This window comes from Saccostrea echinata, unplaced genomic scaffold (assembly GCF_033153115.1).
Source record: "Saccostrea echinata isolate AGI-Se365-2 ecotype Australia unplaced genomic scaffold, CSIRO_AGI_Sech_v1 ptg000001l, whole genome shotgun sequence".
Classification (NCBI taxonomy): domain Eukaryota; kingdom Metazoa; phylum Mollusca; class Bivalvia; order Ostreida; family Ostreidae; genus Saccostrea; species Saccostrea echinata.
Genome location: NW_026889750.1, coordinates 30147175 through 30219263, shown reverse-complemented (window position 1 = coordinate 30219263; position 72089 = coordinate 30147175). Strand labels below are relative to the sequence as shown.

The 72089-nt window shown below is 31.6% G+C and overlaps 4 protein-coding genes and 1 long non-coding RNA gene across 7 annotated transcripts in view; 3 read left to right on the top strand and 2 right to left on the bottom strand.

Moving 5' to 3' along the window:
- Positions 1-28713: 28713 nt before the first annotated feature.
- On the bottom strand, positions 28714-41888 carry LOC133177574 (ESF1 homolog). The gene is made up of 9 exons (XM_061312577.1): positions 41707-41888; positions 40455-40616; positions 37636-37697; positions 35541-35607; positions 34701-34854; positions 31918-31975; positions 30613-30684; positions 30260-30404; positions 28714-29192 (listed from the first exon to the last, which is right to left on the bottom strand). The coding sequence occupies exons 1-9, from the start codon at positions 41790-41792 to the stop codon at positions 29129-29131; spliced, it is 870 nt and encodes a 289-aa protein (XP_061168561.1). The 5' UTR covers positions 41793-41888; the 3' UTR covers positions 28714-29128.
- A 428-nt stretch (positions 41889-42316) lies between these two features.
- Positions 42317-46402, top strand: LOC133177408 (uncharacterized). Of its 3 annotated transcripts, none has more exons than XR_009719723.1 (3): positions 42317-42407; positions 45480-45640; positions 45873-46402. It is a non-coding gene; the product is annotated as an uncharacterized LOC133177408 (long non-coding RNA). The 3 variants fall into 3 exon arrangements; XR_009719763.1 differs by lacking the exon at positions 42317-42407 and adding an exon at positions 43497-43515; XR_009719696.1 differs by lacking the exon at positions 42317-42407 and having other exon boundaries at positions 45296-45640.
- Positions 46403-52537: 6135 nt separating this feature from the next.
- On the bottom strand, positions 52538-61628 carry LOC133189272 (INO80 complex subunit D-like). The gene is made up of 10 exons (XM_061324678.1): positions 61373-61628; positions 59615-61137; positions 59266-59377; positions 58258-58476; positions 57443-57546; positions 56614-56747; positions 56317-56488; positions 55503-55769; positions 55147-55239; positions 52538-54981 (listed from the first exon to the last, which is right to left on the bottom strand). The coding sequence occupies exons 1-10, from the start codon at positions 61591-61593 to the stop codon at positions 53873-53875; spliced, it is 3954 nt and encodes a 1317-aa protein (XP_061180662.1). The 5' UTR covers positions 61594-61628; the 3' UTR covers positions 52538-53872.
- Positions 61629-64411: 2783 nt separating this feature from the next.
- Positions 64412-65800, top strand: LOC133177296 (uncharacterized). Its single transcript, XM_061312385.1, has 2 exons — positions 64412-64504; positions 64863-65800. Exons 1-2 carry the CDS (start codon positions 64425-64427, stop codon positions 65782-65784), a joined length of 1002 nt encoding a protein of 333 aa, XP_061168369.1. The 5' UTR covers positions 64412-64424; the 3' UTR covers positions 65785-65800.
- A 3926-nt stretch (positions 65801-69726) lies between these two features.
- Positions 69727-72089, top strand: part of LOC133196704 (cubilin-like) — a 9830-nt gene continuing 7467 nt past the window's right edge. Inside the window, exons 1-2 of the mRNA XM_061332566.1 lie at positions 69727-69876; positions 70035-70209. Coding sequence (XP_061188550.1) covers positions 69727-69876; positions 70035-70209 — 325 coding nt within the window. The remainder of the gene's footprint in view (positions 69877-70034; positions 70210-72089) is intronic.

Here is a 72089-nt window from a genome sequence, read left to right as displayed (position 1 = left end):
GAAAAAAATATGTATATAACAAAAATTCGGGACTTAAATTTTAGTAAAAGACAGCATTATTTTGTTATATTTCTTTCAAAAAACTGATGAATTGATCTACCCTCATCGAGAACAAGAAGAAGACAGGTAGAAGGTTCCTTAGCCTAATTCTTTATCTTTCCTACTCAAATAGGTAGGCTACTGACTGATAAGTTGATGTTACAAGGATTTCAACAGCCTCGTTTAAAGTCAGCATTTCGTAAATTTTATGGACGTTATAATGAACTTGTTAGTAAATATGACCTATCATTGGGTCGTATTTTGGCCTTCGTTTTTGTACTGAATTGACTACGGATAGTTCCGTCTACCTGATCAATACAATGACATGACTACCCTTCTTATGATATCAAATTACAGATTAAGAAGTAATCTGACTGCATAGGTATTGTTTTTAAGTTTTTTTTGAAAAAGAAAGTTATCAATGAACGACGTAAAATTATCAATCGAGTGAGTTATGTGGTTAAAGTTCATTTTTTCTTACTATCAATTAAATGAGTCAACCACTGTTCCTGTATGTTCACAATAGATAGATAGATGAATATGATAGATTGATAGAAAGATAGATTAGAGAGATAGAGAATTTTCTTGGTATAGAAAAATCATAATTGCTACTTTTCCCTAAGAAAAACGCAATGCTTTAGGTCACTTATCGACCCCCTACATCTACCGAACTTATTACAGACTGGATAAAATTAAATAGAGAAACGAAATTGTGCTATTAAACAGTCATTCCTTCATTATTTCTAAAAGACCCATTTCCCTTTTATAACATTTATGAGAACTTTTTCGAACAAGACAACACCCTAAAAAATATTTGAAAACGTCTATATCTCAGATCCTGAAGTGACGTCATCACCGATGTTATCCAATCATATTCAAATAATTATTTATCATACCTAACATTTGCAAGAATGATGACGAAGCCGTGCACATTTTTTCAAAGTGCGTTGTAACAACACCACCATGATTTGAAAAAAAACCCAACTATAATCTGTACTCCTGAAGGAGCAAGGTTATGATAAGTCATATTAATGTGTAGGCATTCTAAGGTAGCCCAGATTCTATTTTGTTCAAAGCCTGCTCCTCAAAGTAGGGTGGGCCACATTTTGGGATCTTAAAATTTTTTTAGATTATAGCAGGACAACACTAAATCATATCAATATGCAAGCATTTCCAGATATTGTGGAATAATCTTGGTCGAAGTATGGTCACTGAAGTTAGGGTGATACATAAATCGGGGATCAAATTTTAAATATAAGATTTTTAGGGGGAATATATTAAAATCAGCAAGAATGCATCAGTCAGTTTGATATTTACACCTCCATGAAGTGAGGATTCAAGTTTGTTTAAGGGATGACCAATCATGGCTATGGTAAGACCACAATTTTACATGGGAATATAAAGGGCAAAATTCTTATGAAGTCAATCTTCCGAAAAACAGCAAAACCAAGGTGACTCAGGTGAGAGCCTTGGGCGTCTTCTCTGCTTCCCTGATTAATTTTGTTAACTAATATTAAACGATTTTATGGTCAAGAACTGTGATTAAAGCATCCATAGCTATATGTATATACCAGTTGTTCCATTGAATGATTTATATATTAAAATTCAATATACACATGTATTTTTGTGTTTAACGTGAAACATTTTTGAAGCCACACCCAAGCCCTGAGGTCTTGTTTACAACAAATTTCAATCTACACTAAATGGGCTTCTTTTATATCTTTTGCTAATTACAGGTTTGCAGACATATAGAAGATTTTTATTTTGAAGATTTTACTTAGATTCAAAAGATTTGAACAAACTATTATCATTTCTTTAAATTATGAACATCTCGAAAGCCAATCAGCCCTTGATTTAAAGAAACTAAAATTCCTTGATCTTATTGATGGTTTGTATTTAGTATACTTGAAAAATGCACAGTAGTCCCAAGTAAAAACTGAAGAGAAACTAAAGAAAGAGGAAGAAAAGTTCACTTGCGCCTCACTTGCCTCACATTGGCCGATATTGCATTGCTGTTATCTCAATATTAACCTTTTGAGTTATTACATTCAGACAATAATCATATTACTTCTATGAAACGAATATAGCATTTGCTTTGTATTAATCATTTATAGACTGGGTAATGGAAAACTTAACGGTGTCGAAAAACTTTCATTTACAGATTATAAAGCATTCAGCTGTCTGCTTGGAGGATATTCTCACTACTCCCATAATAGGATAGGAATCATCGGGAACAGGTTTGATGCAAGTCTCATGTGTCATCACAAGTGTGGATGACAATCAAATATTGCAAAAAGGGTATGATTTCATGCATATTTCATACTTAAGGCCATTACCATGCTGAAATGAAACCAAATACTTTAATAAAAAATGCTTGGAGGTTTTATTACCAAATAAGTATTTAAAGCTCGGCTTGTATATCACATTACAATTTATAAATGCCATCAAGTAAAATTTATAACTTTGGACCAGGTGTCAGACTGGCAATACAGAAATTCGAGTTTTGAGGGACAATATCAAATTGTAGCAGATCTCAGGGGAATGGTTATATGACCTATAAGGATTATCACTTATCAAAGTTTATCCTTAAGTGGGTCATTTTAAAATTCTCTGAAGCCGTTGTTTTGTCACCCCGAACGGAGTCAGATCAACTTTGGGGGGGGGGGTAAGAAAATGGTCCTGGGTTATTTTGTCCATGTTCTCATGATACTTCGATGGGAAATGGTGTTAATCTCTGAGAATTACAAAGCAAAATAAGAAGAGCAAAATTAAATTTATCTCTATCTTAAGTCCATTTCGTATACAGCACTACCTCCGATCCAAAATATGCAAATATATTATGAAAGAACTGCTTATGAAGATAATAAAACAACATATTTTAATTTTTGGATCGAAGGGTGTGCTCATACTTTAATTCTTTGTTGAAGGTTTTCAAAAACACCTGTTTTCTCTAAAATTCAAGAACATTGCAATTTCACACAAACTTTTTTCCACTACCTAGACTCTTTAGAGGAAACTTTGGTATACAAACTGAAAACACTTAGACACTACTTTATATTGACGTTGCGAATGGAACATTATGTGTTCGTTAATTAATTGGTTTATCTACAGGGCCATTTTATGCATAGTGTGAACCTAGCTCTTTGTTTGAATAATTATATCTTGTATCTGAGACAGTGGCATTATCTAATATGCAGCATATTTCATTCCAATTAATATAATTTTGTTTTCTCCGCCAGTTACGCTATAGCTTTGTAAAGCATTTGGTAATTAATTAATTATCTTTTAATGTAATCTTTAAAATGTGCCCATTTCTATTTTCATTTGTATATTTTGTTATTATAATTTAATATAATTTATATCACATATTTCATAGCCGGGTTTTAAACTTTGAGAACAAAGTAAAATATTTTGTACAAGAAATTTATCGTGGATGGTTCTTGTAAAGTTTCATCGTAAACTCAATACTCTGTCATTTTATTCATTTAGTCGCAGTGTTGGTTAAAGCGCAGACCTAAGGAGTATATATCAAATTTTCTTCTAATTGACACCGTTACTCAAATTCCTTAGAATTACACTGCATTTTATATCGGTTTTGTCCCTGCAGACAATTTATCTATGGTCATCAACGTAATTTGCTGTTTCGCAGACGACGTTTTGTCATTTAGAACCGTTCATCATTACAGCTCTGGTCCTCTGTGTTGTCTTTACGGTGGTTTGGTATACCAAAGTCTTACAGTACGTCGAGCCAAATGACAATGACGGGATCTACGTTCTACATCAGAGCCCTTGGGTCTCCAAATATCAATTTAAGAGTAATAATATCTTTCAAGACGAGTTAGTTCTAAGGAAACCAAGAACATATACAGATTTATATTTGTTGGCAAATGAAGGTTGAAGAGTGCTGAACTCAAGAATTTTATTCTCGTTTGTTGAATTGTTTATTGTTGTCGTGTTCTAAATTTTATATTTACTCCCACCCGGTAAAGTTAAAGATTTAGAACATGACAATTCTTTTATCAATAAAGAACTTGCCCAATGACATTCTTAAGTATTGGAATTATAAAAAATATTTGAATCATGATCATGGTGAGTTAATCAGTTGATTTCATGTGTGGATCATTAATAATGGTTTGTGTGAATCTTTTTCCCTAAATCACAGTTATAACTATATCTATTATCAAATTCATTTCTTTCACGCAGCTACTAGTCACTATAAAACAGATAAAGGTATTTGTGATTAGAAATCACTTCAATTAAAACCATCGTAGTTTAAATTTTAAAGTACAGTTACTTTTTAAATTCAAGATAGTTCGTTAATAATTAAAAATACACACAACGTAAATCAAAATTGAAAATTTAATGTATAAAACAGTGATTCTACGATAAAAGGACCAATTCAGGGTATAAAATATGAAAAAAAAAATAATTGCTTCAAATAGCAAAATCAACATCATAATTCTCTAAAGGACATTATCAGTGAACTTGAAAAAAAAAAAAGAATTGTCCACAAATCTGCTATCGTTAACTTTTTACAACAATTTCCATATGCCATTGATTTTCAGGTAATGTTACGGAAGATAATGCTAGAGCAAGTCTGATTATTTCTTAAATAAAACTGAATGTGACCAATTTTTGTTTTCTGGTGTTCAGTATAGAACGCTAAAGTATGATTCATGAAGTCTCGCATGAATCCAATAATAAGTTAAATTTAGTCAAAAATATCGTTACATGTACGGAAGTTAATGGTTACTGAAGTTAATTTCTAGCAATAAAAGTTAAAATTCTCGGCAATATCAAAAATTAACGTTTGTTTTAAGACATTAATCAAAAATATAAAGCATTTCGCTTCCAAAATAATAAAAAAGTTTATACCTTTAATGCAAAGAAATTCCCGAATTACCGTTAGGAAAGTTAATTTTTTTTAATTTTTAAGAGAAACTGTTTTAATTCATTTTGTTTTGTCAGAAATGTAAGGGTCTGAAATAGCTGACTCGCAACTAGAATCGACAATATTAGGTTCCATGGTCACTTTTAGATAAGTTTCAGTTCTTTCTGAAATCTGCTTTTTGGGCGTGACAATTTAAAACAGAATCGTTACGGAAGTTAAATAATTTTCAGCGACATGTCATGATTTCGTATGAAATAAGATCCATGCATTTCTTTGCAAGAAGTGGTTTGTTTTCTTTTTATATTGGAAAAAAAGTTTTTTAACATTCATTGCAATTAATTCAGAACTCTTATACGGCAGAAAATTTCATCGTGAAATTTGTAAATGAATGAAGCGACATTAAGATTTGCAGTGGAATACGATTTTCAACATTACATTGTGTCCCTATCAAAACTTTCATCGCATATTTACAAAATCATGTGTGCACGTGAAGTCTTTGAGTTGAAATCGATCTTTAAAATTATAGTTAAGATATTACAAGGGTAAATTTGTAAGCGACATGAAAAATTCTTAATTGGGCATGTTTTTGTAGATTGACTGAAAAGTGGCCTTAACGCTGCAAAATAGTGTTCAAAAATAACTGCATGAAACTAACAACAGTTCTAAGCACTCAGAAAGGGTATGTCAAAAATGACTTTCTCAACAATAATCAATGATATTGACAAGCAATATGGTGTGTTAAACTAGTATGTTAATAAACAAACATCTTATGAATATTTGTAATTAAAAGACCTCGCTAATGAATGAGCTTATGTAAAACTTCCACTGGTTTGTAAAAGGACGCCTGTTCTTGCCGTCCATAATGTTTTACATTCTATTTAAAACAATCAATGTCGTAAAACTTTATTTCATTTAATTTCCTTTAGCAACCTGGGGTTCTGAATTTTGTTTTCAATTCCTGAATCACCATTCTTTGGTCAAGATGGAAACAATACAATAGGATGCCCAAGAATTTTTTCTCTATCAGAATGTTACTGACATCACTTTAAAGAAAGGAAACAAATCTAACTCTATTGGTTAAAAAGTGACCTTTTCGTCTTTGTATTCACTATTTCTATTATACATTTGCATTCAAAAATCGCCTGTCATATCGATCAAAGCTACCAGCGAGCATTGAATGATATAAAAAAGGCACGTAAACGTAGCTTGTTTTGTTTTATCTTCATTCTTGAAAATAGCAGATTATAAAGCTAGAAAAAGGATGTAAAAAAACAGTGCATTTTACAGTAGTTCTATATTAGTGTTGACATTAGTAGAAATAATTCCTTTCAAAAATAGTAATAAATGTCCATTATATTATTTCACTGCTAATGGATGTTCATTTATTAGGAGAAGTGGCAATGTTTCATAGGGCTTGCATTTCAGATCAAACAAGCATTTGTATTGAGTTCATTTGTCCTCCTTCAAGGCATACTGATATATAAATTGCTTGATAAGTGATTTATTACGAACAAGTCATTTAGGTTATTACGATAATTGAGACAACCATTCATATTCCCATTATGGGGGATGTCATTGGCCTTTTTGTTAATTTGGTACTTGATTTTAAGCACTATACATAAAGACTATGACATAATGGCAATTTGCACACTTCATTTTTGGTGATTTCCTGTTATTTTTTTTTATTTTGTGATTGATATACTGGCTGCTACATGCTACATTATGTACATATATTTATTTGTGTTTATTCATAGTCTTTATTTAATTTTACTGAAAATGATTATTTTCACTCATTGAATGTTTTCATGTTGAAAACCGAGAGAACTTTAATTGTTAACATCTTCTATCTAAAAAAGAAAATAATATAGAATGTAAATATAAATATCATATAAAAGTATCAATTATTGAAGGGGATTTGCTATATAGACAAGAAAAATCATTTCCAGATGTATGTGAAAATAAACACTTGATTATTAACACAATAGCTTATGTTTGATTACAATGAAGAATCTTAGTGATATTTCTGCATATGCTATGCAATATAAACTACATCTTGGGGTATCTCTTACTTTTTGTCAACAATTGCAATTTTTACCTATTCATTTATTTATTTATTTACTCTTAAGAGATAAGAAATTTCTTTGTTAAAGTTCTTAACTTTAACAAAACGATGTGAAGTGAGCTATCATGTATTTCACAAGTAAAGTACATGGTTTTTGAATCTTCTTTGTTAAAGTTCTTGACTTTAACAAAAATTATGTGAAGTGAGATATCATTATTTCAAAAGTACAGTACGTGTTGTTTAACTGTTGTTTGTTTTGAAATTCCTTTTCTCATTATCTGTCCTTGTTCGACATACTTAAAGTATTTTCATTATTTTTCAAGAACAGGTAATTATCATAATTTGACATTGTGATATTATTTTCTAGATAAACAACCTACTTAAATTCTTTAACACAATAATGAAAGTATTAACGGAGTTTTTACGTGTTCAGAAATATTTTTTCATGTATGTATTGAATGTAATTTCTTGTTTTAAAAAGTACACCTGTACATTCGTTATTGCATGCTATTTCATTTATGAATTTGTCCCATGACGCTTTATCTGGTTATATTTTATTTCAAAAGGTAACTATTCTACTAAATTCCTTGATAACTTTGATTTAAGAGTGGAACTATATTATTTATTTGATAAAATTTACAAATCAGTGGAAAAGATTTAGTAATCCCTGCGTCACAAATATTGCTATCGTCTAAGTTTGCCGCCATTATGACCTTTGGACATACGGACAATTTTGTGATCATCAAAGAGATTAAGCAATGATGACTTAATCTATCATCAAAGAGATTAAGTATTAATCTATCATTAGAATTTCACCCTTAAAAGGATGCTCTGATAAACGAAATTTATGTTGCATTTATTGAAGGTCATAATAAATTATTTCAATAGAAGATGTATCTTTTTACGAACTCGTTCTCCTATGGGATCAAATAAAATAATTTGGATCTTCTGTTCAATTCATCGAACCAGATTCATTTTACTCTAAGTAATGAATTAATCATTCTCCCAGTTGGCAAACACCTGTACAGTTCATTGCACTCTATCAGAGTCCATGACCGGATATGTCACCGAGAACGATTTGTACAATGTAAAAACCCTTCGTTTCTGTCAGATGCATTAATCTCCAGTAATACTGTCCATCATTAAAAAATACAGCTATTTTACTAAACTATCATAAGGCCCTAGAGAAAACATAACGAAAAGTTCATTAAAGGGATTGTTCTAAGTTTACTTTCATGGAAAAGTGATTTTATAATACTTTTCAAGAATAATATCATGATGTTTGACAAATTGAACTGGTCAGAAAACCATAAACTGAAATTTAAAAAAAAAAAAAGCTGAATATCACGAACAGAGATAGGTCTGAAAAATCTGCAAACAATTCGAATCGGTGAACAGGGCATAAAGCAAGGACAACTGGAAATTCCAGAGTACATGGGATCAGGTGCCTGAGAGGAGTAAGAACAGACTTAAGTCGAAATTTAGAAATTGGATTCTTCATTTTTATTTCACAAACATAATTTAATGGATGCTTTTTGTTAAAACACAATTGAAAATTTGCTTTATTTTCAAAATTATATTAAAAGTTACTGTCGAAGTGGATTTTTAAGAACTCCGAAGAAATGCTAGAAAATTTAAAATTTTTTTTTTTCAAAATCAATAACATGAAAACGTATGACTTTTCAACACTAAATACGACCATTCTTCACGATAAGTTAAAGACAAGGCTTTTTGAAATCATAACAATTGCTTCATCAATAGAAATAGAACTCGGAAATTTTCATTCTTGTGACTGGTCATCTAAAAAATAATTTAGTTAATTTTGATTCTACATACAAGCATTCTGAAATTGATACTGAAAGATGTCGGAGTTCCTTATTGACAATATCTATATGTATTTATATAAAAAAAAATATTATAGATTATAGAATAGTCTTTTGAGACTAGGTTTTCCAACAATCTGTTTGAAATTGTAATTGCCATCCTTCATTATCCGACCTGTTTTTATATTATTATGAATCAGTTATTCAAAAAATATTATGTATTAGAAGAAGAAAATTGCTGTGGCCTTCAAATTACGTTTCAGTTTTAAATACTCTTAACATTGTCAACAGAAGTGAATTTGCTTTACTGTACCTATATTGGATTCCAAACCTTCATACACTATCTTACTGCTCACAATTTTTAAACTGCTTTGAAGGAGAAACTTCAGACGTTTTGTGCTACAAAATATTCAACAAGTTATGTTAATGAAATATGGATTCTCAAAATTTCCAAGGAACTTTAAGAAAAATTAAAGTCATATATTTCCGAAAATCAATAACATCAATACGTTTGACTTTCCAACACTTTACGCAAGCATTTTCCACGATAAATTAAAGACAAGGCTTTTTGACATAATAAACAACTGCTTCTTCAGTGGAAATGAAAAACTGGGAAAATTTGAATCTTGTGGTTGGTCATCAAAATAACTGTTAAAATCATTTTGATTCTATATAGTTGATATCACAGAGATGTTAGAGTTCTTCATTGAGAATACATGTATCTACGTAGTCTTTGGAGACCAGTATTCCAACAAACTGTTAGAATTCTGATGGGCCCTAATTGTACTCCCTGATTTGCAGACCTGTTTTTCTATTCCTGTGAACAGAATTGATTAGATGTCTTCTATATGGCCTCAGTTCGACATTCAGATACTAATATATTGAAGACGTTTTACCTATCAATGCTGATTCATTATAACCCTGTGAAGTTAAAAATAAAATGCACCCCAGAGTTGAAACACGTTTCATATTTGGATATTTGACTGACTATAGACGGCCAACAAACAACTAAACTATTTGACGAACTGGATGACTTCAGTACTCCATATGCAGAAATATCACCTTCATATGGTGTTCTTAGCTCCAGAAATACTTCGGTACTTAAGTGCATGTTCAGAGCAGATCCATATTAACCGAGGCAAGCTACTGACAAATAAGTTGATGGTAAAGACTTTTATACACCTGTTTAAAGTCAATTCTATAGCCGACATAATACCTTGTTTGCAAATACAACATATCAATTGGTCGTATTTTCACTGACGCGTTATATATCATTAATTGTGAAGCCATTCATTTTCAGCTAATTGTGACTACGAACTACTCCTTATACCTGATTAATACAGAGGGCTCTTGTGTGTGAAAACGGTCGACTGGGATGCTTTCTTCTCCTAGAATGAAATATGGAGATAATGAACAGTAAACAAGCTCAAAAGTCCATTGAAACAATACAAATCGGAAGCAGAGCAAAGGGCAAGGAAAACTCCAAAATAACATTGAACTTTCGAACTTATTGTTATCCCAGTAAAATAAATATCAAAAGGAGGCAAGTTAATTTGCAATGCAATACTTATAAAATATAGTACTCCTATTTTTTTTTTAAATATATAAATAATTTTGAGGTTATCTCATAAATGAAATATATGGAGATAACGAACAGTATTCAAGCTCAAAAGTCCATTAAACATTACAAAATAGGTGCAGAGCAAACACGGACCTCCAAAACAAAAGAGATGGGATCAGGTGCTATGGAGGAGTTAGCATCCCGTGTCGACCGGGCACACCTGCCGTGTGTTCCTTGTCATGATCAGGAAAACGGAAAAATCCGTCGACAATTCAGTGTTTGAATAATGGCCTGACAATTAGTATGAGAAACGTCAGTCAGCATTCGACTTTAAGATAAATTGTATCAATTATTTTGCTGACAAGGTCATTGTATCGACCATAGAACTTGTGAAATGAAGACTTTAAACGAAACTATTCATATTCTTCTTTCATCAACTTGTTTTTCAATGGCTTGCCTTGTTTTAGAAATTGTTCGGAGGTGGAGCATGCTCTGGGGTATCGAATCAACTGAGAGCTATAAACCCCATTTGCAGGTGATAAAGGTATATTGCGTCGTAAGTAAGGGAAGTTAACAATAGAAAAGTTGAAATAATCACGTTTATCATAAAGCTTGGTTGTTATGCTACCATAAACGTCTTTTTCTACTAAAATATCCAAACATGAAACAGATCTAGATGTGTCAGACTCTGTGGTATCTTTTATTTCAAGTTCACTGGGATATAACGAGTCGACATATGAATGCAGAAGAAACTATTGTTAACTGATAATACGTCGTCGATATATCTTAATGTCGAGTTGAAGGCTACAGCAAGTGTCTTCTTCTCATTTAGAAGTTTTTTGAATAAATTCTGCTTCATATGAATGCATAAAATAGGCCTGCCAATAACAGGGCACAATTGGTACCCATTGAAATTCTGACAGATTGTTGGAAGACCTGATCTCCAAAAACCACATAGATATTGTCAATCTGAAACTTAAGCATTTTTTTAATATCTACCTCAGAGTACTGATGTGTACATTAGATTTTTTTTTACAAAATAATCTTGAAAATGAACAATGACAAGGTAAGTAAATTTACGAGTTCCATTTTTATTGAAAAAGCAGCTGTCTGTGATGTCAAAAAGTCTGGACTTTAATTCATCGTGGGGAATCTGGTTGTATCAAGTGTTGAAAAGTAGAACCTGATCCCACCTTTTCCAGGAGTTTTGCCCTGTTTTCGATTCGCATTGTTTACAGGGTTTATGAGATGGATCACACTTCATTATCTTTATTTTTCTTCTACTTATACGAATTTTTGACTTAAAGAGGTTCGTTCCTGAGCTTTTGAGCAGGTTTTTGTCTTGGCCACTATTTAAAAAAATTCTGCATAATATTTTAGTTCCTACAATAAATTTGGATTCTACGATGCTAATTAAACTATATTTGATTAAAACCCCATGATTAAATTCTATACGGAAAGCATTAATTAAGGAACTATATTTTGTGGCGGAAGGTTTTTTAGAAGAAAATGATCAATTTTTCTTTTGAAGTATTTACAGCATTGTTAAGATTGGATTTCTTTTTTTTTACATGCAGCCTGGACAGAGTTATTTTGTGGAGTGAAATGTTTTATGCTGGTCTTAAATTATATATTAAATTAACTGTTATGAATTCTATTATCACATTTGACATATATAGCAAATATATTGTGAAAGTCATGGGAAAAAAAGCCCAATTTAAGCTTAAAATTAACACTATTTTAGTAATATCTAAAAATTAACATCACAGACCCCCACTTTTAATTTTCTTTTCTTGATATATAAGATAATTTTAACCTTTCTGCTTAAATTCAGAAAAAATGTCATTACTTTCAAATGATTTTATTGCTTGCTAAATTTTTAATGCCAGAAAAATTACATTTTTAGAGGACAGAGAGGTCAAATAATTGATTATGCTAAGTAATTTGAAACTTTTTTGTCGACACAAATTTTAGTGTGACTACTCAAGATGAAAAAAGACTGTGTTTGTTCTTATACTTTATTTGGATAAAAAATATTAGAGGAAAAAATTGTTTTTGTGTTAGACGTAATTTTAGTGAAAAAAGGTCATATTAAATGCTGTGTAGCGCCGAAAGAAGCGCAATGACCCCCCATTTTTGTTTTGATTTTTAATTAAGCTGTGTGTAGATTAAAAAAATATACTTGATACAAAATTCTCAATACTTTTGACAACAGGATCGTACCTACTTAAGTCCTTTCCATGGTTATAGTCTTTAGACCAGATTAAATGGGAAGTCTTGTTTGTTTTTTATTTATTTATTTATTTATTTTTAATAGAATTTTGCATTTTATTGAATTCCATATACGACAGCCAACTGCTTACTGCCAACTGCTCACCGCTTACTGCCAACTGTCACACATATTTGAATAAATTTTCATATTTATATTGATATTTATGTGAATTTTCATAAAACCGGGCGCAGATCCAGGAATTTTTTACAGGAGGGATCCACCCCTGTAAAAAATAAAATCCAACCCAGAAAGGACAAGATAGGCTAAGACCCCTTTTTGGCCCTTGATTTCTGGTGTTTCCAGGAGCGATGCAACAGGTCATCATTACTAACCTGTTGTCATCCCTCTTACAAAATGAATATTGATTCTAAGTTATGGGGTACACAAAGGTCATAGGAAGGTCACAAAATATGTCAATTTCCGAATTTTTTCATTTTTATGCAAATTTTCATCAATTTTATAGCACATTTTATTTCAGAAAACACAGCACAAGCTTGCCTATCTACCAGATTTATATATTTCATGCACTAGTATCAGATGCTTCTTGTGTATAAAAATTTCAGATAGGCAAGCTTGTGCTCTCTGTTTCCCAAAATGAAAAGTATCTCAACTTTGACAACATTCCATCAGAATTGAGAAAATTCGGCACCCTCTTGTGGCCTTCCTGCACCCTTTGAATCAAAATTATTACTGATTTTAAAACAAACAACATTTTAAGTTCTCAACTGCAAATTATCACAATTTTAACTGTGTTTTGACTTTTACATCAAATACGGGGCCAAAGTCGGCTGTTACCATACCTTGTCCTTTCTTCACAAGAAAAACAAAACAAAACAAAAACGTTAACTCCGAAACCTATTTGGGCGGGGGGGGGGGGGGGTATTGACATCTTATGCTTCACATCTATGACTTTTCAGATCAACTTAACACAGATCCGCGTTTTTTTTTTTTTTTTGGGGGGGGGGGGGGTTCCAAGGTCACTTTTAGTTGGTTAAGTGTATATATTAAATAACTCTACGAATTCCCAGGGGTGGTCCGGACCCCCCTCCCACCGACCCCCCCCCCCCTCTAGATCCATGTATGTAAAACATAACTTATTTGGGAAAGCAAAGAGATATAATTCTTTAATTTGAGAAAATATTTCACTATAGAAATTAACGGAAAATGGAAATTTATTTTCAAAACATCTTCCCCCGCGAAACAACAAATCCTTTTTTTCATTTTTCATTTATTCCAAAGGTTTTGTTATCTCACGGGGGGGGGGGGGGGGGGCAAGTGTTTAAATATTAAAAACAGGAAAATAGTCATTTTATTAACCACTTTCAAATGAGATAACAAATAAAAAATGTACTTTATCACTTTATCAATCTCATATGTTGAATTTTACATAAGTTAAAACATACGGTGAAATTTAAGAGTCATTTATCCATTTTTATTTTCATGAGTATCTGAAAATGGTGATGTTTTCAGCCTGATTTCAATTGATAAAATTTTCTACCCCCTTATGAAAGGAGTTGTAAATAAGAGCAATTCACTTTTTTGTCACTGGTTTTTAAAATTAATACTTAATACTTATGAACTTTTCTTTGCATTCAAACAAGTTTTAATATCCAAATTGCCATTTATATTGAATTAAATGGATGGAAAATGTAGGCGGGAATCGAGAGTTAGTGTGCGTAGTTCTTACAATAATAACCAAATTTGGCGGATTTTGGAATTTTTAAACTGTAAAGGCGAGAAAGGAGTAAATCGGAAAAAGGAGTATTTCCTCTTAAAAACAAAACATTTAATTCCTGAATCTCGTTGCAGGCAAATAATTTGGTAGCTTTTTTTGACGCGGGTAAAGGGGGGGGGGGATTTACACATAAGAACAAACTTTTAAAAGGGTCTTGTACGAAAGCCCATTGACCTCATTTTCGTAGGTTAAAAAATATTTTTTGCGTTATAACGCGAAACTTTCGCGAATAAATGCGTAACTTTCGCAAATAAACGCGAAACTTTCGCGTTATAACGCGAAATTATACATATTTAGTCATGTTACTCAGGAACCTGGAATCTTGACTGACAGATAAGAAACATGAACGCAGACGGGGACTTCTATGAATTTATAAATGACATTTCTTCAGAAGATCTAAAAGAGAATTGATGCCAAAAATGGATAGATTAGTGTTGAATTTGCATTTAACCTTAAAACCCTACTAATTAACAAAATGAATATTCCTTTTAAGATTTTCTTGTTTGTTGAATCCAAGAAATTCTTAAGACTGATTTTTTTCCCGGAAGATCTCCACTCGTCGCTTTCTTTTTCAAGGCTGTTTTTTATCATTAAGTTTACATGTACTACAACTTTACCAACAGTAAAGAAATCCATTATTTTAGATAAATTATACACTTAGAAATCTGGCTTTAAAGTGGGGGAACAATGTATCATTTCATAAGTTTAACGTGCCATATGATTTTTAAAGAATAATTAAAATAGGATTCTGTTAATCACAAATGTATTGGGGAGGAGGGGTCTACTTTTCTTGATTTTCCTCTATAATTTATATATACGAGGGTTTTTTAAAAAGAGTAGGGCTATAAATCAAAACTGCAAAACTGCTTAAGGTATACAGCAACGTACGATTTGTATATATATATATATATATATATATATATATATATATATATATATATATATATATATATATATATATATATATATATATATATATATATATATATATATATATATATTACATTTTCAACAGTGAAATACTGTAATTTATTTATTGAATAAAAGTGATATTCTGACACAATGTGAAAGAGTATCAAAATGGTATTCTCACAGTGTGAGAATATCAGAAGTGCGGCAAAAACTCTCGATTTTCCTTCCCTTCACGAAAAGTGTTTTTCAAAATCTTCCTTGCCTGTCATACGATAGAGAAAGTAAATGAAAAATGAAATATCCTGACAGGGACTAAAACTGCCAAAGTTTCTCCAAATATGTTGATAAAAATTCATGTTTACAACTTTTTTTCTATCTCTCAATTGTTTAGCTATGACGTCTCAACCGCTAAACTATGACGTCATAGCCTATGATATTGTTTTACTTTACTGAAAGACTGTTTACTGTTCTACTGTAAGACTGAGGCAAAGGGAATATCAAAAAAAAAATGTAATAAACAGAAAATTCGATGTTTGTATATGAATATGGAATTTATTTCACTCGTGAGACAGGATTTTTTGATAGTTTAGTGAGTCCATCAGAATGAATCATTTGATACGAATATTTGTCATATAAAATTCACATTAGGTTACTCATGTTATGTGACACAATTGTTCCGTAAAATATACAAATTTACCTCATTGGTGTCAATTTTCTGATATCTTAATCATATTTCAAATTCTATAGAGAGTGTTAAAAATGACGCCGGTGTAACGACGAAAAGTGACCTCCGTAGAATATTGACCGGGGATCATTTTTCTATGTAGAAATTTGACCCCCCCCCCTCCCGGTCAATATTCTACGTAGGAAAATGACCCACGTTTTCGTAGAAATTATGACCTTTGGGTCATTTTTCTCCGTGTGGATTGTAGAAAAATGACACCGTAGAATAATGACCCTGTTATTTTTTGATAAAATATGGTTTTGTAAAGAAATTTTTTGTTAAACAAATACATAGGGGTCATTAAAATCACAAAGTTTTATTATATGAAGTGTTCATTTCTAAAAGCTTTAAAGTTTAAATAACAAAATTAAAGAAATTGCTATATTTTACATAAATAATACAAGTTGGTTTATCCCATTTAAAGGAAAACATAACAAGGCTATGATGATGTTCTTTGACTATTAGAACAAGAATATGCACTTTCTTTGATTTCTTTTATCACATTTAGGGTTTTCCATCCCTAAAAGGACCAAATTCTCTATCCTTAAATGTTCATCATGTACATAATACTTTGATATTTATTTAAAGCATTTTATAGTACAAAAGGATTTACCGAGAGAAAGTTTCAAAAATGTAATTTACTAAGCAGTAATTAATTAACAAAAATTGCTTTGAAGTCTATGGGGACAAGAATTTTTTTAAAAGTTTAAATAATAATGTCAATGAATATTGTGGTAGAAAGATGCATTAAACATTAGAAATAGAATGACATTTGAAAACGGTATTTTTACCAGATAAGTTTTTAAGATCAATTTTTTTATTAATTAAAAACAGATAACTCTTACCAAAATTCAAAATCATAAATTAGGACAGATCCTACCCTTCCATGCTTATAGTAATAAATGGGAATTATGTATAAATATATTGAGTATTCAACACCTACACATCTGATATGTATTCAATTTCATTGAATCTTTTGCTATTAGGGATGGAATACCTTAATAATAATAACTTAAAAATTTTAAGTTTCCAGTTTTAATTATCTAAATGTGCAAAAAATCAAAATAAAGTCTTCTTTCTTCTTCATAAGTTATTAGAAAGATTATCGTTTTAAAACTCTTCCCAATTAGTTTTAAAAATAGCGATTGCTAAGAAAATTTGATCTAATAATTATCTTTTAATTTCTATGAATGAAGTCTTACACTTCTTCTCATAAAAATATAGGGAAGATTAAATATGTGAAATATATAAATCTTAAAAATATCACACAGGACTGAATCAATATGCCTCTGACCTTCGATATCAGGGGCACAAAACGTGATTAGCTCAAAACCTTTACCAGTGCCTTTTGTTGTTTGCTAGTGTCAGCAAGCCTTCACAAAATGAGGCTTTTTACAAAGAAAGGGGTGTTTAACACAAGTCTATACACTTCTATCCTTCTCCCTCCCTCCGATACTCCTTCCCCACACCTCTCTCTCCCCCAAGTTCTCTCCCTTCCCTCTCTCTCCACACACACTCTCTCTCTACCAACACTCTCCTTCTCTCTCTCCTCCACTCTCTCTCCCCACTCTCTCTCTCCACTATCTCCCCACTATCTCCCTCCCTCTTCATTTTTTTTTTGACCGTCTGACTCATTTATTATTAGGCATTGTGGAAAAAAAAATTATGTATGCATAATACATAGATGTTTCAAAGTTATTTACAATAAAATTAATGGAAAAAATACTTATTCCAGAATAAAGACAAAATTCTTACTTATGTAGAAAAGAAATTATAAAATGTTTATTCTTGATCTTTTTACTTTAAATTGGATTTGGTAAATTTGTTTATTTTTGCAAAAAAATGAATGTGATTTGACATTATAAGGGCGATAACTTCAAACAACAGAAAATACTGCTTCCCTGTTCACAATTTGTTCATTGCGTTATATGTTTGCGCATTTAATTTTATATGCTTGGAAAACAATATTCATATGCTTACTATCATGCAAGGAACATATGTCAGCTTGAAATCTAAGTTGGATATTATTTGTTGTACCATTATGAAAAATAGATGTCGGCTAATGGCCAAAATTATCCACATGCAGAGAGGAGGTTTATAAATACCCTTTATTTGATCTAGTATGTAATAAGGGTTTGACATTCACTATCCTTTTTCCCTTGTAAGCTTTCAGTTTACTATATTTTCATAATTTTTATTTTGTTCAGACATCGTCTGATCGTGTCGTTGCTTTCAATGTTAACCAAAATGCACTTGCATCATGACTCACTCGTTGTTCGACGGATTACCCGGCATTTCGTATTTTCTTATTACATATAAATGTTTGTTTTGGTATTTGTTCAAATACGTACTCTTAATAAAACTATGTATAATCTTTACTTGTTGCATGGTTCTACTCTGCTAACCATAGATTCCTGCATGTACTAAACGGTTTTGAATGGACAGTATTAAATGATTAACCGTTGGGCTATCAACGTAATTTGAGTAAATGTTCACCTTATTACAGGTCCTAGCGAAGCCTCTGGGAAAATTAAAATCATTCACTTAAGTAATAGAGACATTCAATCAAAAAAGAAAAATATTGTACCAAAGTTGCCTCTGTCACGCATAGGAACCCTCCTCAATCTACATGTACTGTACATAACATTATAAAGTTTATAAATTGTAAAACACTTGAAGTAAGCATTTAATTCTAAGTCTGAAGGAAGAATTTAAGAAGGAATGCCACACCAATTTATTTTTTCATAGATCTTTAAACTAAGGTTTCAGTATTAAAAGGCCGATATTAGCTCTCAATTATTTCATAAGATTTTTTTCATAGAAAATGAAAAAAAAAATATTTGCAAATAAGATGTTTTATAGTTAAAAATTTGCTATTAATAGATGCAGAAAATGAATATCTTATAAAATATGTAAACAAAAACAAGCTGGACATTTTAATTTTTTTAACTAAAAAATTATTTATGAAAATTAAACACAGTATTTGCGAATATTTTCGAAACCTATTGATAAGATATTCAAAAAACAAGTCACAGCTACAATGAATATGCTAGACAATCATAGTTTAAAAAGAAATTAAAATGAAAATGCCAAATTTTAGAAAAATTATTTTTTTTCTTAAATTTTGACCAATCCCGATCGAAATTTAAACTGATCCCAACCAGAATTTTGTAATATTTGGAAATAGATAACATTTTCACAAGAATACTAGTTTGTTTAGGTGTAACACGGATTAAAAGGTAAATGAACTTGACAATCAAAAGATTTCTTAAAGGTAAATACATAAAGAGGACGATAATTATTATTTTATTTATTTTGTGTTAATTTTGATCGGGATCAGTTTCATTTTGATTGGGATTGATCCAAATACAGCTATATTAAAATAATTATGTTCCTTTAATTTAGCAATTTCATTTCAATTTCTTTTTAAAATATGATTGACTAACATATTCTCCCTAGTTGTGACTAGTTTTATGAAGATTTTATCCATAGGTAAAAAAAATATTTACAAATTTTGTGTTTTATATTCATAAATAATATTTAATTTAAAAAATTAAAATGTCCGTTTAACCTCTCTTTACACATTTTATTAGACATCCATATTATGCATTTATTAATAGCAAATTTTAAACCATAAAGCATTTTTGATTTGAACGTATTATCTATTAACTTTACAAATGGGATTGGGCAAAAGTTCTAAAAATTTAATACGCCCTTTCCCTACATATAAATTATACCAAACATATTTACATATATGGGTTTCAGCTTAAAATAAATAAACACAGAAAAGCATAATAATCAGAGGAACAATATTCAATTTAATATATTTCTTAAATAATACACAAGCTGTATAGAATTCGTAAAAAGTAATAATTGTATCAACCAAAACAACCTGACTTTTTAATAAATGTTTGTACAATGGAAAATAGGTATTCATTTTCAACATCATTTAACGTTTCATCTCCCCACGGTAAAGTGTGAGTATCAACTGTATGTAATTTTCCCATTCGCAGAAATGAGTCATAAAAATTCTTTTCTGGCCTCTGTATATTTTTTGCATGAAAAGAAATATAATGAAATAATGATGAGTATCAACACAGGGGACTCAAAATTACATTACATCGAAAAAGATCGCTATTAAGCACACAGTTGTGTCGAAGCCTTGTATGTAATATATTTAAGCGTCGAATCCCGTAACTGAAATAAGAGGGTGGCATAGGTTTATTGTAAGAAATGGACTTTTTAAAGATAGACAATGAGGAAGAATTTCTTACAATAAGAGGTAATGAGTTCAATTCGTCAATAACAATGGGGATGAAAGTTGACTTATATGTTTGCAATCTGCATTCAGGTATGTTAAAGTTATACGAATTTCTCGTACTGTAATTTGATGAATTACAACGCAAATTTGGGGATTATATTCAGGAACTTGGTTATTGTAGTTAATCTAGTATTTTTTCTCCTTTCATGTAATGGTTCCAATCCAGTTTCCAAAAAAGTCACAGCCGCGAAAGTTACGCGCTTATTCGCGAAAGTTTCGCGATATAACGCGAAAAATATTTTTTTTTTACCTACGAAAATGAGCTCAATGGGCTTTCGTAGTCTTGAGTAACATTTGTTGGTATATGTATTTATACTAGAAATATTACTGAAAGCATAATAACAAATAACTTTTGCCTAGTTTAAAATATCTAGTAATATCTGTCGGTCTTTCTTTTTACACTAGGAAAAGTACCTATGTGTGGGAATTTTTATATGTGTCTTATGTAAATCATTTTAGTGGCTAATGTTAGATCTGTTAGATCTGTAAAAACATTCGTGGTGGTGGTGGGGGGGGGGGGCGTAACCACTAAATTTCCAACATATACTATATACAGTAGTTCTACCTTCAATAAAAGTGCCTGTGACTTTTTTTTATTAATTGTCAAGGGAATTATGTTGGATTGTGCACCCCCCACCCCCCCCCCCTTACAAAGAGTAAAGTAAAAGACCTTTATGATTTTTTATTAGTATTTCTGATATAAATGCATATACCAACAAATATAACCAAAGATCCTACTAAAAGCCCCCCAATTTTTTCTGACGTTTATACGGTAAGCCTTTAATACCCCCTCCCCCCTTCCCGTCAAAAAATCTATTGAATTATTTGCCTGCAAGGAAATGTGGGAATTAGATGTACTGTATTTAAAAGAGAATACTCTTTCCTCCTATTTATTCCTTCCTTTCCATCACTGTTTAAAAATTCCTGAATCCGCCAATTTTCGTTATTATTGTAATCTATCATAGGGTTAATTCAATTAAGCATGCGTATTAAAGATAATAAAACAGGCAATATCATCTATGCGCAGTGGCAGGATAGTTGGCAGTAAGCAGTGAGCAGTTGGCAGTACTGTAGATTCCTAAATATACGCGAGGAATAAATTATCGCGTAATTACGCGAGAAGCACCACTCGCTTTTATTTTTTATGGTGCTTTAATGTATGTAAAATTTCTAGATAAATCATCCATTCGCGAATTATTTTTCTCGCAATTTGACGCCCTTGAGCCATTTCGCGATATAAAGTACTCGCGTAAAATAAGGAATCTACAGTAAGCAGTGAGCAGTTGGCTGTCGTATATGGAATTCCATTATGATAGCATTTCGGTACCGCTTTTATACTTCTTTCTCTTCATATAAAACCATATACATGTATTTAAAACGTTTCTTTTAATCTTATTGTGGATTTCATGTACTCTTCTTGACATTTTGAGCTCTTTGAATTATATTTCAAAGATTAAAGTTTAGCGTAAGCATAACAATGCACTGATAAAATACATTTAATTATGAAAAGAGCATATAAAATAACTGTAAGTGTTTTATACGCCATAGTGAGGGTTTATTAAATTGATGAAACAATTAATGTGAAAGATGTATTTGAACCAATAATTTAGTTTATTTTACATTTGTTCTTAATTCTGGTGTAATCTCGTTTTTCCTAATGATCAATTACTTATTGTTTGTTTTTTAGTGTCGAATCTAGTCATTATTTAGTGATCAATATTGATCGGGGTCAATATTAATCGCATGTACATGTACATGTCTGTGATGTTATTTAGGTTTCATTAATACTCATTGATACTAGTATTATTTTGAGCTCTTTATCAAGTTCTGAGTAATTAACGAATAAATTTCGTAAAAATACATATAATAGATTTATAAATTATTTGCGGTTGTACATACTTGTATTAATAAAGTGTGTGTCTGTTCGCCAAATTTTCTTGAACACAGGGAGTCGTCAAATTCTTTGGAAGCTTGTAAATGCATATTGTCCTACAATGTACATGTATATAAACAGGATACGACATCTTGACCTCGAACAAAAAATGTAGTTAAGGGTGATTTTAAAAAACATAAAAAAAAATTGAAAAGAATTTGCCATTTTTGGCTTATAAATAACTCTTCTATTGCAGTAAATGTTGCTCAGTTTTTCAATCTCAATATAATGCTTTGAAATTTTTCAAATATTGGATGAATATCATCTTTGTGCATATAAAATCTTCAGTTCATTAACCCACCCCTTCATTGAGTATCAGATATAATGATTAGCTATGACTTCTCATTTTGTTTATATTTACGTTTTTGTGATATGTAGGGTGAATGAACCCGATAGTAATATCCTGTATTTACTAGTTCAGCATATTTGTGAAAATTCGAGCGGCATATGATATCATTTTACAATTATACACTGTACATATAACACCTTAATATAATGTAGAAGACGAACAGAACGCCTACTGTATAATATCGTGCGACATATGATTTCTTTTTACAATTATACACTGTACATAAAACATATAACACCTTAATATAATGTAAAAGACAAACAGAACGCCTACTGCGTAAAAAAATAGAATAACAAACACATGTAATAATTTCTGTATAAAAAGGTTGAAGAGCAACTGCTTATTTTCTTACTTTAATAATTTATGGTGTTATATATCTTATGTTCTTTCTACACAATTTTGTACAAAGAGCAGTAATTCTCTACGACATAACAAGATAGATTAAAGCTGACTGTGTATAATTAATCATTTCTCTTCAAAGTTATTGAATCATTTGATCACTTTCTGAACATTGTATTCCGCACTCAAATGCTTGAATTAAAAAATATTACCAATTATTGGTATCAAGTTCTTCTATTCAAACAGCAAAATGTTTTAAAATTAATATAATTGAAAATTAACAAAATTCAAATAATTGCGTATATACTTCATTATTTGAAGATATCTTCAAACATGGAATGAAGATACTTCTAAACTAGTTTACTTTAAAATTCTGCATATTTAAGCTTTGGTAGATACATGTAATTCGATAAATTGAGTGAAACGGTTGCATTTTAAGAATCTTTATAAAATATGATGATTATGTCCAGTGTTGTAGAGGTTTCCTAATTATGGAATTTTGAAAGCGTATGCTTGTGAAGAAAAAAAAGGATCGAAAACTGGAAGTAGCAAAATTTAAATGTAAATGTTGAACTATTTTGTAGCCTAAAGGATTAGACAGAAGAATGCATGTTTCTTACCTAATGGGATAAATTCTATCTGAAAAACACTTCTGGATATTTGATTTCAAAAAGAATCAACATCCCCATTACACATTATAATGTTTGGGTTTAAGGTTTTAAAAAGTAACCTTTCGTTGACTTAATTACCTTTTCAGATCATTATGTGCTTCAAATAAGAGTGTATGTATGTACCAAATGGTCTGCTCAATTTAAAGCACAGGTCCAAAATTTTCCAGTAATTATAGATTTATCCGTGGAGATGAGTTAACTGTTGTCATTAATTTGCAATCTTCATGACGAATTATTGTCCTTCAAGACGTTCATTATTCTTCCTAGGTCCTCTGTGTGTATATTGAATGTAATTCCATCTGTCCGACATTCCCTTAGTAATATATTGTCGATATATTAGTACCGTTGCCAATTTATTTCAATTTCTCTGGTTTACTACTTCTAAGAAAGATATATATTTCAAATATAGTTAAATTAATGTTAAATTTTCCAGTTCCTTGTTTATTTATTCATTCCTTACCATTGACCTTATTATAATCCTCATTTAATTGTAGCGTTGTTTTTAAAAGTTTTTTGACTTAGAAATGATTTGTAATCTTTTAACTTATAGGCATCTATCCTCTCTGCGCTTCAAAGATGGACCAACATTTTTTTAAATACTACTGCATAATTGAAAACCTACCAGCATTGTTTTAACTAATAATGCACAGAAGTGCGTATAATGCATAGAAGTGGTCTACCAAAGATCAAGCCACCTGAGTGACCATGAATCTGGTATAATTGATCAAAAACGGAACATGCTTTAAGTTTATCTTCTTGTTGATATACTATTTGTAGGCAATGAATTCACTACAATATTGCAAAAATTCATAATTATTCGATTAGTCAAGGGTTCAACCCTTAGAGGGGGTCTAATTTGTTTAAATTATTTCATAAACTTAGGCAAATTGCTTGGCAGAACTATATTATAGCAAGCGAATGTATTATCATAGCACAATTCTCTATGATAAATAGTGAAATATGCATCAATTGCCTTGTATGTATCTCTCTAATTATGCCAAAGAGGTAATCAAAAACAAAGAAATTTACTTGTCCATAGTTGACACAATGTCACCTGGAGATCTATAAAAGCAAAGACCAAGTTTTTAGGACAAGTTAGTGGTATGATAAAGAATAAGTCTCTTACTTGTCCTGTATTTCAGTCACAAAGACAAAAAAAAGGGGGGGGGGTAAGTCATTACAAGGAGGAGGGATGGGGTGTCTTGAACTTAGTTCAAGTTTCAAAGTAGGTGGAAGAAAATACATGCATGATTAGGCCACATTATTTTTTATTTTTTATTTTTTTTATTTTTTTTATTTATTTATTTATTTTTTTTTTTTTGGCCAAAAAGGAAAATACAAACAGAAATATAACGATATCAAAGTACTACATATATCCAAAGATATTTAAAATTCTGTTGTTTCACAACAAAACTAAAAACCTGAATGGTTGACAATTTTTATTAGAACTAGCAATTAGATTGACAAGTGAAGGATTTTGTTCGTTTGTGGCTAAAAAAAAAAACTCTCCCGAACGCAAAATATTTTTTTCAAATGCTCTTCTATCTGAAACTTAACAAAACGAAAAGGTTTTATATGATACATTATAGATGTTAAGACAATCTGTCAAATAAATAATGTTTTCTGAGAACACTAAATCTGTATTTTAAAATTTCCATTTGCATTTTAATCGTAACTTGAAAGCTTAGTGATTTTATATCGGTGTTATTTGCAAAAGAAAATTAATTCCATTGCTTCAAAGAAAGTAATCAGAGGCTGAAATGATATCGCCTGTGTATAAAACACTGTTTATACAGTATTCTAATCATTTCTGTTAAACTGATACCTTTTTAATTTTATATGGTAAAATGTCTTCATAGCACCTGAACATTAACTTGTTTAAGAGGTATACGCCCTATAGACTTTTTCATCGATCTTTGATTTCGATGGTATGTGATGCCATGGTTACTAGAATAAGACTTATCAATGTCTCATAAAACTTCGTTCACAATTAAGTACATGTAGACTACAATAAGGCACAAGTCTGTTTTTCCCTTTTTTCGATTTACAGCATTGAAGTGACCACTATAAATATAACAATATGCGAATTTCTTTCAAAACTAATCTTAACATACATGTACATGTATACTTAATCTGGACAAATTTTCAAAAATGCTGTAGACTATAGCAAAATATTTACATTTCTAATTGTTTTCTCTGTGATAACTCTTTCAAAGTTAGGTAAATTGATTTCTTGATAATCAAACCTGAATGTAAATTTCGCCAAGTGAAAGGTCAGGGGCCTAATATGCATGTCAATATCTCGTGCGGTTTATACTAAGAAAAAAGTTAGCCCTCCGTCCCCCCCCCCCCCCCTGCGCGTTCTACGGGCCTGCTTTGCCATTCTTGGTACACTTGAGGGTAGTCAATCACTTATTCGCCACTGGATGCTATTTAATGAAATTTTCACAGAACCTTTATTACATAGTTAACATTTTACATCTCCATACTTGGGGTTTCCCATAACAAAACATGGGCTTTGCAATTTTTATTTAACATTCGGGGTACACTACTATTCACTTATCCACAACTCCTACACCACTGAATGAAATTAATGAGACTTTCACAGAATTTATTACATAGTGGCATTGTGCACCTCCTATTTTACATCTTGATCGGACAGATATTTGGGTTTTCCAATAGCAAAACATGGACTTCGTCGTTACACTCGATAAAGAAGGTACCCATTTTGTTACCACGACCAGTCCAAAACCCCTGAATGAAATTCAATGGAATTTTCACATTTACAAACTGCAAGAAATGCAGTTTGCCATTATACTCAAATAGGAGCGAAGGGTATCAATTGTGTGAGTACAGTGTTCACAGTATCTCTTTAGTTTATCTTAGTTTTAAAATTTTATATGGTATGATTGCAAATTATTAAACGTTTTAGAATAGAGCCACTAAAATAGTAGAACTGGAATTATTTCCAGTCGTGCTCAGTTTGCTTTAGAGATGCTGATCCAAGACAGCGATATCATAAACTTAAGAATAATTCAATCCAATGATATCATTTCTAAACATCTAAAAAAAAAATTACATGTTTCCCACAAGACAATTTTTTAAGTTTTGTATGAAAAATTTTTTGACCTTGAATGGCAATAAACTTTTGTTATTTCTTTCAATATCAATTTCCAGATCATAAGAAATGATATTGAAGAATTTAATTTCAGAAATGAATCATATTTTAAAATATAGTTAATTGTAGGATTTACCTTGATTTTGGACTTAAATTTCTAGAAAATCAATTCCAATTTCCTTCACTTGGGTTATTAGTTACATCCTTTTAACAAAACACACATACACACACCCTCACACACACACACCCTCACAAGTAATATCAGTCATCAGTCAAGTCACTGCATGAAGATACACCTTTATATATATAAAAGTTACTACATGTAGATGCATCCTTTAAAAAACACACACGTAGATGCATCCTTCAAAAATACACACACAAAAAGGGCTATATTTGGTAATGACCAATATCTGCCCCCAAAATCAAAGTTTGATGGAAAAGTCTAATATTATGTTCAAACCGGGGGGAGGGGGGATATCTGCAGAGTTCAGAAGACTTCAAAACATTATATTTTGTCATCAGCCATGACGCCATATGTATGATATGACTTCAAGATGGTGATGTAAATTCGATTTCGATCCATGATTTTGAGAGATATTGAGCTCAGATCTGCTTCAAATCGACCTATTGATATAATGTGTAGAACTATAAAATCAATAAAATATGTGAATATAGTGCTGGAGCAGGTCAAAATTGAACAAATTTAGTCCTGTTTCTTGAAAATAACAGAAAATCCAAATAGTTTTGTGACGTCACAGAAACAAGAACTGCCAATAATCTAATTCCAATCTACAATATTTTTGTTAATTCAGATTTTTCATACAATATATACAATTGTATACCTTTCTAGAGAATCAAAAATTGGTTTTCATCAGGGCAAAAATACCTTTTACCTATGTAGTTCTTTGATGTCAATTTAAAATTTTAAAAACTAAACCTGCATACTTGATTCAATAAATTGCATGTATGTGCATTATTGCTTTATCAAAATTGTAACATTCATGTCCCTTGTAGGTTAGTTGAAATACAAGAAAATTCTTTCAAATGTAAAATTCATACGGATAAGCATGATGATAATCATGATGAGCAAAAATAAGCCTCTAGCTTTCCTGCGAAGTAATGAGATTATAGGATTGGATTATACTTCAGTCTATGATATAAATTGTCCAACCCTGGAAAAATAAATGTGTAACTCATACCAGACAAATTTGAAAAATAAGGTGTTTCGTTGCCATAAATCAGGGACATTTTGACAAAATGTTAAAAGAACATCAGAGAAAAGCATAATTGTCAGCTTGTCTAAGCTGAATGTTTAGAATCTATTACTTGACAAAACTTTAGTCCTCAGGCCTAGTAGACATATTTCTTTTTTACAGGAGTGGATGTAATAAATATTTGTTTACTTACCATTTTTGCACTGTCTTCTTGGTCAATATACATTAATTTGGATCTTTTGTTCAGTTCACATTAATTTTGAACGATAACAAATGAATTTTACTTTAAATTTTTAATTTCTTATTTTTGCCCTTTTTCATCAACTGTATATAGTTACAATGAATGATATCAAGATCAGTCTTTGGTCCAATTTATATGAATAATTTATACAGATATAAACAATAAAATGTCTTTTTTCTTTGTTAGTGGGGATACTAAGGGTTTTAGTCATTACAGAAAAAAAATTACATAGTCTGCTTATGCGGGTAATGTATTTTTTCTGCAATGTCACAAAAGTTCTGTTCCCTACACTAATCAGTTAAACATTAATTTCAAATTAACAAAAAACAAACAAAAAAAAACAAAAAAACAAAACGTTATTGTCGCTAACATGGAGTCAGCAGCATACAGAAAAAAGAATATCTTTAAGACAATCGTCAAGTGCTTTCGAAACAGCTCAAATTACATCAGGTAGTTATGGTTTTCTAGGTAAAGTCTTACTCTTACCATCTTTACTAACAACACCAGATTTCCTATAAATATTTTTATTATTTTCAATTACAATGAAATACAAATAAAATCAAGAGAAAGGCATATAATACATGTATTGTGAATTTTCATAAGGAATTTCCATGTATCTGGACGGAAGATGACATAAAAAATTAATATAGCAAATGGAATAACATCAACCAAGACAGTATTCACCTCTATGGACTGCCTTCTTGAGAAATATATAACAGTTGATTTCTACCACTGATGGAATGTTGATTGTACAAAAACACAGTCACAAGTGCAACAATGGTATACAAATTTATACATTTAACATCATGACCATCGGCATTTAGTTAAACATTCACATGTCTGTATTTGGAAATAAATACAGTATTGTTCAGGTAAATAAATTGGCACAAATACACACAGAAGATAACAGAGAGTTGCTTCCTTTAGTCGGATGATGCTGATACAATACCAGAGTCTTGTTTGAATTCATCAAAAAAATCATCCGCACTGAAAGTATAATGCAAGTCCCATGAATGATAAAATTTAAATCAAATGAAATACATGTATCTCAAAATCTGATCAAATTATTCTATAATGTTGCAATATACAGGTACTGTATGAAATGATTGAATTCAGATATTAGGTTCAATTTATTTATATGATAACTGATGACTGTAATATTTTTCCTGTAAATAAATGGGATATCAGAGATGAATTACTATTTGGTTAAATTGATGGAGGGAAAGCACTAAAATACCTTTATCATCAAAGATGTGCATATAAGTTCACTTTTGGTGTAAAATGGCCCTATCAATGTACCTTTTCTCTGTCCCTACCCTGAATTCAACTATATGCTTTCATTATATAATTTTATTGAAAAAAAAAATTTGTGAAAGTTCACCTACTAAGGACAGGGCTTGTGAATATGCAATGTTCTTGAATTTTATAAAAAGGTAGTATATTGTATATGAAAGTACATGTACATATTCAAGAAAAGGACTTGTAACATTAATATTTTTTTCAGTTTTTGCCATGAATCTATTCCTATTTAATAGTAATAATAGGAGATACTTAAAAGATCACATGTATGAGCACAACCCTCAATTTAAAAAATAAAACTATGTATTAATACAAATCAATAAGAACTCTTCAATTTTTATAAATACAGTTGAACTTCGGTATCTCGAACACTGATATCTAGAATTCCATGGATATGTATTTTGGAAGTCCCAACTTCTTATACTTTAAGTATTTTACCCTGAATATCTCGAAATTTTTTCTTGGTCCCATTTAGTTTGAGATAATGAGGTTTGCCTGTATTTGAAATGCCTAGATCAGGGGTTATTTTCTATTAAAAATTTATGTATGTAGTCATCACAGACCCAGATTTATATATGAAGTCATCAGACACGTTGGAGATTTTCAGAATTATTTCATTAGAATAGAATAGTCTTTTTTCAATAATTATGAAAATTTTACATGGCCAAATATGGCTCTCTGTAAACTTTGCTCTTTGACATCCATAGCATTTTATTTTTAATGTAGGGAAGTACAATGCTGGCTAATTTCCTCACCTGTTTCTCTCCTCTTCTCCTTCATCTTCCTCATTCTCTGAACTTTCACTTTCACTATCATCATCATCATCTGAATCTTCACCACTGTCATCAGATTCCTCATCACCAGACTCATCACTTCCCGACTCATTTTCCTTTTCTTGATCTATAATGGTTCGATCAATATCAAAACCTTTTCTTTTTATTTTTATTAATTTGTATATTTACATATACATTTTTCTGGTACTTCCTTTGCTCTACATGCATATTATTTTGTGATTGAATAGATTAATGAGAAATTCAAATTTGAATTCTTGTGAATCATATTTTTTTAATAATTCTATTTCGATGCAATTAATAAAAACATTTCATACCTAAGATAATTTTCTCTTCTAATACTGGTTGAAACTGTAGGGCAGTTGGATGTGTGGGCTCATAAATCAGTACTGAAAACAGAGAACTCACTGGCATTTAAATTCTTACTATAGTTATAGCCACATATGATATACAGGTAACTCTTGATGGCTCGAACTTCGATCTCTCGAAGTTCTTGATCGCTCGAAGTGAGTCTCCGGTCCCGAATTTTTCCCCTATATAACTAAGCAAATATACTCTTGATTTCTCGAACTCTTGATCTCTCGAAACCCTTGATCCCTCGAAGTCAAAATGCAGTCCCGCTATGCATATTCTATTAGAATTTACCCTCGATACCTCGAAGTGGCTATGTGTACACAAGGTTATACAATTATAGCACCTTTAAATGGCCCCAGGCAAAAGACGCGGGTCTCGAGGAACGGGATGTTTATTCAGGTGACACTTATGATGCAAGGTGATAATTGATTTATAATTAATCATATTTTGCCTATATGCTATTAAAATAATTATCATCGACTGTCTTACGATAATTTAGAGACGCAGTGTCAGTGAAAAGTAGTAATTGATTATATGACGAAACACTAATTTAATTTTTATTTCGAGTCAGTGTCAAAGTTAAACGAAATATGAAAAAAACAGAAACAGCCACAATGTCAGTATGACGACTATTATTGGACAAATACTTACAGAACTGCGTTCAATGATCATGTTTGGAATAGTCAATGCTATGTACGACGCTGTAAAATGTCGTTTTCATGTAACGAATGCGTAGTATGATGTCCGTATAAAAAGAGTAAATAAATATACATGAAATGGCGATATACATTTCTGCTTTACTCAGCTTAATGAAATATTCATCTAAATTACGAAAAAATATCGTTTTATAAAAACCACGTGTTAAAGGTTAGCACTGCATGAAAATCATTACATCTGGTAAGATTAATTTTAAAACCTGTCAACAAACCCGGAAAATTCCGGACTCTTGAAAACTCGAACTCTTGATCTCTCGAAGTTTAACCTCGGTCCCGCGGACTTCGAGGTATCGAGAGTTACCTGTAATTCCATTCATAATATGCATGAGAGATGATCATGAAGTAATAATAGTAAATATAGAAGAAAAGTGCATGGAATTTGAATACAAGATTTATGTAAATTGAAATGACATGGAACACTGTTTACTGGAATAATTTTTTTAAAAGAAATTTTCTGGAATAAAAATATCAAATCACATCTCAAAGTCAGAGTGTTTTTCCAACCCAAGATTTATCCTACGTGGGTATTAGATATTTAAGAGATTTACTTACTCATTTTGCACAGCTTGGCTGCTACTACATATTCTTTTTTCATCAAGCACTCCAAAAACTGAAACATTCAAGATAAAGATTAAACACACTGTACACAGGAGAAAAATTTTTCTACATAAATCAAAGTTAAATAAATTCTTGAGATTTCAAATGTCAGATGCCATTAAATAGTTATTAAAGATATTTATATCATATCTGCCCATGATTTTAAATTATTAAATGCTGCATGAACTTATTTTCAAAACATTCATGTCTCTGTATTTCGTATAAAAATAATAGGTCCCATCATAGACGAGTGCATAAAAACCATCTACATAATATGTACATCTATCTACTGTCATCAGCTAGCAAGTCAAGAATTAGATGCCAATCATCATATCATATACTGTACAAAATGCAATTTCATATTTTAACGGAGATTATTTCATATTTTAATGGTGATTATTTCATATTCTAATGGTGATTATTTCAAATTCATTTTAATGGTGATTATTACGGAAGCCCATTAGTGCCAACCTGTATATATGAAGGAAAAGCAATATATAAAAGTAAACCTCGATATATAAAGGAAATGCGAAATATATAAACAAAAGCTCGATATATATAAAGGAAATGCGAAATATATAAACAAAACCTGGATATATATAAAGGAAATGCAAAATATATAAACAAAACCTCGATATATATTAAGAGAAATGTGATATATATAAAGAGAAAATTTTCCACTGCGTGACCTGTGTCGCTCAGCTGTCCATCAAGATTATATACAGATTAACTCCTGGCAGGGGGAAATCAGTTTTACGGTACTCTTGTATTACTTTCCCAGAATCAGCAGAATGGTGCTATTTAATAGTGTTTGTTTATTTATACATGCATGTATATATCGATGAATTGTAATTGTAGCATTACTTAATATAATGCATTTAATTGAGTAGATGAGCATTTAATTATGTATTCATGAAATAAGTATGTTTATCGTATTTTCTGTGTATTTATTGGCTTTACATGTATTTGATCAACTTCCTTTTTACAACTACTGTACCTTGTTACTGTTTTACAAAAATTTAGTCGTATATTACCTTAAGTTTGGTTTCACAACCGAGAATTTATGAAAATAATGTTAAACATGGACTCTTAACAAGTTAAGTTTTTAAATACCCTAATTCAAATTAATTTAAATCTATTATAAAAATAATATACTTAGTCCAGTATATCCCCATTGGTTTCAAAGAAAGTGGCTCCCATCAGCCACGTACCTCAAATCACTTGACTCACTTGACTTGATGGGAGCAACTTTCTTTGAAACAAATACTGGCACATTCTTAGTAAAGATAAAAACTGCAATGCGATTTTCTCTGAATTGCCTATTGTGTCATATAAACGCAATAAAAATTTGGGTGATATTATCACCTCCTCACTAATTAAATAATCTGTATAACAGATGTGCAAATAGGCTCCTGATGATGGCGGATTTGCAGCTAAATAATAAAATGTAAGAAATTAAAAATCATAAACCTCATATCACACCGCTGAAACACTAAATTAGTGTCGAGTCAAGTGATTGAAGGTACGTGGCTGATGGGAGCCACTTTCTTTGAAACTAATTTCAGTATTAACAACCAAAGAAAGCATTTAATTGTTTAAATAAAACATTATATCACAGACATGCATTTTGCACTGAATTATATTTCAATTGAAAATACCCAAAATTTTTATTGCCATGAAATGAACATATCGAGCAAAAAAGTTTTGATTTTATTCTGCCCCATTTGAAATGTGAGAATAAAGCGTCTTATTTATAAACTTTAAATTAATTTAAATCATCATATTAAGACACATAAAGAAAACGCAATACACTTAAAACCATCCTGAAACTGAGCCACATCTACCGTTTTCACTCGAACAGTAGCTCAGGGAGCCGCTTATCAGATGTTGGCGAATCCCTGGTGTAACGAAGGTCATTAAAGGTCAGGCGATGGAATATATTGCATTACCCTTTATATATTATACCGATGTTTGTTTATGTATTTCGCATTTCTCTTTTTATATATCGAGGTTCTGTTTATATATTTCGCATTTCCTTTATATATATTGAGGTTCTGTTTATATATATCGCATTTCCTTTACATATATCGAGGTTTGTTTATATATATTGCATTTCCTTTATATATTGAGGTTTGCTTTTATATACTGCGTTTCCTTTATATATACAAGTTGGCACTAATGGGCTTCCGTAGATTATGAATAAGCATACTATGGGCAGCTGGAAAGGTGCTAAAATTTGAATCTCACTAAAATGCATATAAGTTTCAAGTACACAATGATTTACTGTTCATAAAATTGAGTGCATTTTCTTTATAAAGAAACCTTGTTTCCAAGTGACCACCATGACACAGTATTAAATGTACAAAGAGAATTCTGTTGGAGTCTTATGTAATTTATAAAAAGCTTCTATGTACAGAAGAGCATGTTTGTAGCAAGCACGGATACAACAAATTCTTGATATAAAATAACATATCATAAACTGTATATGACAAATTACTGTTATAATTACAAATTATAACAAAGCACTTTCAGATGTCCCGGTAATTTGATATACAGTTAAACTTTGGTATCTTAAACTCGGATATCTCAAATGCCAAGGACACATCAAAGTCCATAAGGAGTTCACTAGGAGCCCTAACAAATCAAAAACTGTATACATATAGCAAATTACTGTTGTAATAAAGCATTTTCAGATGCCCCTGGCAATATATAGTATTGTTTAATTGTAGGTAAGTTACCTCCATAAGGAGTTCACTGGGAGCCCTTCTCTCCTCCTCCTCACTGTCACTATCACTACTACTGCTATCCTCATCCTTACCCCCCTCAGCTCCCTCTGGTGGTAGTTCCTCTTTAGGTTTGGGTTTTGGTGAATCTTTCAGGTTCACTGGTTTCCTAGTTTAAATAACATATAAATGTGGAAATGGCTATCATTATGCACATATATTAAGGCAGTACTAAATCCTATAAAAAAGAGAAGTTTTAAACACCATTTCTGCATACTCTTTGAAGATAAAAACATTTCTTTTTAATTTTGACAAAGACAATTTCACCAGAGTACACATATTTATCTATATATATAGTGAAACTTGTCTAATCCGGATGTTGTATAATCCAAAATATTGCCTAATACGATGTAATCTTTAAGTCCTTTTCAGTAAATTCATTTGTTTAAAATGATGTCTAATCTGAATTTCTTTGGAACCAGTGGTGTCTGGATTAGACAAGTTTTACTGTATATAATATATCATATTTTAACACCATTATCACTGTGAAATCACTAATTTTCTTTGGGGTTTAATTTTAGTTATTTTTGTGGTATGTACTGACCCCTGAATTCCATGAAATGCTAAAATTCAAACTAAAGGATCAAAAATCTTCCTCAACCACAAAATCAAATCCCCATGAACAAATACTTTTTTCTTCGAACCCACAAAAATAAGTATTTGTCAGTAAATCATAAATCATTGTAGTTTAATGTTCTCCATAAACTGTAGTCACAATATTATCATTGTAAATTTTTTTAAAGATAGGAGAAAAGTTGTACAAGGTACATTTTTTTGTACACTTCATGAACTTACTGTTTTGGTCTGGATACATTTGCAGAAACAACGAAGGGTTTTTTACTACCATCATCATGGCTGCAGCCTATATAAAGGAAATATTGTTTATTATAATTCTGATATTCAAATATACAGACAGAAACACATGTTATTAAAAAAAATGTTTCCAATAAGGTAATTCAAAGAAAATTGTGAAACTTTTACAGATGAAAGTACCAAGCATATATTTTTCCTTTCACATTTCTCTCACATTGATTTCATTATATATTAAGTCAATGGGAAAATTTATTATAAACCAGAAGTCTCTGTCGAGACTGTAGCTCTACTGTTTTGTACTTATAACAATGGAAGATAAAAGTAGCACTTGGACTTGAAACTTTGCAACAGCAATAAATAAAAAATGAACCTTAACTTAGTCTCTTTTTGTAGCAAGGTTGCAATCAGACTAAAACTGTAGGAGGAGTAGTCTTTAAAAAGAATTTTACAGAAATTCAGATTCTAGTTACCATGGCAACCTCATTCACCAGAATCAAAAAATGATAAAGACCATATGTGTCTCAGTGTAGTCTACTTGCATACCACACTATATTAAAATCAGTTCAAACTGTAGTAGGAGGAGCATTTTGAAAGTATTTCACAGAAATTTCTATATTTATTAACCATGGCAACACCGTTCATCAAAATCAAAAAGCAATGTACAGAATTATGTATCTTAGTGTAGTCTAACTGTGTGCCAAGTTATTTTGAAATCAGACCAAAACTGTGGGATGAGTAGCATTTTGAAAGTATTTCAGAGAAATTTCTATTTTTAGTATCCATGGCAACACCATTCAATGAAATCAACAACTGATATACAGGGGCCCCTTTTACAAAAGAACTTACGACTAAGACCAAAATTTAATTCAGCTTACAACTTTATAATTTACATGAAATAAAAATGGTTTTATTATTTTTAAAAGGAATGTAGTAAGATATTTTTACTCTAGGGATTTTAAAGAGAATCATAAATTTTGCACAATCAAGGAAAGTTTTTGGTCTTAATTGTAAGTTCTTTAGTAAAATGGGCCCCAGAATTATGTATCTTAGTGTAGTCTACTTGTGTGCCAAGTTATTTTAAAATCAGACCAAAACTGTAGGAAAAGTAGCATTTTGAACATGTTGAAAGTATTTCACAGAAATTTCTATATTTAATAACCATGGCAACATCGTTCATCTAAATCAAAAAACAATATAAAAAATTATGTATCTTAATGTAGTCTAATTGTGTGCCAAGTTATACTGAAATCAAACCAAAACTGTAGGAGAAGTAGCATTTTGAAAGTATTTCACAGAAATTTCTATTTTCAGTAACCATGGCAACACCGTTCATTGAAATCAAAAACCCATGAAAAGAATTATGTATTTTAGTGTAGTCTACTTGTGTGCCAAGTTATATTGAAATCGGACCAAAACTAGGAGGAGTAGCGTTTTGAAAAATTGTTTACAAACAGACGGACGGACAGCTAGACAGACTGACGGACAGACAGATGATGGACACCTTACTATCGCATAAGCTCTTCTGGTCTCTGACCAGTAGAAATAAAAAAACTACTTAAAGTCTAGAGAATTTTAGCGTTCAATATTTTGGTGCTTTATTGAATTTTATTGAATTATTTAAGCCCCAATAAAAACTCCAATAAGCAAATCATAATCGCTTGGTAGTATGTGATATTGAACAATTCCAGAACAGACGCTGATATTACACAGTTTTAATTTAAATACCGATACTTAGAAATTCTCATTAATTTTGAGTTATATATATTAATAAAGGAGTTATTGAACTTATAGGTGAATATTGGTACTTGTTGGCTGTGCAAATGAACTTGCAAGTTCCTGCATTTCTACAGCCAACTAGTGCCAATATTCACCAGTATAAGTTCAAATAACCCTTTATTATTGAATAAAAGTTACACACACAGTATAATTCGGTATAATTTGTGTACATGTGCAAAGAAATTGCTTTACTTTCCTGAGTAAAGAAATTGCTTTACTTTCCTGAGTAATTACACATTTTTTAAAACATCATGACATTAGTTTGCAAGTGTTTTAAGCTTTAAACTTTACAAATACTCACTATGTCCTTTTCGTATGGCGTTAGCTCCCTTAATTTCCTTCTCCTCTCTTGGTTCATAAATTCTATACATGATTTAAAATCAAAATATGATAATTTAAATAAGCTTCTTGTCATTTCTGATATAATGCAGTAAAAAATGTTTTACATACAAACAGCTTACAGTTATGTTGAGAGTATGATTTCTTCACACTGTTAATTTGACAATCCACAAGTTTCATTTGTTTTTATCTTCCGATTTTAGCAATATAGGTAACTCTCTGACTTGTTACAGTTATTATCCAATTAAGAATAAAATGACTCTCTTCATTCCATGGTGCCATGATTCATTAAGTTGTCCTCAAATTTTGATAATGATGCATACGAAAATTTCATTAGGCAAATCTATTGTATGGTTGTTCCATATTGCACATGAAGTGCAGAATTTCATTTTATGCTAATTTTAACAATCAGTTATTTAGATAATTTTCTTTTTTTTCCCTAACTTTTTTCCAGAATGAATAATGTTGAATTTTCACTGTACATATAAATTAAACATTTTTATCTTTAATTGCAATTTAAATTTGCCTTTGGATAGGTTACCATCATAAATTTACTTGTCCTACCAAAAAATATGCTTGTCCCACCTTTTTCTTAAATTATACAAAATTAAAGCATTAACATTAATTATTTCTTGAATGAGACACTACACAGGGACCAACCTAGATCTAAAATCACTAAATTCTCTCAGAGAGAAATTTTGGGGAAATTTTCTAATTTTAAGGAGACTTCTTATTTAGCATGTTTAGCGTGTACAGTGCACATTGATTATTAATCTTAAAATTTTAAATACATGTCACTGTATATACATGCACATGGACATAAACTTTCTCTTTATTATCAGGGATTTATATGCTAACGTATCCTTGGCATTACTTTAACATCCCAAGAATACTCAAAGATAAAAAAATTGAACAAATTAAATCATTTGAATCAATCAATCAAATTGATGTTTTCCAATTACAAGACATATGAATATCTAGCATTGGAATAAAAATGCACGTTGTCAACCTAAAATTCTCTCAACTAATAAAAATGATTTCATTATTTTCATTACTTAAGGTAGTATGGGATACCTCCACGTTATGACGTATTTCCGTTTGAAGTATTGTTTTGATTTGCATGAGTGCTTATTATCGGGTCAAAATTTGTAGATATACCGTTGAAAAGAACACTCTGAAGCCTATTTTAATGCAAGTTCTCACAAGTCGGCATTTTAAGTAAAAACAGACAAAAAAATCGCAAGTATATAAATTTACTTATAATTGTACAACGGACATTTAAAAAAGCAAACCCCTGTAAAAGGTAGTTTCAACATTGCTGCTTTTGAACACTTTTAAGCAAAAGCTGTATTTCAATTGTTTGAGTAACTGTACAGCACCTTGTGTGCGGTGAGGCATGGATAAGTGCGATTACTTCACATTGTGCTGAATTATCACCAATCAATTATCACGTTAACCAGAGCTGGACTTTTTTGTTATTTAATTCAAGAAGTAACTGTTTGGTCACAAATCAGCTAGCTGTTGTATATAGTCCCAAAACGTTCAGATGAATGCAATTGCTCTGAACAAGACACGTCCTGGAAAGCGATTGTCCATGCATTGTTTTCAAAACCGCTCAAAGTTGAAAACTACAAAGTGCGATTTTTTTATGGTTGGGAAAAAATGCTCATCATTTCTAAAATAGCACCCAGGTTTTTTCAACCCTTGGAAAATAAAGAAGGATAACTCTTCCGTTCGGATCTTTTAATTCAAAAAATTTTTAATGCATTTTATATTTTCCATTTATATATATATTTTCAATTTGTTTATTTCACTTTGCTAACATATTAAGAAACATTCTTATTGTAGACTCTCATGAAATGTTATCCGACTGTTTTCAAGAAATAAAGTTTTCCCAGTTTTTTACGCTTATTTTTTGTTGAAAATTAAAATAATACTAAGACATATTTCTTGTCATTTTTGTTTTTATAAACACTTTATATTAGCAAACGCCTGCCTATAATATAAAGCTTATGAAAAAAGAATTACGCAAGAAAAAAAATCGTTTTTGCATTTCTCATTAAAATAATAAAAAAATTATTAAAATTACACTTTAATATACTGAAAGGTGGGGGTATTTCAAATCCTTCTAATTTGGGTACATAAATATGTAGGAGAAGTTTCGTTTGGTATCCCATACCACCTTAAGAGGAAAAATTTACATTTAAGATTCAGATTTATAATATTTCAGGGCATTGGAAAAGTTAAAGTTTCATTCTATTCTCCTCAAAATTCTTTAATAAGATATCCTTTTTTTTTTAAATTAATGCGTATTTATTTAATGAAAAAGGTGAAGATAACGAACAGTGATCGATCTCAAAACAACCTACAAAAACAATACAAATCTGTATGATTGCCAGTTAACAGTGCCAATTAAATACCAGTAACTTGTCTGTATTCACAGTATGAATTTAATATTTTGACAATAAAAAAATTCAAAAATCCCATTCAACTTTTTTGATGACATCAATAGCTACCATGTTTTAAGACTTGTGTATATTTTAACAACATGTTAATGGGTATATTCTAGAGGAGTTCCGAACGAGTATTCGATGTAGTGGTCAACAGCAGCAAAAACTGTGCTTTGCTGTGATTCATGATATTTGAAAAGCGGTAACACGAAAGACATTTGAGTATATGTTTTTTTTTAATTGGAAAAGCACTTGTACGCAGGCATGCACCACTTATCAAATAATTTGCCCACCAAACAAAATTGGTTGTCCTGGGCATATATATCATCACCTTGAATTCTCTCGACTTAAAGACTGCCTCAATTCCTCCATATCTACTGGTTCTTCATATCCTGGTAAATCATCTCTTCGACTGACGGACCGGAGGTTGACCTGTTTGGTTGGGGTGGGAGTTCTCCTGGACTGGGATTTATTTGAACCTGGGGGTGGCATTCTACAAAGAAAACAAGCTTATGTACTACTTAGATACATGTAGATCTATATCTTCAAAATTGAAACTGAAAGATTATCTGTTTAGACAAACAGATGTGTATATATACACCAATTCTTTAGTGTTTTCTTTAAAAATAAATCATTATCAGAGACATAAATAATGACACGTGTCTCTGTTATAATAAATAAATTTGAAAAAAATAGGCAATAAAGATGACTTTATATATATGATATAGTTTTGTTAAAAAAATTAATGGAAAAATATATTTATGCAACCTCTCTATAAATCTGTTTCTTGAATTTATTCATATGTATTTGCAAATGTAAGAAGACAATAGAACATTGTAGAATATATTTCAATATACTAAAGTCATGGTGACTGTCATACACCGGTACGTCGATTTACCCAAATGGACCCAAATGGAACCCAAATGGACACAAATGGACCCAAATGGAACCCAAATGGACCCAAATGGAAATCAAAATGGACCCAAATGGAAATCAAATGGACCCAAATGGAAACCGAATGGAATATTAAATATACAAATAGAAATATTTATTATTGTATTATCAAGTTGTTACTTATTTAAAATGAAAATAATGAACTTACAAATGGAGAATATTTAGTATTCATTTCTAATATTGTATTTTGAAAATACGAATTAATTTTCTTTAGTATTCTTTAGATCAGCAAAATTATTGGGGGGGGGGGGGGGGGGCACAGGCCCCGTAGCCATGAATTCTATATAAACTTTAATATGAAATACTTCAGTTTTGTATACAATGATATGCAAAAGTTATTACAAATAGAAATAAAGATTAATTCGTTTTTTAAAATACAATATTAAAAATGAATAATTAATATTCTCCATTTGCAAGTTCATGATTTTCATCATTTTGAATAAGTAACTACTTGAAAATACAATAATATATGTTTAATATTCCATTTGGGTCCAATTGATTTCCATTTGGGTCCATTTGGATTTCCATTTGGGTCCATTTGGTTCCATTTGGGTCCATTTGGGTTCCATTTGGGTCCATTTGGGTAAATCGACGCACCCTCATACACACATAAAAATTCACAACCATACCTCTTCTGGTCTCCGCCTTGACGATAAACTGCTCCATCTTCTCCAAGAATTGGAAGAGGGTCCATTCTTCTGTCTGGTCCACTCATTTTAACGTGTGTTTTCCTGTTTTGGGTATATTATCTATTCACTGTGCACTCCATGATCAGTCCATGTTCATGATGTTGTTTACGTTAGATGTTAAATGGTCCACCTAAAATCCGAAAATCTAAGCATGTACAAAACACAAGTTTTTGAGCTAGTCATAGTTCAAACTACAACTTTATACATTATTAATCATATAATACTGGAAACAACAGCTATTTGTAGCGATTATTTTTCAATATTCAGAGACAACATATATATATATTTTTATATTTTTTATTTTTTTTTATTTGTCATATAAAATTAAAAATAAATATTAGTCAAACAACATAGCTTTTTCATATTTTGTAAATGAATTAAATATTTTTTCGTTATTTCGTAATGTAATGCGAGAAGTTGACATTAATTAATGATCTAGATCTATAATATATCATGATGTATATTTTCGTTATTTAGTCAAAATATTTCAAAGCATTTCTGAAACCCGGGTGTAAGCGTTCGTATGACATAGATTATTGTGTAATAAACACCTTGCTCAGTTGCTGCTTGCATCTCTGCAGTAAGAATTAATTAAATAACTTTTGTAAGTTTGTTGAAAATACACAGACAGTGTAATTACAGTAAGTATTTGCTTATATTAACTTTTAAAAGTTTTGGCTTTCCAGAAAGAAATTGTTGTTTTAAAAAAAGGTACGCTTAAAGTTAAAGAGACAATTCGAAATGAGTTCAACAGGTCTGGTACAATCACTAGATTTAGCTACGTAGCTTAAATTACCTACATAGCTTTATTTACCTACCTGAAGTAGCTTTATTTAGCTACCAATTCAAACTTTTTTCTTGAATTATCATTTTTCTCAGGATGTACAGAAAATCACAATTTGATGCAGTGATAATTTTCAACTTTAAACTCATCTGAAAACAATTCATGAAAAAATCACTCTTGAAGATGTGTCTTTTTCTGCGCAATTGCAGTCAAAGTTCTGAAAGCTTTAGGGCTATATACAACAGTTAATTTGTGACCTAACAGTTACTTCTTGAATGATATAACAAAGAAGACCAGTTCTGGTTAACATGATAATGGATTGGTAATTATTCAACACAATGTGAAGTAATCATACTTATCTACGCCTCACAGCACACAAGGTGGTGGACAGTTACTCAAACAATAGAAATACGTCTTTTGCTTAAAAGTGTTCAAACGCAGCAATGTATAAACTATCTCTGCTTTAGATTGCTTTTTTAAACATCCCTAGTATAAATATTAATAGTCATATACTTGCGATTTTTTGTCTTTATTAAATAAAAAGCAAAACTGTGAAGAACTGGATTGAAATAGCTAAATAAAGCTACCTGAGGTAGGTAAATAAAGCTACGGTAGGTAATTCTACCTACGTAGCTAAATCTAGTGATTGTACCAGACCTGTTCAATGATGCAATATGTGACATGTCACGAAATATTTGCCTTCTTTAAATACTACTATGAAACTAGTTGATCAGAATTGGTGGTAGCCTATTTTCTATTTTTAGATTCCTCCCTTTTGTATTCTTATAGTAGGGACTAGAGGTAACTAAACTATATTTAAAGAAGGCAAATATTTCTTGACAAGGGCTTGTCAAGATCTTTGTAATAGTTGGACTGTCCTGTTACACAAAGTCAAACCTCATTATCTGGAACTCAATGGGACCGAGAAAAAACTCCGAAATTTCCGAGGATTCGAGATATCCAGGGTAAAATACTTAAAGAATAAGGGGTTGGGACTTCCAAATCACTTCGACATATCCATGGTATTTGTCAGAGATATCAGTGTTCAAGATAATCAAACTTTAACTGCACCACAAAATGCAGTCTTAATTTAAATAGCGTTTTCAAAATTATATAATAATTAAATGATAATTATATGTTCCAAGAATGTAATAGTGTTTCATTTTTAAGAAATTTAGATACGTGATAAAAACCCTTTAAGGATACACCAAAGATTTCCAAATGCCAGAATTCAATTTGCATGTAATTCTTTCCTTATCAAAGAGAACGTAACGAAAGTATATATCATTTGAAAGCTTTTATAATTTACTATTTAATTATCTTAATTTAAACTTTAATTAATAACTTATTTAAAAATTATTTAAATATTAATGTAAATTTTAGTGCATGAATATTTTATAAATCAACTTTTTTGTATTTAACTCCTCAAAGTTGTCATTTTGCCTCAAGGTAGATTAAAGATTGAACTTAAAAATTGTATCTCAGATTTTTGATAAATCTTCTAATTCAAAAGTTATAGCTATTTGCACCTCAATGCTACCAGTTTATTGGCCTAATTTAACATTTCCCTCAATAATTCCAAAACTAAGCTAGATATCAAAAATCTGAGATATGGTTTTGTGAACACACATTTGAGAAGCAACCATCCAATTTTCAGAGAAATTGGTCAATAAATAAGGGAGCTGATTCCTTTGAAATAATACCACAAACTGTCTGATCTTACTTTACAGTAGAGGGCAAAAACCCATTACACAACAAAATCTGCCAAAGCTAGGAATATATGACACCTTGGAGATTCAGCTTTACCTGTCACTTAGCCATATTTCCTATGCATATTCACAAGAATGGGAGGTTCTTTTCTGTATTTAGATGCTTTTAATTAAGTAAAATAGGTTCAATTCTGAATCAGAAAGATTTCCTGGCAAAATGGCAAGAGCTATGCTCCACCTCCTATTTTATGGTCATCAGTGATCTGTTAGATCTCCCTCTCAAAATCTAGAGTCCCTGTAGTTTAATTACTGATAACCTCTGTGTGCCTAATGAAGAATTCCCCAAGTGGTCACAATGATTTATTGCGTCTTTCATGTGCAGGTAGTCAAAGATCAAATCAGAAGCTTCAATAACGGAACATTCACATGTGGTAGTGTTTATGTTTCATTATTTTTCAATAATTAGAAAACCATTTCATAATTACCAAGAATTTTACGTGCATTATAAAGCAGTGATTAACTTCTTTTTCTTAGCCAAAAATCTCAAAATTGTTGAAAATCTTAAGAAAAGCCTTTGGTGTATCCTTAAAGTCATCCTCACAACGTCAGGGGTCCTGAGTCAACAAATTGCCATTAGACCCCAACAAATTTCATTCGATATTCTACAGGCTGACTGCAGTGATGTCTTTTTGGGGAAAAAAATCTTGATTGTTTTTCTTATCTCTCGGCCAATCACATTTAACCCTTTCAATGAGAAACAGCCTGTAACATGTATTGAGGTGTTAACTGCGTAGTTTTTGTGTATGTTTTATATCAACTGATGTAAGATCTGATCTGATCGGTGCTTCTCAATAAAATAAAAGAAGCCAACCCGCAGAATATCAATGAAATTTGTCAGGAGTCCAACGACAATGTGTTGACTCAGGATGTTGACTCAGGACTCTGTTGTTGTGAGGATGCTATAATAAAGTAAGTCTTGGAACATTGATTTGATATACAGTCAAACCTCATTATCTCAAACTCGAAGGGGAAGAGATAAACTTTAAGATTCTGAGAATATGAGATATTGTGGTTAAGATACACAAAGAAAAAAAGGATTTGGTTTTCCAACTCACTTTGACATATCCATTGTATTCCAGATATGGATTTTCAGGATACAAGAGTTCAACTGAATGGCATTTTTCAACATCCATTAAAATGTGCTTATTTCTTTTTTAAAGGAGACTTTGAGGTACAAAAATGAAAAGAATTGGACCACCCAAGAAATGGACAAGACACAGAATTTATGATGTCTTGTTTCATACATCAGTTAGAGCATTACATGTTTCTTATGTTTTCATGACAGGATATTTAATAATGCGTGTGATTGGCTATGTCAGAGGTATGTAATATATTGGGAAAAATATACTATAAAAAATATGTTAACTAAATACATTGATATTTTATTGCTTCATGTAGGTAAACTTATGCTCAAAATGTTAAAAGAGGAGACCTTTGTGTCTGTTTACAATAAAATAAGCAATTGTTTCAAGAAAAACAAATTTTTAGAATTTTTTCTAAAATTCTAAGCCATTTAACTGTTTTATAAAAAAAAAAATGCCTTTACTTTGTAGTTGATAAGCCTAAATTCCTTGAGGAACATAAAAAGAAAGAAGCTGAAAGAATGGTAGAGCTACAAGAAAAAGCAGAGCGAGAGAGACTAGGATTTTAGCAGGAAAGAAAGACAATGTAGTAGAATGCTGAACATTTTGTGATGATATTTGTGTGTTTTGAATGTGTGTGTTGTATGTATGGTTTGTATTGTAAATAATGGTTTACTAGGTTTTACAGATGTACTATACAACTTGTTGAAAAACAATTATTTTGTATTTACAGCGTAATTGTAAAATTACACACAAACACACCCCTTGAATTATATATTATGTGTGTGTGTGTGTGTGTGTGTGTATATATAAGTTAAATAGAGTTTTAAATTATTTATGCACATACACTATAGATCTTTTTATTTCAATAAAAGATATCATCAGTATTCCTTTACTCAGAAGCAAATGATACATGTATCATGAATGTAAACGTTTTTGTGCAAGTAAGAGGAAATTCTTCTTTGTGATTACTGACAACTAATAAAAGTATGAAAATTAAACTTTCTTTCTCTATTTCAGTGATTGTAATTAGAATTCCAACTTTGGTTATAAATTTGCCATCAAGAATCTACATGTATTTTAAAGTTAAAATCGTACTAAATTTACAGGTGAACTGATGATTCAAGTAGAAGGGACCAGTCTAGTAGCTTTAACATCTAGAAGTAAAATCACCCTATCTGATAAGAACATTATGGTAATAAAGGATCCCTCATCTGACTAGATCATTGATCTGGATACAGTTACATGGGAGAAATATCCATGATGTTTCATGACCTTTTACTTGTGAATATTTATCCATTTATTTTATTGTGTATGTATGTAGAATGTTTCCTCAGTCTTGAAAATTTTGTGAATGGCTTTCAAACTGACAAATCACAAATAAAAGTTGTTTGTAACAAAATGGTTGGTTTAAAGTTTAGGATCCCCTTATCTGACTAGTTCATTGATCTGAATATAGATCACCCTATCAGATCAGATCACTGATCTGGACATAAGATCACTAATCTGATTTTATCATTGATCTGGGTATAGAATCACCCTATCAGACTAGTCCATTGATCTGAATATAGATCACCCTATCTGTTTTAACATTGATCTGGATGTAAGATTACCCTATCTGACCTTTAACATTGATCTGGATGTAATAGCTATCCAACTTCAAATTTTAACTGTAAAAAAAACACCCTGTATGACTAACATTGAACTGAATATAGATCACCCTAAGTGATTAGATCACTGATCTTGATATGAAATCACCCATCAGACTTTACATTGAACTGGATGCAAGATCACACTATCTGACTTAAAAATTGACCTGTAAAGAGAATAACTAACCCAGATCTAGACATAGAATCACCCTTTCTGACTAGAGCATTGATTTGAATATAATATCATCCTATCTCACTAGAGCATTGATCTGGATATAAGATCACCCTATCTGATCAAATCACTGATCCATAGAATCACCCTTTCTGACTAGAACATTGATCTGGATATAGAATCACCCTATCTGACTAGAGCATTGATCTAGATAGAAGATCACCCTTTCTAATCAGATCACTGATCTGAATACAAGATATTAAGATCATCTAATCTGTTTTAACATTGATCTAGATATAGAATCACCCTTTCTGACTAGTCCATTGATCTGGATATAGATAACCCTATCTGTTTTAACATTGATCTGGATATATTTACATTTCAAATGTCTTTGTCCGAGATAAAATTACAAAATGTAAAAATACTTTATTTCTACATAAATCTACTGGTTCATCGATAGGCGCGGTTAAAAAAAAATCACGTGCAGGGCGGGACAAATAGAGACAGAAGCGGGGCTATTAGCACGGGAATTTGCAGAATCAGGAGCATGTAAATATAAGGAATAACTGTCAGATTTTTTGGATTCATGACGATGATCAATCGATTGGCTTGCGTGATAATTTTATGCATAAACGCCGAAGGCGTTTATGCAAATTATCACGCAAGCCACTCGATTGATCACATCATGAATCCAAAAAATTAGACAGTTATTCCTTAAATAAAATTGCCCTATCTGACTAGAGCCTTGATCTGGATATCTGACTACAGCATTGATCTGGATATAATATCACATTATTTGACTTTAACATTGATCTGATGTAAGATCACCCTCTCTGACTTCAAAATTATCGATCTGTAAACAGAATCACCCTGTACGACCAATATTGATCTGAATATAGATCACCTATTTGACTTCAAAATTGATCTGTACTTGTAAATAGAATCACCCTATATTACTAACATTGATCTGGGTATAGAATCTCCCTATCTGATCAGAACATTCATCTAGATATACATGTAAGTGTAACCTGCAAGGAGAAAAATGGAATAAAGCAGACTAGGATTCGATCTCCCTCCTGAAGACACCAACCCTGGCTCTTCCCTTGCAGGTCTTTCACCTGTCACATCCTGTGCAAGGCACCAAATGTAACCAGTGAGGAGAACAACAAGATGAAGCAGCCCAGGATTCGAACATGGGCCCTCTGAATCACTAGTCAGGTGTTCTCTACCAACTGAGCTTTCTGGTCTCTGGCAATCAAATTTGTCTTGACTGCCCATAAGCATCACCATACATTGCCAAAAGTTCTGATCAAACTGGATTGTTGTTTTATCCTAATTACTGTTCTGATCAGATGGTTAATTCTTTTATATGTTATCATGTTTTCAATGTATAAAAACTGCCATCTCACCAAACATTAATCAAAACATTAAAATTGCCCACCTAATGAGTCCACACAGAGGAATCACCCATCTGATAGATAATTCTAATGAAACATCCACCTTTAGAACAGTAATCTCTACAATTGCCCTGATTGATTTATAGATATCAGCAAATAAATAATAACAACAATTACAGATATTTCACAGTTGTTATTAGATTTTTAGGTCATGTTTTGAACACAATAATGTTATAATTTATATAATTACAACAACTTTATAACAACTTTAATAAAACAAGATTATTCTTCACTCATATTTAACATTCATACAATACACATTGATTTCAACACCTTCACATGAAACACCTCAGATCACAAAGGGACAATATAAAAGGGGGGGCTAAAAATCCCCATTGTTTCTATTTCCAAAGCAGAAAAAGAAAAGAAAAATGCGGGGCCTTGCTCATTTTCTTTATGTGTTGAATGACTGAAAATAAAACATGCATGATTTTATATGAATAATCTTTAACAATGATATGTACAAATTCTAATCTAAATCAAAATAAAATATAGCACACTCTGAATCGTCACATTAATTATGCAGTTTCTTTCCAAGAATTGCAGTATCATATATACATGACTCAGTACATACATGTACATTCACTTTTCTAATAAAAAATATTTTGTGAGCAAAGTTTTAAATTGCAATATTTTACATCTAACATTGAATTCTCTCCAAGGACTAAATAAATCTAACTCACCAGGTAATAGCTGACAATTATATAACACTGTAGTTTTTTCCTGCTGTTTGGAATTAATTCAATCACTTTAAGTAAAGGTGTGCATTTAATTTTCAATTTGTGCATTAAATTTCTCAAGAATTTAAAGGACTAAAAAATTCAGGGATTTTAATTTTTTTTTTCAGAATATACATATGACACAGAAATTTACTGTTGCCTGATATTTTTCAAAAAAAGGAAAATAACTTTTGTGAAGAGAAAAGCCTTTTTAAAGATTTTTTTGTACTGATATTTTTGAGGTCCACACAAAAAACCTACTTGTATGAGTTTTACAACCTTCTTTTACTCACGAATACCTGTACTCCTTGCCACAGACCATTTATTTGTGTTAAATACATGTATGTAGAATATTTCCATAGTCACAGATATTAATAATACTAGCAGATAGATTCCAAACCAAATCGTGAATAAAAGTTGTTGTAAATTATAGTTGGTTTACAGTATTGTTCCTTCATATTAATTGAATGCTATCCATATATAGAAGTCAAATTGATGACAAATTCCACTCTACTTTTCATGCTGATAAGTCCATACACTTTTATACATTTTCACAACAGGGCATTCTTTGAATTGACCAGCCTACCTTTAGACTCTGACATTGTTCAAACAAAAGATACTAACAGTCACACAGAAATAGGAATAAAACAAGATGTGTTTGTGAAACACTGATGCCCCCGTATGGCAGCTTATGGTGAAGGTTAAAGTTTCTCAAATGCAAGTCAAAATCCAGGCCAAAAGATAAAAAATGTTGATACCCAAAGAAAGGTCTTGTCTCCAGGAATACACCTGTGAAATTTGAAAGACCTAGATACAACTGTTCAAAGGTTATGGCCAAGGTTAAAGTTTTTTAAATAAAAGTCAAACGTCAAGGTCAAGGTCAAAGTGGTTGGTATCCAAAGGAAGATCTTGCCACAAGGATTACATATGTGAAGTATGAAAGCCCTAGCATCAACCATTCAAAAGTTATGGCCAAGGTTAAAGTTTTTCAAAAGTAGGTCAAACTCCTAGGTCAAGGTCAAAGGGTGAAAGTGGTTGGTATCCAAAGTAAGGTCTTGTCACATGGATTACTAATGTGAAGTATGAAAGCCCTAGCATCAACCATTCAAAAGTTATGGCCAAGGTTAAAGTTTTTCAAAAGTAGGTCAAACTCCTAGGTCAAGGTCAAAGGGTCAAGGTGGTTGGTATCCAAAGGAAGGTCTTGTCACAAGGATTACATATGTGAAGTATGAAAGCCCTAGCATCAACCATTCAAAAGTTATGGCCAAGATTAAAGTTTTTCAAAAGTAGGTCAAACTCCTAGGTCAAGGTCAAAGGGTCAAAGTGATTGATATCCAAAGGAAGGTCTTGTCGCAAGGAATACACATGTGAAGTTTGAAACCCTAAGCACCAACTGTTCAAAAGTTATGGCCAAGGTTGAAGTTTTTCAAAAGTAGGTCAAACTCCAAGGTCAAGGTCAAAAGGTCAAAGTTGTTGGTATCCGAAGGAAGGCCTTGTCACAAAGAATACACATGTGAAGTTTGAAACCCCAAGCACCAACTGTTCTGAAGTTATGGCCAAGGTTAAAGTCTCATAAATTTTTTGCAAAAGTGGGTCAAACTCCAAGGTCAAGGTCAAAAGGTCAAATATGATGGTACCCAAAGAAAGGTCTTGTCACAAGGAATACACATGTGAAATATGAAAGTCATAGCTCCAACCAATCAAAAGTTATGGGCAAGGTTAAAGTTGACAACAGACAGACAGACAAACGGACAAACAGACAGACAGGACAAAAACAATATACCCCCTGGATCTTTTGATCCGGGGGCATAAAAATTAAAGACATCAACTGAGATCTAAGAACTAGAAAATGAACAGAAACCAGTGCACTGATTACATACCTCTTCACAACTGTTAGCATTCTCTACCTCTTATAAACAGTGTGGATGTATATTTGATCACAATTTCATTGTAAAGCTGAAAATATTTTACCAAGAAACACACTTGTAAAGTACTACATCCACATATACGTATAGTCTGGATAAATCTTACATCTGCAACCTGAATTCTTTCATCATTGTCCAAAATATTGACTCAACTTGAGAATATTTTTATCAAATAACAATAACTTTAAATTTCCTGTATATAAAAGTTTCTCCACATTTCAAATAAATTACTCCACATATACCTATATTCAAACCTTCCAGTGCTTCTCTGCCTAAACATGCTAAAGGCATATGTAAAACTACATGTATAAGCAAGCTCTTTTTCCCATCAGTAAATGTTTTACCATTATATATTTGTTCTTAAAATGATGAATTTTCTTGTGAAACAAAAAAAAGTGAGTACACTAAGTGACCACACTTACTATTGCACTCCATTTGTACATAAAATGAGATAAATGGTGTAAAAATTGCTGATATCCCAGAAACATAAATTACAATTGCAAAATTCAAGTTTTGGATTTTCTATTAAAAAAAAAAGTAACTGTGCTCACAAAAAATAAAAGAAATAATATGACTCATTGATGGAAATAATCCCTCAAATAATGAAACAATATTGAACAATAAATTCTTTAGAAATATTCATCTTACTCGTCTAAGATTTAGGGGTTTTTTTGGACACAAATATGATAAGAAAATCGAAAAAACTTGAATTGCATATAAAAATCTTTAAAATTATAAAAAAAAAAAAAAAAAAGAGAGATAAATGAATACTACAGGTATATGGACATACTGTATATCAGGTACTTTAGATTGCACACATGATTTGATATCAAACTTTTAAATACTACCCTATTATAGTGATTAATGATCGTTATCCTTCAGTGCAGTCATACAAATTTTTCGTTTACACATGTGATTTTCAAAAGGAGATCTAATTTATAATTAAAATGCACACAATTACAGCATACCTTCTGAGGCAAAATTTGACAGAAATGGCCAGTTAACTTGACATTTTATATATAAAAGAAATATTAGTCATTTATATCAGATAGAGTTATCTCTCTTATCGGAGTATCGATGGAAAGAGAGGACTAAATATTAAATGAGTTCTTTCTTCTTTATATATATATATATATATATATATATATATATATATATATATATATATATATATATATATATATATATATATATATATATATATATAAGCCTGCATGTGGATTTTTCTTTTTACAAAGAACTCTCCACAGAGTTTCAAATAAATCTAGAATTTGGGGAAAAGTATATTGTTTAAAGTTTTGAATTCTGCGGTGCCTACCATATTTAAACATTATAGCCTTTGAAAACTTGAATGCACACACAACAGCAAGTCTTATTAATTGCAATTACATCTTCTATAAAATACTGTCTACACGGCTGTACTTAATGTGTCTGTTAACTATAATAACGTACTTGTCTTATCATGACGTTACTATCCAAATGTGATAAATACAATGTAATGTTAACATTACAACCATTCTATAACAAAGAAGAGCTGCCTCTATTTGATTAATATACAGTATTTAAATATATAAGCTAGAATATACGCACATTTAGAGCAGAGTAAATAATGGTTTTAAATTAATCCCTGTTTTGATGACCCGATTCACTTTTTGAAAAATTTCATATACCTTTATACAATAACCCACTACAACAAAACGAAAACAACAACAGAAATACTATATAAACATGCAATATACATGTACGTCTAGAATTTCATCTTGTAATACATAATTTCTTGATAACAAACAATAATAACAAAACAATACTCTGTAGAATATTTCTCAAAATTTCTGTAAGTTCTCTAAACTTTAACTTTAGCAATATATGTTTTCATCAGCATAGTATACACACTTGCAGCAAAAATAAATTAATAGTAGTTAATAATGAATGAATATCTATGGTATCGTACAAATGTGTGTCCTCAATATAAAATATTTTGATGCTTTTTATACTAAAATGCAATCTTTACATAATGTATATTTTGGGATGCAATTTCAAATTATATAATAAACATTATTAATGTTTGCCTCTCTCACATAAGCAGTTGTAATTCTATAAACAAAACATTTGTGTTTAAACTCAAATGAAAATTCTTAAAATATTAGTATTATGTCCTTACTTTTGTGTTCAAATGCAAAACAGTTTTATAAAACGAGGTCTACATCTACATTTACAAAGATGAGGATATACATATAAAACTATGAAATCTATGGAATGGCACAAACAATGAAATCACATTATATACATGTATTACAACACAAGTACTTGAAACAGTATCACAAAACAGTCAGATCTCTAAATTCATTGGTAAACATTATACATAAACATGTACCTACATAAACCAAGCCTTCAATGATGAATAATTTTCCCAAAGAAAAATATAAATCTTAAAAATATTTTTATATAAAAAGAATTAAAACTGACTTATATTACCTGCACTCCAGTCAAAGGAACAAAACCTAATAGTTTATTCATAAATAAGAAAACTAACGACTACTTGGTCAGTACTAGGAGCCATTGCCACTGGATGCCGTAAAAGATTTAGCAAACTGCTGGTGACCAAACCCCGGAATCCCCTGTAATGTCCCCCCAGGAGGGTGTGTCACATGGTGAGATGATGCTACTCCCTCCCCCACTTGATTCACACGGTCTGTATGTTGAGCATTCATGTTATACTTCAAGTTTGTCATCATATCATTTGTTCCCTGAAGATACATCCCATGCATTGGATAACCATTCTGATATGGTGGGACCTGCCCGGAGGTGATTGGCCAAGGAGTCTGGGTCATCGGTAAGGAACCCTGCATCGAAACAGGGAGTCCCTGGGTCTTGGTGGCTAGCTCTGGTAACTGGTTCAAAACCACTTTGTTTGACGGTGCAACTTTTTGTTGTTTGACATCAGATGTGGGAGATGTGATAGACCCCTGCTGAATCATCTCAGAAATGTTAGAATGAGTTCCAACTGGTTGTACTTGTGAGGATCCTAAAGTAATATGCTGAGGGTATGAATGATTTGGCAAAGCTTGAGAGGCAACATAATTTGGTGGTGTTTGATTGACCATAGGTTGACTAATGACATAATTTGTGGGAGTCTGATTCACCAGTGCCTGACTAGCAACATATGCTGGAGGCGTAGGATTGTTCATAGCCTGAGTGGCAGCATAGCTTGGAGGGGTCTGAAACTGTGAGTACTGTGAATTGTTTGTGTACATAATGCTACTTTGAGTAACAGTCTTATTAGTAGTCAGTACCTGACCAGGTATCTGGGGGTACGTAACACCTGTAGTTTGGTAAGAGTTAACATTAGCACCAGAAAATGGAATATTGGTTTCTGACACAGTTGTCTTTGGAAGCAACTGCTCAGAAGCTGATAAACTTCTAGCAATTGCATTGATGCTTTCTTGGTCCTCTCTGTTGTTAAGACCACCCATTGGCCCAGAGTTGGTCGAGCTGTTCCCAGAACCAAACAGAATCTGTTTAAGTTGTTCTTCATCTAAATCTAGATCAAAGTTTTCAAACGTCTTTTGAGCATTTGAAACATCCATATTAGCAGCTGCCAGATGCCTTTCAAGTTCCTCAAATTCTTCACTGGTAGGATTAAAGTCTCCATTTTTACCTGTAATATACAAGTCAACATGAAATTAAAAATAACAGCAAATCTAACTTTAAGTTATAAACAATCATGCATGTAAAAGAAATATTTTTTTTAAAATAATACATTAAACATAACAAATCTTAAAAACATCTGTTTCACAGCTTTCTTCTGAATCTAACTCCTTACCAAATAAATTGAATGCTTCATCTGGCAGTTTATTAAAGACATCTTGGAAATCTGGTTCTTCAAGAAGTTTAGAGGCTTGTTCCAATGGCAATTCTACAAAGATAAACCAACATAATATCTTCTGAAAATCATATGGAGAGTTTGCCTGTTAGATCTGTTATTTACATTTTTATATGTCACATTAATACATGTACAATGTTGATTAAAATTCAAAATCTTAGATTACATCAATTCTGTATCAAATATACTGTAAATGCTTTTTTAATGAAAACAGAACCTAAAATCTTCACGTAAATGAAATCTTTTTATTTTCAAATTAACAATATGTTCAGTCTGAGCTCTCCAGCACTACAAACCTGTATTAAAGTTGTCCACTCCACCCAGCATGTTCTCAGACAGCTCTGTCAGTGAGTTTTTCTCCTGTCTAGTCTTTACTTGTACTTGTATTCCTCCCATTGCAGCTACTGGGGGACTGTTCTGGGGTTTGGGGGGCACCGTCACGGGTGACACAGTGTTCTTTATGGATTCCTCTGGCTGTGGTGTGATGTACTGTTTGGTTTCACCACCGTTAGGTGGAACTGGAGGGGGCTCTGTGACTTTGGGTGTAACTGCTACTGGCATTCCTAAAATTGTTTCATACATGTTACATTTGTATCGTAGTATTTCAGTCAAGGTGACAAGAGGATTTTAAAAGTTCTGTCCTAATTCTTGGGGATGCTTTTGTACAACCTGATGGAAACAAGCATATATAAAATGAACTACTTACTTGGAGGGGAAATTCTTTTGTTTTTATCAAAAGTGACTAGGGACTAAATATTGTGATTTTCATGATTACAAGTTTATCATTATTATCATTTGAAATAACAGTTCCTTTGCTAAATATTATAAAGAATCTAATTTTAATGAAGAGTCTTTGCAAAAATATTAAATCATCTACATGTATAAATATTCAGGTACATGTATAAACTTCTTCAGTATGACAGAAATGCATTCCAAAATTTAAATACCATGCAATGCTCCTTGACTTTGTAAAATGGTTAATGATATCAAATTTTACAGATACAAATTTCACCATTTTCTCAAAAATTTTGTTCTTGAAAAATTCCTTTTGGAACAACTTGACAACTGGTATATACTAAGTGAACTTCAACATGACAATAAGGATTTTACCAGTTATTCCGGTGGGTTCACTTGGAGGAGAGGGTTTCTGAGGCCTGGGTGGTTTACGAGCATTCTTTTTCTTCTTTCCTTTTCGTGGTGGTCTGGTCAGGGCTGAAGGCTTGGTCTTCTTCCTGATACGCTTCTGTTTGGACTCGGAATCCTGGTCCTTGAAGTAATTATCCTGTAAGCATAAAATGTAAAATTTCAAATCTGGAATTCTCATTACTACTTACTATTCTGCATAAAGTGAGGTCACAAAACACAATTAAAAACTGGTTTACATTTTTTAAAGTTAATAATACTCACAGCTTTCATAGCATGTTCCATACACAGTGGAAGTTCATGGCGTATGTCAAACACTGGTGTACAACACTGGGTGTTGTCAGCGAACTTAGCCGTGCAGTAGTCAAACAATTGCTGGTCCACGTTATACATAATATCTTCACATTCATTAAGGATAAACCAAACAGAAACAAGTGTCAGCTCAGATTGATGTGTTATAGTCTCAAGTAACAATATATAATTTTTTTTTTATCAAAAATCTATTAATAATTATATTATAAACAGGTATTCAGCATTGCAATTTTGTGTAAAATAAAAATTCAATAAACCTCAGGAAACTCCTTAAAATATGAACTTTTACATATACTCATTAATATTTACATTTCCAATGTCTTTGTCTGAGATAAAATTACAAATTGTAAAAATACTCTATTTCTACATAAATCTACTGGTTCATCGATAGGCGCGGTTAAAAAAAATCACGTGCGGGGCGGGACAAATAGAGAGAGAAGCGGGGTTATTAGCACGGGAATTTGCAGAATCAGGAGCTTGTAAATATAAGGAATAACTGTCAGATTTTTTGGATTCATGACGATGATCAATCGATTGGCTTGCGTGATAATTTTATGCATAAACGCCTTCGGCATTTATGCAAATTATCACGCAAGCCACTTGATTGATCACATCATGAATCCAAAAAATTAGACAGTTATTCCTTAAATGAAGACTTTATACTACATATCATTTAATCTGAAATGTATACATACCCATACTATATTGATAGTGATAACTATATTTTAATTATTTGGAAATGTATACTACAATGATAATAATGTGCAATTGTCAAGGATACGAGACAGACAGTGATTGGTGTAGGGAAGGACAGGATTTTTACACTGCTCTTCATCCTCAGGCTTGTAACAACATTGTCTTCTTTCTAATCCCCGCTTTTTGAACCTGTACATTGTAAATATTCTTATCAATAAGAAATGACTCCTGTAATTCTTGTGGAATACTTCTCTGTACAATATAACAGTGTATTGTTACAAACCGTATATTTGTAAATACATAATAAAACAGACGCTGAACCTGACGTGTTACAACTACAAAAAGAAATTAAAAATTACTGATTAAAAATTGAACTTAATTAATATAATGACAAAATGTTATATTAAATGTTTCATATGGGTACAACATTAATAAGTGGTTTTTAGGGGCTAAAGGTGCTAACTTAGATATCGCTCATAGTGTTATGAGCACTTGGCATTTAAGCAACATTTGCCTATAAAAGACAGCTGTTTTGTGAGTAGAAGTCAGTTGATAACAGGGGCGACTCAGTACACTTCAAGTATCAGACAGCGATATGTACCAACATTATCAAGTCTAAGTAAGCATTGGTGGAAGAGTCAATCACTAGTTAATAGAAACGTCCTGGATACCCTCTGTTTGTTACAATAACTTTTTGCTTCTTGTTGAATATTTAAGTCCTGGTATATGTATTCATTACGTTTTGTCAATGTGCATTTTAATAGTAATTGTTATTCAATTTATTTAATACTACATGTATATGTACACTGCATATGAAAATTTAGTAATTCATTGAAAATGGCTATTCTTGGTAATGTTTGACGATTCATGAAAATAAAATTCATAAAAATAAAATCATACCTGTCAATAATTTTATCCTGCTGATGCATCATTTCTTTAACAACAGCTACCATTTCCCTGGGTCCTTCCCTAGAGGCTTTTATAAGGGCAAGCGTTGTACTATTTTTAGACTTTTGATGAGAATGGTTGGTCTTGTGTGACTTCCTGTACTGAAAGCACCTCCTCCTATACCGAGCCCTCAACAGGGCAAGTTTTGTTGTCCTTAGAATGTCTGCAGCCCTGAGAAAGGTAAAATATATTAATTTTATATATGTATGACTAGTAATATTATGTAGAACTTTGTACATGTACTGTGGACTCATCATCATTTGTGGGGGACTAATATTGTTCATGGATTTCGTTCCCCCTAACCAATGAATTTACATACCTATGAAAGACAAATCTGTTTACACATCAAATTATTGAATCCTCTGTATTTAAAAAATAACCAAAAAATTGTATCCAGATGAATGAATATTTTGATTGCCCTTGAACATTAATTCCCATGAATTAAAATGATTCCACGGTATTCTGTTTCAAAATAGAGATCCTATACAAATGAAACCATATTAGCTATATCATTTACCACATAACATTCATGTATGAAGTTTTATTCTCTTCCCCTTTTGATTTTATTCTTAATCATAAGTAGATGACAATAACAAGGAAGAAGTAATATAAGATTCTTGTACTTCAATTCAGACTTTCTTAATATTTTCATTGAGAAATGCACAGTAGGAAGTACAGAAAACTTGCACTGGCATACCAACAGCCAGTCATCAATACAGTCAACTTGAAATAAGGTAACTGTGAGTTAACTCGCATCACATCCACACTGGAAAAATAAACCCATAACCATGTCTAATCCTGGATTGACAGTGAATTGTTACATTAATTTCATAAGGTAATGTAAGTTGACCTACAATAAGTAGAACTGCAGTGTGGACATAATTTAAGTTACACAGGGATAAAATTGATCCTTATCAACTTAAACAACAGTGGACCAGCCCTAAGTTCACATGTACTTACTCTTCTTCATCCTCAGGCATCTCCTCATCTGAAGAAGGGGAGAACCAGTCTGGTTGCCATGACAATATTTCTTCACTGTCAGAGTCGCTGGTTTCTTCCAAGGAATCAAAACCTGAAAAATTATACACATAATGCAACTTGAAGAAATTTTCATTTGCTAATAACGTTTTTTATACTTCCAAAAATAAATATAACAGTAACCATGGCTAAATGCAAGTTAAATTCAATAAAATATACTAAAATGCAAAATACAGAAAATGCACAAAGTGATGTTAACAAATTCAATTTCTTTATGCTGATACGTGATATGTATTTTCAACTGCCCTCAAATATAACTATGGTTTTCTACCTGCACCAACAAGATCATGTTTTTCTTTCTTCTGGTTCACAATATCTTTGTAGTAGTTCACAACTTCATCTTTCTTAAATTTTTTCTTTAACACAGTGTCATCACATTCCATCTTAAACTTATGAGGTCTTGTTATGGCTGATGATGGTAGATTGTTTATTACATTGGATCCAAAGAGAGCATGTGTAGAAATCTTAGATTTGTTAGTTTTTGCTGGCTTACTTTCATATGGAGGGGGTGGAGGGATGTCTTTGTGTGTTACACCAGATACCGACTGGGTCTCAGTTTTAATTTCGGCTGTGGTCTTAATGGAGGGGGAATACCCAGAAGCTATGGACTGGGAGTAAGATGGGGGTGGGGGAACAGGTGGGGGTTGTTGTTTACTTGGTATTAAGGTACTATATTTCTCCTTTTCCTGAACATTTTTCTGTTTTAGAGCTTCCCCTGCCAATGATGATATATTATCTTTCACAGAATTTTGAGTGGACAAATGAGCAACAGTTGAACTGAGAGGTAGCGATGTTGACCCTACATGATTATGTACTGGTTCCTGTGGAATTGGAAAACTACTAAGACCCATAACCATCTCAGAGCTGAATAAGTTTTGTGGTAGTTTTGGCACTGAGTTAGGCATTCCAGGCAACAATTCCAGAGGCATCCCATGGGGGATTCCATGAGGGAGAAATCCTTGTCCCGGGAGACTGAAATTTGTTGGTGTTTCTGGTAGACTATTAACTCCATGGGGCATTAAATACACAGGTAGCGAGTTCACAGAGTTTCTTTTATGACTACTTGAATTTAAAATTCCTTGTGTTTGCTGGCGTGGTGAAGCTTCATTGGAACTACTTGGCACCGTTCTATCAATGAAATCATAATGGTTAACAGCACTTGATGCAGATGAGTTATTGAAATTGTAGCATGGAGATTGTGACTGAGAATTTGATTCTTGGTTTCGTTTTAATTTATCTTTGATTCTGTTCTGAGCAATTTTGGTTTGTAATCTATTCATTGTACGAGAACTTTTGGCCTTTCCCTTCTCCTTGGCCTTGCTTCCTGTGTCAAACTTTGGTTTAATTTTCTCCAATTTTTCTGCAAGCTCTGGATAGAGCTTAGCAATGGAGGATACCCCCATACCACCATCTCCTGGGGACTTGGAACCATGTGAACCCTGAGATCCGACTGACAGAGGGGGCTCATGGTAGGGGCTGGACGAAGGAAGAAGTGTATTGACTGTGGTAATTGTTTTCTCCTCACCACCGGGATCAGTAAAAGCATAAGGATCATCTACATCCTCAGTCTGCGCATTAAATACATCACTTTTTAGAACTTTACTCAATCTTCTGAGATCATTTCCAGGCAGAGAAGAATTAAGTTTGCTTGAGTTGAATCTAGAGACCCTGTCTTTGAATGGTAGCTTATCTCTAGGGACTGTTGGTAGGTGTTGCACTGTTGTTTTGGGAGGCTTCTGTTTTTTCTCCTTCTTTGGAAGCATTCCCAGAACTTGCATGTGGTTGTTACAATATCTGTAGGGCAAATAACATCCATTAAAATTTCGAAGTTGTATGTGATTCACTTTATCAACTCAATGCTAAATATGTCAAAGCACTACCTTAAACACTTCAAAATGTTAAGAATCGGTTTACTTACTTTCAGCTGCCTACTTTAATTTTAAAAACACATCAATACCATGAAATTTTGCTCAATCTTAATTGTATACTACACTGAGTATTTATGCATTCAACATATTAACTAACTTACTCTCGTTTTTCATGTAATGGGATTGCCTGAGTACACATTTGTTTGCTGGACTTGGCCACATATGCACACCGCCTGAATGGTGCCGTAGGATCCTCCAAAATGTGGCGCACACAGAAACCATATCCATTGAGGCGGTGCTGATTACATATTTTGGCACTGAATGAACATAGAGGTTTGTGATCAGCTCCCGAGGTGTAATGAATGTTTTTACCTTCATACATTATCTCCACAATGGAGGGCCCTGAACTGTGTTACTAACTCTGCAAAAACAAGACACAATGGAACTGAAGAACTGTCAGTTTCTGATAAACTTTACATCTCAGCTTGCAAAGATTTATGATAATAAACATTCCAAATTTTGTTCTCCAAATTGGAAATAAACATAGCCAAACTATAATCATGATATTAATAAAACTTGATTAAATGGCATTTTGACAAGTGTAATTCCATCTGGATTTGACAAAAATTGAGCAATACTTTGCATCCCCTTAATGCTTTTATTGTATCTAACCCATCTGTAATATACTGTACTGAGCAAATTTTATTATACTGCACTGCATTACAAGTTACATGGAATAAAATAATATTCAGTAATTATCATATTATAAAAAAATCTTTAAAAACAGCATCTATAAAGATATAAATATCTATAGTCATGATTTATATCCAATGGTGTATGTGTATACTACGAGAGAATTATTGATTTTGGGGTAGGGATTGGTATGAACGATTCTACGCTGCAACTAGAATTTCCTCTGCTTCAAAAGAAAACGTAGAATATCAGATTTATTTTATTCATTTTGCAGATCTGTATTCGCGTAAATTAGTATATGTATAGAATGTAAGAGAAAAATATGCATAACAGAAATGTTTCTTACAGTATTCACACTTTCACATGTCCAATATGACAATGTAAACATTGCTACCGGAAGTTGTATTTAATTTAAAGTTGTGATTAAATTCTAAAGATATTTGCAATGAATTACAAAATCCATATATCTTAAAAGTCAAACGAGGTATATCAATCCTTACTTTTAAATTTTATTTCGTATTTCACTTCAAAATCGATTCGATTTTTCTTTCACTTTTTCAGTATTTCATCGTTTAAAAATGATAGTTTCAAATATATAAAAAACATTAAAACACTATTATTCATTTTAAACAAGCTTTACACCATTGATTTTGGAATTATATAATTACTCATACCTTCACATTGTTTTGATAATGTTGATTATTAGTCCCTATTGCTATTTCTGTATATTGCAAATGTCTTCCATCAAAATGGCTGCCGAGATATTCCTGTAAACTATGAATATTTATTATAGGTAAAGGGGCTCCGCAAGGTGAATCATTTTATGTGGACTGAAACTAAACAAAATACAAATTAAGCCCGTTTGTTTGACAAAAGGGACGAGTGCATATCATCCAAAAAATAAAAAAAGAAATTATCGATGATTTTCATTAATTTGAGGTTGAATTGCTTTAATGTAGCCTAATATGTTAAACGGAAAACCTTTGTAACGCGAATTTTCATTGGTTCATGGACTGAGTGCCCAAAGGGGTATATAAAAAAAAGTTTATTACTAGGTTCTTCGAAAATTTACTGTATGAAATTTTATCGTAATACTTTAGACAGAGTATTTATAATCGATCGAAACATATTTTGAAGAACAACTTCAAATTTTGGGACATGGGATGAATATGATTTGATTCTCATTTTACGGAGTAATATAAATACTATTTTTGTTGAATTGCAATTAAACTAAGAAAAATGTATTGAAAACTAAGAATTAGATATTTTTCGTATTTTTTTAAAAAAAAATAAAAAGTTAATATTTAGAATCAAAAATTGAAGAAGGGGCCTCACCTTGCTTCAGCAATCCGTTTTGAACAATGATATAATTTATCAAAAACTTTTGTGACTTACATGTTGATCTTTTTTTTTAAGATATGTAAGAATGAAAAAGAAGTAAACATAATTAATGTGTGCGTGTGTGTGTTTAGATATGAGATATATTCTAATGTATGACTTTTCTTCATATATACAAGCTGCCCAAGGATTTATTTATTTATTTATTTATTTATTTATTTTATTTTATTTTATTTTATTTTATTTTATTTTATTTTATTTTATTTTATTTTATTTTATTTTATTTTATTTTATTTTATTTTATTTTTAATTGTTTGTAATAATAGAAGAAACACCTATGTATAAATAAATTTCATTGAAATTATAGTCCATTGCTTATTTGCCATCACACCCTTATGTTAATAACATGTAAGACGGTTTACATGGAAATCAACTCTAACCGCTATTTTTTTTATTCTGAATCTGAAATGTCCATAATATTTTAGAGTTAATATATAGATAAATTTAAATTTCCAGTCCATAAAATTGTTCTTATGAACTTACGAGTAATGCATGAAATGCATGGAATCTTTTTTTTCTTTTGATTTAAAAAAAAAAAATCCGTTTGAGAAATATTTTTTGTGTTTAGGGCCGTTATAGTCTAAGATCCGCCACCACGTTTGGCTGTTTCCCTCTCTGACGTTAAATTCATGGTTACAAAAGATCCGTGATTTGAGGATATCCTCCCTCCATTAATCACACGCAGTTATTACTTCCGATGGGGCTGTCCTCCACATTTACCATCACATTAATTATTTAGTACGGAATATGAATATTGTGTTTGTATTGACATCAGTTTTATTGATTATCCCGACAGGTAAGGCATTTCCTTTAATTTTTTGTTTTATGTTCATTGTAAGTTTTATATATCTTAATCCACATATTCTTGCATGGATACAAAATTTCCACTCCAAAAACATCAAAAACATAAAGTGTTTCCTTTCTAATTTTAGCCCTCGCCCAATCACAGCAAGGTATGTATTAAAGGCAGAGAATTCAATAATATTAGTATATCTAATTTATTGTAAAAGTACCAGAGAAAGGATAAATCAAATAAATTTACATAATTATCAGTTCAAATTTAATCCACATAGAAAAGCATGCTAACCATTTAGTTTGTTGACAGACAATGGTTTGACAGTTATGTCCATGGCGCTGATTGGGGTGCTTGGCCTTCTGATTATTGCAGTCACCGGACTCGCCATTATGGTGGTCAAACTCAGGTCTGTATCCGCTGTCAGACAGAAAACAGGATGAAATCGTGTAAAAGTAAAATAAAATAACTGAGAGTATACATGTAAATACTTTATTAGACCACAAAGTCACTTTCATTTACGTGGTTCTCAACATGAATAGACCAATTAAACTGTGAGCAAACACATCAAGTCATGTATTAAAAAGTAATGACGGCAAATAAGCCATATTTTAATTTAAACATCGTTTTCTATATGTTGTTTTAAAAGTTTCAGAATCTGCATCCAAATACAATTTATGTACATTTCCTTTGGAATTTTAAGTAATACTGATTACATGTACATTAATTCTTTTAACCTCTGCTGAACTATGATTTATTTTCATTAGCTTTACAAAGAGAGTCCCATTGCGGAGACAGAGACAGTCAGAAAAATCCACGACCAAGCAGAAAAGCCAACAAAACACGCAACCCAGCATCCCACTGACTACAAGCGCCCCGGAGACCAGGGAGCCGGTGATGTCTGCGCTTTACGCCGAGGCAGAGACTCCACTAACAAGAAATACACATACAACGGTTACAGACGATGCTTCACAGCATTACGCAGAAGCAGGTTCCACAGATCATTATTCCGAAACACAGGCTTTCTCCGTTGTGGATGAACCAAAGCCTCAAGTTGGTGTCAAACGAGGGGGAAAATACGGTTACTCCACTGTTAATAAGACAAAAAAGAAAAACACCGAGCAAACCAACAAGTCATCTACACTGCCCCGCCATCTGCCAAATGATAATGTCTATATGCCCTTAACAGAGGGAGAATACGATCATTTAAATTCTCCGAGACCTAAAAACAAGAATCCGATAGGTCTTAGATTGTTACCATATCAAGAAGTAAGTTTGAGAAAAAAGAAATTAAACAAAGACCAGAAAGGACCCGAGGTACCCTATGATGTACCACCAAGTCATAAGAAAATGGACCCACAGGAAACGTACGACGTTCCGAAATCACAAAGTCAAATTGCAGCGGCACAAGAAACGTACGACGTCCCGCCATCTCACGATCAAACAGACGGAGCTCAGGAAACATATGACGTTCCAGGAAGCAACGTGCCGCTAAACGACTATGATGCACCTAGAGCCGCGAGTCAGGGAACGTACGATGTACCTCCTCCTTCCAGCCAAAGGGCGTTTCCCGGTCAGGCGACGTATGACAGACCCCCGCTGATCCCCTCAGCTGTTCAGAGCGTCTATGACGTGCCAAAGTCACAGAAAGACAAAACTGCCAGTCCCAAATCTAGTCCTAAATTGTGATACACAAATTTCTAAATTTGATTTCTATTTAATACAACTACATGTAAATCTGAATTCACAGATCAGAAATGACAATCTAAATCAGTCCTCCATCAGTGACTGACAATCACACACAGAAGCTGCATTGACTTCCATAGTGATAGAACATTTCACATACTGCATTTCATATTCAGTTAATTTAGATATATTGACTGTAGGGAGCAATATTAAATCAACATTAAATCATATAATTGTTTATTAATATTTTCTGAATGTTGAACGCTAAGAATAACCATGCATAAAAAGAATCATAGTTGTTTTCGTAAAGTTATACAGAAATTATTGAGTGACATGGAATAGTTATTAAATCATTTGTGTACTACAAGACCCGATTGGTTTATATTCAAAGATATTTGGCGGTGGAGGGGAAAATGAAATTTAAATTAACACAAAATAACATTCAGATTATAAATTTTCAAGGTGTCGTTTTTTTCATTTTAATATTAGCAGCCAAAAACAATGTTCGAAAATTGAAATTCTCGACATTTATGTTTTGTATAATATCATGCTGTTAATTTTGAATTAGCTGTAAATTTTATATTTACCTCCAGCCATTAAATTCAAAATCTACATCATGATAATAAAGTGACCGCATTCGTCCACCTGTAATTCCACAGAAGTTAGTCTTCCATAGGCCTGCTTGACTTTTTAAAGTAAATAAATAACTAAAAGTAAAGACACAATTATTTCCCTTTTTTAAATACTGAAAATGTGAAAACTTCAATAAATTGATATACAGACTTCTTTGGTAATAATTGATCATTGTATATTTGCCATTATAATGCTCTGGAAAAAAAACCTTGAAGGTATCAGAATTCCTTTTTCCCCCAAATTATTATTAGGGGGGGGGGGGTACTACCCATAGATTTTTTTCCAGGTTATGGTTCTTATAAAAATAAAAAGGACATTCTTAAGATCAGAGTTCCTATCAGACCCGTACGTAGCAACGTTTTTCAAAGGCGGGGGACCTCAAAAAAAATTGACGAGGGAAAGAAAAAGCAATTTAACTGCATAAACTCGAAAATCCTATTTCGGGGGAGGGGGTGGACTTCTCTGTAACTTTTCTTAACAAATGCTGAAATTTGTCCGAATTCAATCTTACAGCAACAAAAAGGATGTGTCTTGGGAGCAGCATCTAAATGAAAATTTACATATTAAAACTATAGCAAAAGACTATTCTAAAAATAGGGGGGGGGGCTCTCTAAAAAAAAAAAATCCAAACATCCGTAGCGTCCTTTATTTCGAGTTCAGTGGGATATATCGAATCAACGTATGAAGAAATAAATATTGATAATTGATAAAACGTCATAGATATATCTAAATGTCGAATTGAAGGACATAGCAGATGACTTATTTTCGTGTAAAGCTTTAAAATGAATTATGCATCATAAAAATATAAAAACAGGTCGGCTAATAAGGGGAAACAATTAATTAATACCCATGGGAATTACGACAGATTGTTGGAATACCTTGTGTCAAAATACTACATAGGTGTTGTCGATGGGGAACTCCAGCATCTTTTTAGATAACAACTTCAGAGTACTTATGCTGACTCAACGACTTTTAACAAAGTAATTTGTCACAAGATGTGAAAATTTCCGAGTTATTTTTATTGAAAAAGCAGTTCTCTGCGCTGTCAAAAAGCCTGGTCTTTAATCTAAAATAATAATTTATCATCATAAAGTTTTGAAAAGTCTTCAGTTTTACCATTGATATTGGAAAAATTTTGTGATTTTTTTTTCAAATTGGAGCTTTTTTTAAGATCCGTAATTAATAAATAGTTTACACCGCTTTTAGAATATGTTATTGAACATAAGAGCTGAAGTTTTCTTTCATTACTGCTAATATTTTCGTGAGGAGTTTAAAAAAATCCTACATTTTTCTTTGTTTGTAAAGATTTTTATGAAGTTTTGGAATTCAGTTAAGGTATAATTCACTGTGGTTGTTGAGAATTTGAAAATATTTAAAAGTGACGTATGATTTTGTAGAATCCCTTCCTTTGAAAGGGAATTCTGGGTATAAGTACGTGTTTAGAAGATATATATTCTTATCAATCTTCAAATTTTAATGCCTCATTACTATAGTATTTAAAGATTTCCAGCAAACTGATTTACAGTTATGTTACTTTTTTTTGTTTTCCTAAAGGATTTTTAAACTAAGGTACACCGTAGGTACCCATGTCTTACCTATATACATGTAAGATAAGAACTAAAACATAAATGTGTGTAAAACAATTTTCTTTGAAAAAATATCAAATATTAAATTTTCACTTGCAAATACTTAGAGGTATATTCGCAGATGGTGCATTTCTGCGTTGTAATGATTATTCTGTTTTGTTTTCTAAAACATATTTCGAGAGAGAATATTCAGCTTTGAAGAGCCACAAAGAAATAGCACGTATTAGGTATGAACTTTTTTTCCGAAAAAAAAAAACGATTTATATTATAATGCAAAATATATAGATCTACAATATTTGGTCAATGAGCGTTTTTGCTACTGCAAATGCCCAATTTTAGATTAATCTTAAGTTATAATGTATTCATAAAAGAGTCCAAAAGTCTTTCTAGCTTGCAAAATGACAAAACATACAGTTGGATTTTCGAAAAAGCTTTCTAAAGCATTTCTAAAACGTGAAACGTGATTTTTGACTCGATCAAGCTTTGTGGGAAAAAATGTAATCGGAAATTTCATGGCATACTATAATATAAATACAAAATAATTTATGCACATTTTGTCAGTGATAATCTATTTTCTAAAATTAAGAAGGCTTCTTTCAAATTATTGTTATTTTTGTCATTTTTTTCCCTAGATATCTAATTATTAAAGTTTTAATCATAAATGTTAAACATTTTAACCTGAACAACGTTGCTGAATAAATTACGACAACATACAAATAATAAATGATTAATATTTCCCCCTTTGGGCGGAGGATGTTTGAAATACGATGTTATTCAATAAAATTAGATTTCTCATCAATAATGACGCAGGTCCTTGCACAACAAACTTATAGCTGGCTCAACTTTAACTCCGGTTATTCTCATAATGCTTGAGGAAAAAAATCACATTCAAAATCATATAATAGTGCACAAAATACTGATTTCATTTCAATGTAATGTTTTTGTATATTTCAGAAACTCTTTTCTATGAATGCTTTAATATTCAAACAAAAATGATAACAAGCACATTTTTTTTCTCTCAGGAAAATTATTCATGTTTTTTAAATGATGGTCTAAAACTACAGTCACTTCCTATTATTTTTTTTCTCCAATACATTTGCAAAGAATATTTAGTTTAATTAAAGCAATGGATATCCCAATAAAAGAGTGATTGTTAAGTTATTCAACTCTACGTATAATCTATCATAACTAACACATCCGTAAAACCACATCACGTGATTCCAAAAAGTGACAACCGGACTCTGGATCATATTAATCCAATGTATCTATCATTCAGTCTGCGTTGAACATGTACCTCTTTCTTCTCTTGATTTCGTTTTATCCATTTTTTGTGAAAGGTGAGTATAATTATTAGTCTTTGCTAAAATTAGGATTATCTATTAAAAGAGAGACATTCATGACTGAATAGTGCTACAAGTAGAAATTGAATAAATTGTGTATTGGAAGAATTTTTTCTTTTGAATGTATTACTGTATTGTAAAATGGTTTATCGGATTCTAATGACATATGTCTAATATAACTACATATGTATTCCCCCATAAATTTGTAGTGAAGGTTTTTTATATACTCTACTATGAATGCTCTTAAAACTTTTTTTAAAACAACAACAAACAAACTGCAAAATACAAACAAACAAAAACAAAAAACAAAATAAAAAGAGAAAATATCATTGATGTTTCCTTGTACAGGTGATTGTCATGGTAATCAACTTTCGGCGGGAAATGGTATGATACAAAATGAAGGATACCCTGTTAACTATAGCAATAATCTCAACTGCTCGTGGACCATCCGGGCATCCTCTATGGAGCAAGTTATCCTTACCTTTAATACTATAATGGTGGATGACTGCGAAACCTGTGAATGCGATCACATTCAGGTAAGTAAATTTTTTAAAATAAGTATTGTGCTTTGACACGTATGACTTCAGATGTTGATGTTTTCAACTATATGTATACGTTTTCATTTATTCATTCAACTGTAAAAATTAAGAATTTCGTATATATGGAAAGGAATTTGATACATGTAATTTTGCAGATTAGAGACGGTCCTCACATTTCAAGCCCAATAATTGGTAGATACTGTGGCGAGATCACTCAGCCATTTTCTGTCATATCATCTGGAAATGCCATAACTGTGGAATTCATGACGGATGTTAACAACGAAGGAGAAGCCCTGAATGGATTCTCAGCGAACTACACATCCATACCCAGTAAGCTACACATCAATACCCAGTAAGCTTTAACTACACATCAATACCAAGTAAGCTATAACTACACTTCAATATCAAGAAAGCTATCATTACACATCCACACCATGTAAGCTATAACTACATATCCATACCAATGAAAGCTATAACTACACATCCACACCAATTAAAGCTTTAACTACACATCCATACCAAGTAAGATATAACTACACATCCATACCAAGTAAGCTCTAACTACACATCCATACCAATTATAGCTATAACTACACATCCATACCAATTAAAACTATATCTACACATCCATACCAAGTAAGATATAACTACACATCCATAACAAGTAAGATATAACTACACATCCATAACAAGTAAGCTGTAACTACATTTCCATACCAAGTAAGCTATCACTACATATCCATACCAAGTAAGCTATAACTACACATTCATACCAATTATAGCTAAAACTACACATACATACCAATTAAAACTATATCTACACATACATACCAAATAAGCAATAACTACACATCCACACCAAGTAAGACATAACTACACATCCATATACCAAGTAAGATATAACTACACATCCATACCAATTAAAGCTATATCTACACATCCAAACCATGTAAGCTATAACTACACATCCATACCAATTAAAGCTATATCTTCACATCCATACCAATTAAAGCTATATCTACACATCCATACCAAGTAAGATATAACTGCACATCCATACCAAGTAAGCTATAACTACACATCCATACCAATTAAAGCTATATCTACACATCCATACCAAGTAAGCTATAACTACACATACATACTAATTAAAGCTATATCTACACATCCATACCAAGTAAGATATAACTACACATCCATACCAATTATAGCTATAACTACACATACATACCAATTAAGGAGGTTGGATCCTGCCATCAAAAGTAATGAAAATTTTTTATCAAGTATATTTTTGGAATTTATACACATAGCTTTATTAAAATTCAAAACAAAAATTTGGGGTCAATGCGCTTCTTTTGGCGCTACAGAGCATTTAGTTTGACCTTTTTGCACTGTAAATATGTCTTACACATAAATCATTTTTTAAAGTTTTTCCTCCAATATTTTTTGTTCAAATAAATTTTGGGAACGAAAACAGTCTTACTTCATCTCAAATAGACACATTAAAATTTGTGACAACAAAGAAATTTTCAAATTATTCCGCATGTTCCATTATTTGACCTTTTTGCACTCAAACATTTTCATTTTTCTGGCATTAAAAATTTAACAAGCAAAAAAATCATTTGAAAGTAATGACATTTTACTGAATTTAAGAAGAATGGTTAAAAGTATTGTATATATTCAGAAAAGAAAATTAAAAGTGGGGGTCTGTGATGTTAATTTTTAAATATTACTAAAATAGTGCTAATTTTAAGCTTAAATTAGGGCTATTTTTTCCTTCATTTTCACAATATATTTGCTATATTTCTCAAATATGATGATAGAATTCATGACATTTTATTTAATAGATAATTTAGGACCAGTATAAAACAGTTTACTGCACAAAATAACTATGTGTGCAGACTGCATGTAAAAATAGGAATCCAAACTTAACATAGTTTAAATACTTTGAAAGAGAAAAAATGATCATTTTCTTCTTAACAAACCTTCCGCCACAAAATATAGTTCCTCACTTAATGCTTTTGGTATGGAGTTTAATCATGGAGTTTTAACTGAATATAGTTAAATTGGCATTGTAGAATCCAAATTTAATGTTGGAATTAAGGCATAATGCAGAATTTTTGAAATATAGGTCAAGATAAAAATCTGCTCAAAAGCTCAGGAGCGAACCTCGTTAAAACTATATCTACACATCCATACCAATTAAAGCT

Excerpts from the sequence above, each read along its gene's own strand:
- LOC133189272 (XM_061324678.1), bottom strand. The coding sequence starts at position 61,593 with ATGTATGAAGGTAAAAACATTCATTACACCTCGGGAGCTGATCACAAA. Across the intron at positions 59,378-59,614 it reads ACATGATCTTGTTGGTGCAG|GTTTTGATTCCTTGGAAGAA; the intron begins GTAGAAAACCAT and ends ATAATTTTTCAG. Across the intron at positions 56,748-57,442 it reads CACCAATCACTGTCTGTCTC|ATATTATGTATAACGTGGAC; the intron begins GTATCCTTGACA and ends ATGAATGTGAAG.
- LOC133177296 (XM_061312385.1), top strand. The coding sequence starts at position 64,425 with ATGTCCATGGCGCTGATTGGGGTGCTTGGCCTTCTGATTATTGCAGTC. Across the intron at positions 64,505-64,862 it reads ATTATGGTGGTCAAACTCAG|CTTTACAAAGAGAGTCCCAT; the intron begins GTCTGTATCCGC and ends TATTTTCATTAG.
- LOC133177574 (XM_061312577.1), bottom strand. The coding sequence starts at position 41,792 with ATGAGTGGACCAGACAGAAGAATGGACCCTCTTCCAATTCTTGGAGAA. Across the intron at positions 35,608-37,635 it reads CGCCATACGAAAAGGACATA|GCTGCAGCCATGATGATGGT; the intron begins GTGAGTATTTGT and ends TCCTTTATATAG. Across the intron at positions 30,685-31,917 it reads AGCCAAGCTGTGCAAAATGA|TACTGATTTATGAGCCCACA; the intron begins GTAAGTAAATCT and ends CTCTGTTTTCAG.